At 43.3% G+C, this 72,089-nt stretch overlaps 1 protein-coding gene across 1 annotated transcript; it reads left to right on the forward strand.

Annotated features, from left to right (window-relative positions):
- Nucleotides 1-411: 411 nt before the first annotated feature.
- Nucleotides 412-39,136, forward strand: Creg2 (cellular repressor of E1A stimulated genes 2). Its single transcript, XM_005338481.4, has 4 exons — nt 412-1,082; nt 3,301-3,470; nt 32,605-32,718; nt 33,847-39,136. Exons 1-4 carry the CDS (start codon nt 642-644, stop codon nt 33,992-33,994), a joined length of 873 nt encoding a protein of 290 aa, XP_005338538.2. The 5' UTR covers nt 412-641; the 3' UTR covers nt 33,995-39,136.
- Nucleotides 39,137-72,089: the final 32,953 nt, after the last annotated feature.

A 72,089-nucleotide genomic window follows, 5' to 3' on the forward strand; every position in this document is an offset into this window, starting at 1 on the left:
CGAGACAGAGCAAAAGTGTAAGATGGTCATTGTCCTTAGAAAGAAAATGAGCTTTGGCATTAGGCAGAATCGCTGTCAGTCTCTCCCACTGCTTACTCGGTTTTCTTTGTCTAATAAGATGGAGATAAAATTCCTACCTTGGGTTCAGTTAACAAAATACCTAGTTGGCTCCGTGTCACACACTGTTCTGAGCCTGTTCAAAATATTAAATAAGTTAACCCTCCCATCCATCATGCCGTTGAGATACCGTCTTCATTTTCTAATGAAAGCAATGGTCCCCGGAGGAGTTAAGTGACTTGGCAGGGTCACCCAGCGGTGGAGCAGAGGAGTGTGACCTATCCATCCTGCAGAAGACGAACCCACCCCGGGACCCGGCATGCGATCAGGACTCTGTGCCCTGCGGCTGCGGCGGCCGTACTCGCAGCATTTGGGTGGCATGTGGTCTTCCAGGAACCTCGGTCTCTAAGTGGCGTGGGGCTGTGAGGGCACCCCTGGGGCTAGCCCCGGGACCCCACCCAGGAATCCTGCGGCGGTCAGCAGGGCTTTCCGCTCCTCTTCTCCGCCTCGGGAGGGCGCTGTGGTGCTGGCCGGCCGCGAGCTCGCTGCCAGCGGTCCCCGCGGCCAGGCTCGCTGCCTGCAAGATGTCCGTGCGCCGGGGCGAGCGGTCCGCGCGGCTCGGGACCCGCCTCTCCTGGCTGCTGTGCTGCAGCGCCCTGCTGTCCCCAGCCGCCGGGTACGTGATCGTGAGCTCCGTGTCCTGGGCTGTCACCAACGAGGTGGATGAAGAGCTGGACAGCGCCTCCACCGAGGAAGCGCTGCCCGCGCTGCTGGAGGACTCGAGCAGCATCTGGCAGCGGAGCTTCCCCGCCTCGGCTCACAAGGAGGACGCGCACTTGCGGCCCGGGGCCGGGGCTGCCCGCGCCAGGCCACCCCCGGCGCCCCCGGGGATGTTCTCCTACCGGCGGGAAAGCGGCCCTGCTGCCGGGGCGCCCCCTGACCCGAGACTGCGCGCTGGCACCGCCCGCTCCCTGGCCCACGCCAGCGCCTGGGGCTGTCTGGCCACCGTGTCCGCCCACGAGAAGGTAAGCCACCCCCCCTGGCCCCCCATGCGGTGGCCTGGCGAGTAGGCGGCGCGCCCAGGAGCCGGGGAGATGCTGGAGACCCCTCGGGTGCTCGGACCTGGGTTTGACAGACGTGCCCAGTGGGCTGCCCTGGGCTGTAGACGCCTTGCAAATAACGGAACCGGACTGTGCCTGGGCGGGTCAGACTGGCAAAGTGTGGGAGCGGGTGTGGGGGAGGCACGGAAACCAGGCTTCGTGCCAGATGGCTGGGGACTAAATCCCTGCCCAGAGATGGCCAAAGAAAAATAAAGGGGCGTCGGACAAAAGGAGTCAGAACCTTGGAACAGCGGAGTTGGCAGGAACAGCCCCTGCGGGCTCACGGAGCAGAGTCTTCCCCATCATCCACTGACATGGAATCGAGCGGGGATGGGGAGAAAAACCCTACCGCTGCTTTGATGGAAATTCAAATTTACAAAAATGAAACTTGATAATTTTTTTTCTGGAAAGAAGACTTACGCAGATGTGTAAATGCTGGAATGAGCTGTCGTAGGCTGTATTTTCTATGGTTCAGTCCAAACAAGTTTGGTTCACCTGTTAGATAAGATTGTCCCTGCAGTGCCAAGGAATAAGAAATAAGAATGTAACTTCCATAAGTATACAGCCTCAGAAAGGCTTTTGAGCCCTTCAGGTGCAGGTCAATGTTTTATTGCAGGGCAGTATTTTGAACTCTATTTACTTCATGCAAAAAATAATTAACATCTTTAAGATGCAATGGGCATCGCCTAGAAATCCTGACCCAGCTCTGGGTCTCTATGGCTTCCATCCGGCCAAGTCACTGGCTTCTCCATTTTGCTTTCCTCATCTATAAAATTAAGACGTTGACTAGGCAGTTTTGAAGGTCCTTTTTGCTTAAAAAGAAAATCTAAATGACATCCATAGGACAATGATCTGAACCCCTTTTGTGTCAGATACTGAGCCGGTTGGATATGCCCAGCATACAAATGAGTTTTCATGGTTATAGCTTCACTCCTAAAACACAGCTTAAGAAAATACAAAGTTTAAATATAAAACTAGTCTTTGTTTAAAACAAATCTTTTCGAATGAAAGTCTAGTGCCAATGTATTAAAGATATTTTTACTTCCAACCAAATATCTATCTTAGCCTTTTCCAATATTGACATTTAACCCAAACTTAATAAATTCAGAAAACATTTGCATGCATGTAAAACATGATGCTGGGCCGTTTATGACATGCTGAAGATGCCATCTGTAAATGATATTATGGTACCATTTTGGAGGGGTCCTTAGCATTTTATATGCTTAAACCATTACAATTCTTCCTTCTACAATTTTACACCCCATTGCAACACTTCAAAGACAAAGATAGTCCTAGAGTTCTGAGCCAAGGAACAAAGAGGTGTACTTTAAGGAATAAAGTAAGATTGGGATGCTACACCAGTAGGGTTTGGGAAAACCTGAGACTTAAATATTTTTGTCTATATCTGAGTCACAGAAACATGATACACTACCCTTCTATGATCACGAACAAAAACTGGCATATCATATTACTGTGACTTCCTTTATGCTAAAATGGTTGCATCATTTTCCCCATAACTTGCTGAGTTATATAATGAAATGTTACTGATTACAATAAAAAAGCAATCAGTGAATGAGAAAACTGTATAGCCCCGAAAGAAACCATAATAGAATGTTCCTGGTGTTCAAACAGAAAGCAAGATATTAAAGTGAAGAATTAAATTCTATTCCCAAAGTTGCCAAAAAGGCAGTTAAGAGGAAGTTTGAAGAAAGGCTCAGCACCACTCACACCCCCAGAAATTTCACTGCCCCTCCCCCAAAGAAATTACATTCAATAAAGTGACTCTGTTTGCTATTCATAGGCAGCTTCAAGAATAATTCTTTAACTTTCAAACAGAATGTCACAGCTAAGCATCACTTACAGAGAAATCCTGAAGCCAGCACGAGGTGATGTGGATAGATTGGTACCACCTGGCCTTAATTCACTCCTTGTCAAACTCACTGTGACGTCATGGTTCCCCCCCACCCTGCACACACACACACAGTTCTTGGTGCTATATTTCCTAGACAGGCTCACACCTCACATCAGTCCACAATTCTGCCATTGAAAAAGACTCTTTTGATTTTTTAAATATTTATATTTTAGTTGTAGTTGGACACAATAACTTTATTTTATTTATTTATTTTTATGTGATGTTTGTTAGATCCCAGGACTGCCGTTTGGGAACTGCCTGCCCATCAGTGACGGTCCCTTCGACAACAGTACTGGAATTCCTTTCTTCTATATGACAGCCAAGGACCCTGTGGTGGCAGATCTGATGAAGAACCCCATGGCCTCGCTGATGCTGCCTGAGTCGGAAGGAGAGTTTTGCAGGTAGACAAGGGTACAACTTCACTGGCACATTAGGGGACATTTTTGGCAGAGAGTTGGAGGGTGGGTCACACTGCTGTAATTGAACCTTGAAAAGTAGATCCATGTCTTTATCCTTGGAATCAGCTGAATTAGAAGTCCACCCTGACCAAGCAGTGTGATTTAGAGCAAGTTACTTAACAGTTGTGAGCTCGGTTTCCTCATCTGTGAAACGGGACACACAGAAGAACCTTGTTTTACCTTGGGTCTGCGTCTCAATAAATCCATCATAAGTTGGAAATATCATAAGCACTGAACACACCTCACCTACCTAACATCATAACAGCCTCGCCTGCCTTCAGGGTGCTTGGAACACTCACATTAGCCTATGGCCAGGCAAAATCATGGAATGCAAAGCTTTTTTTATAATAAAATGTTGATAGCTCACGTAATTTATTGAATACTTGTACTCAAAAGGAAAAAAAAGTGAATGGTTATCTTTTATCAAGAGCCCAGGAAAAGGCTAAAATGTAAAATTTAAAGTACAGTTTTTCCTGAATGTGTGTCACTTTTAAACCATTATACAGACTTAAAAATAATAAGCTGAACCATCTAACTTGGAGATGTTTGTAATAATTTCTACTCCACAGGGTTACTGCAAGTGTTGGACATGAGTGCACAGCACCTGGTTCAATGGCAGCTGGATAAATGGCCATTCTTCGTATTATGGAAAGGGTGGAGTGGGTTGGGAGTCAGTAATGGAAGAGTCAGTTGTTTGTCTCCCTGGCACAGGCAGCATAAGCTTATTTATTGCTTTTGCAATTCATTTATATCCCATTACCCCTTGAGAGATGTATGCAATACAGATTCAGCATCCTTTAATCCATTTGCTCAAGAACTCTACAAAATAAAAGTCTTCTAAAGACATTTAAGCAAAAATGGGACATACATCCAGGCTCCAACATCTGAACTCAAAATGCAGCACTCAAAATTCTATCCTGCTGGGAAGATGTCTGTACCAAGCTCACGTCGGGACTGTATGGGAGAGATCCTTCCCTCCCACTCTAAGCATAGCAAATGCTACAGGTTTGCACGGAGTGAGGGACACCTTTAACCTCCAGAACTTTAGTCATTTCACCTTTAAAATGTAGTGCTGATTTAGAAAATTAAGAGTCTTCATTCCACCTCTGAAATTCTATTATCCTTTGTGCACAGCATGAAAAACATACTAACCAAACAACTTATTGGTTCTTATGGAAGCTAATCAAAGCCACAGCAGTATAAAGTGCAGCCTGCATGAGACCCTGCCCTCCTAACTCCCACCCTAGTTGTTTACCCTTGGCAATGAGAGACTCCAGTGGCAACACTTCAATTGACCCAGATCCCCTCCAAGTGATGGCAAGAAGCCAGAAAAAGAAATGTCTCCTTTTTCATGGAGTGCTCTCCCGGCTCTTGACCATTCACATTTGCTGTGATCAGAAGTCTATTTCCAGGATTTCTTTCTAAACTCACAGGCTTTCCTAATTCAGGCGTCCCCAAAGCCGTCATGCCAGGGCGTGTTGATCCCAGAACCCAGAGCAGGTGTGCCACGGACTATAGATCTGTGAACTTAGCTGTAGCAGTCCTCCAGCTGGGGGAAGGACTTGTCTTCTGGCAGGCCTAGGCAAACATCAGCAGGAGCGGAAATCTGGAGAAGTGACAAATTTAGCTGAGGGGGATAGGTCATAGAGTAACTTCCTGCAGCCTCCTGAAATACTGGGCATGCTGGCCTGCACAGTCCAGGATCACGCATGCAGATGTCGTATGTAGAATATGCAAACCTCTGTGCAGCGCACTGGGTAAAAGATGAGGGATCTCAGGACCAGACGTGACCACGCCATGGCCAAGGGCCCACCTGCAACTCTGGTCTGGGAGAGAAAGGTTGAAGCACACCAGTGGTACCTCTGTTTTTAGCAAAACTCTGTTTCTCAGAACTGCTAGCCCCTAGCATTTTTTTAAGCTTCTGAAGTATTGAAACATGATGTAAATATTTACAACATGAGCTTTGCCTTGGTAAGCATTTTACTTCAAAGCTAATGTTATCGAGCAATCCCAGGGAAGACAACTTCCCATGAACGGCTTAAGCACAGATGGGAGGTTCACATTCCAAGTTCAACATTGCAGTTTAGGCTTCACCTAAAACCCACAATCTGAGTAATGTTGAACCCAGGGGTTGAAGTCCGAACCAGGCTGCCGGCACTGAAAGACAGACCTAGAAGTCAGTCCCAAATAAATAAGCTAAGCACGGAGCTTCTGGGGCCACCAGAGCATAGTGTGACCTCTGGCAGTAGCATCTGTAGCAAAGTGATACCCAGACAAGCTTTTAGGTAGTGTCAAAGGATGCACTAGCAGGAATCCAGCAAGCAGACCCTCCTACCTGATCCTAAGTCCTGATGCTAAGTTAGTACCAGTAGAACCAGGTTCATGGTCAAGTACTTCACAGCATTTCCTATGTAGTGGGAGGGAATTGAGAAAACATCCATCTCATGATGATGATGTCGAGATAAGGCCACCTGATTCTTCACCTTCGGAAGGCAGCTGATAGTCAGAAAAATGTAAATTGCCTTCGTTCCATGAAGAGGGATGCTGATGAACTGGAAACTTGCAACGTCTCTTTTGTGGTCACGGTTCACGCGTTCCGTGTGCTCCTATTTCTCTGCTGGTTTGTGCACAGACTGTGCTGCTCTGGATATCCCCACCCTGAGTGGAAGGCAGTGCTAGGACTAGACCTTTCAGCAGGCTTCAGCCCAGGACTCCTGTGGGCCTAGAGGGCCTTGTTGGGGCTGGCTGAGGAACCCTCAGAAGTTAAACCATAAACCAAGTTCGGACAGAGAGGAAGCAGCATGGCCACTGTCCTCTGAGGAAGGATAGCAGGACCTTCATAGCCATTTCTTGTGGACCTTGGGCATCTCCAGGAATGAAGGATTTTCAGCTGCAAGCCTGCCTTTCTCTTCATCAGGATTATCTCTGGTTCCTGCAGGGTCTGGTGGCCTCCAATAAGACAAAAAAAAAAAAAATCCAGGCGAAGGAGGCTTCTAAAAAATGGGGCTGAGCACAGTTCAGGCCTAAAGATGGGAGGGATGCAGGTCTGCAACTACTGTAAGGGAAGGCTGAACTGGCCCTCTGTACTTTCAGAACTCCATTTGGCAAATAAGACAATTATAGTTGTGATGTGTGTGTTTAATAAGCAATGGATGGATGGATGGATGGATGGATGGATGGATAGATACTTAGTTCATTTTCTGTTGCTATAATAAAACACCTGAGGCTGAGTGCCTTATTAATAAAAGGAGTTTATTTAGATCACAGTTCAGAAGTTCAAGAGCATAACACTGACATATATTTGGCTCTGGTGAGGGCCTTCTGGCTATATCAGAACATAGTGGATGATTTCATGGTGGAAGCACATGCGAGAGGGAGAGATCACATGGTGCATGGTGAGACCGAGGAAGAGGGATTCAGAAGCTAGGCTTGCTCTTTTCATAACAACTCACTCCCATGAGAACTAACCCACTCTGCAAATATGGGGTGCCTCCATGACCTAATTACCTTGCAGTAGGCCCCACCCTTTAAAGGTTCCACCATCTCAACACTGTCACACTGGAAATCAAGCGTGGGAACCTTTGGGGTGGGGACACATGCAAACCATATGCAAAGTGTGACAGACAGACAGATAGATCCTTTCCCATATTCAACTATTCTCTCTCCTGAGAACATGTTCCACAATTTTCCCTAGTTGGCTTCCCAGTTGACAGTTACCTTAAATTAATTCTCAAACCAGCAGCCAGGATAGTCATTTAAAACCCAAATAAGACCCTGGCATTCCTCCGCTAAAACCCTTGAGGAGGAAAATGAACAGAATCCTCTGCCTGACAGAGCCTCTGCCTGACCAGGTATTTGCTGCCTCTCAGAATCTAGATCAGTGTCTGCCCTGCTGCTGATTGACTTAATATTTTATTTATAGCTAGTTTTGCAAATTAAAAGTATAACCTGAAAGCTCGTTGTGGTTAAGACTGACACATGGGCTTTGGCACAGAGCTAAGAAACGTCTTCCACTTGCTGGCCCCTGTACGCCTGTTGACGCAGCATGCTGAAACTCAGTCTCTGCTTCAGCGGCAGCTCTGAGGGTCACAGCCACAAAGCCCAGTTCTCCTCCACTACCACTGAGTGGTGTGTGGCTGCTCTTCATGTGGCCTCTGCCCTCCAGTGCTGCAGCAGACCCCAGGGGCTCTCCTCCAGCTTCCTTCCGGGTCTCGTCTCACGAATCCAAAGGATAAAATTCATGGGGCAGCAGGAAGGCCAGAGTGAAAGAAGTAGGATTTATTCAAGTGTGAAGAATAGAGACAGGGCTCTCGCAGGGATGAGAGGGGACTCCCATGGGATTTGCTCCCTGAATGCGCTAGTCTTGAGGATTATGTAGCACTTGGGCCAGTGCTAATCAGGGTTTGGAAAAGTGCTAACACTACTGGTTAACCCTTGAGCCTGAACTTCCAATCTGGTCGGCCCCACTACTGTTTTCTTGCTGCTCGTGGGGAAGTAGGAGGTTGAGGTGGCGGGTCATGGATCCTGGGGGTTCAGGGCTATAGCACTGTGTGGGGCAGGTGCTGCACTGACTGGGCAGTGCCACCATGGGTGACATATGGGAGTGCCCTGGCTTGCCTCATCCCTACTTGCCCCACCTCAGGCCCATGCTGGCATGGCAGACTCTGTGCACTCCAGTCCACCTTGGCCACCGCCCTGCAGCTTTGAGACAAAGGCTTGGCTGCAATTCTACTCAAAAAAAAAAATTTTTTTTTTCTTTTGGGTCCAGTAACTGGCCTGCCTAGTAAAGATAGAATTATGTCCAAATTGAAATGAGTGAAGGAGACTGAGTTTCCAGCACTCCATGAATCTCAGGAAATGTATTGAGGCAAAAAATGTACGCCACATGGAATTCCCTCTACTGAATCTAGGAGAAGTTAGCATCTTGAGAATAAGGAGAGGACAGATGCCTCTTGTCATGTGACAGATTTATAGGGACCTGGAAGTTTTTAAATGAATCTATAAAATGCAACCTGGTACACGCCACCCCGTAGAGTTAAGGATTCTTTTGCAAGACTTTTTATCACCCTGATCCAGTGGTCCCTGGACTCTCCCTAAAATGTTCCAGTAAAGTGACTAGATTCAGTTGGGTGACGTCATCTTGATTCCAGGGCATAATGAATCGGGAGCTTTCAGTACTGGAAATGTACTAGTCTGGTGATTCTATGAAACCAAGTGGCCAAGAAGGGTTGCTGGGGCAGCAGGAAATAGACGGCCTATCCAGCACTTCAGTTGGTGTACAGGAAGGGGGGAGAGGAGGTGGTCTGAAGGCCCGCTGGCTCCATGGCTGATCGGATCAAGACTGTTAATGACAGATACATGAGAATAACTATGTCGGTGACTATGTATACAGCAAACTCTATCTACCAGGTTCCTCATCTGTAGACTCAATTAGCTAGAGAACAAAAATATTCAGGAAAAACATGGTCTCCAGACTGAACACGTACCTACTTTGCTTGTTGTTATCCCCTAAACAAGATAGTACAACCATTATTCACACAGCATTTACACTGTGTTTGGTGTTATAAGTCATCTAAAATGAATTAAAGTATGTGGGAGTGGGCAAGTAGGTTGTGTGCAATTACTGTTCCGTTTTGTAGAAGAGACTTGAGCATCTGCAGATTTTGGTCTCTGAGGGGCATCCTAGAACCCCTCCCCCCCATGGATACTGAGGGGCAGCTGTATGTATATTCTACATAGATCGCTTCATAGAATACTATAAAGTACAATCTCCCACAAATTGAGAATAGAAAAGTGACTTTCAATGGCTTAGAGGGCAAGAATGAGAGGGACATGTCTGTGGCCTGCAAAATCTTGTCCCTCCCCAACACAAAGACCAGAACCTCTTACAGGATGAGGGTTTGCAGCCTGAAGGAGCCGCAGGGTGATTATGACGTTGCTTGAGGATTATGAGGCCATTAAGTGGGTCTTATCTGCATTTCCTGTGTTTCCACTAAAGACCTGCTAACAACTATAATTTAGCCCCCAGGAAGGCTCATGTTCTTTGCAAAATGAAGTCAAAATTAGAGTCTGACAGAAAGACAAATATTGTATGTTTCACTTATACACAGAAGCTACAGAAGCAGAACTCATTGAAGCAGAGAGCAGTACCCTGGTTCCCAGGGATTGGAGGAGACAGGACAGGACAGGGGAGATGGTGGTCAATGGGTCTAAACTTTCAGTTACAAGATGGACAAGTCTTAGGGATCTAATGTGCAGCATCGTTCGTAATGAACATTTTCACAGTGTATGCATGCATCAAATCAAACATGGTACACCTTGAATACATTCCATCTTTATCTGACAATTTAAAATTTAAAAACATGACCAGATGGAAAACATAGTGAGGGAGGTGGCTTTTCCACTTGACGTCACACCCCTCCAAACCTCAACCTGCAAACATGTCTTGCCTGATAACTGCTAGTTTATCCAGTCTGTTTTAATCAATTATTCTGTTTACTCCCAGGTGCTACAATTTCTTCATTTAATTAATTAGATGAATTAGGGATGGGAATCTATTTGCTAGCAGAGGTTAAGACGGCAAACTGAGAATGATCTCAATTCAGAGCCGGGGGTGTGGTTCAGTGGTAAAGCATTTGCCAAGCACATCCGAGGCCCTGGGTTTGATCTCCAGCACCATGAATAAAAGAGAGAAAAAAAATTCATCTTAAAAATTTCTATGTCAGTTGGCAACACACATAAGCATGGCCTCTGCACTAAGTGAATTTATGCCAAGACCAGAGGCATGGTTTAATGAACATTTCATAAATACTCATTGACAAAGAAAGGACCCCCAAATCATTTTGCCATTGTAACATCTTTCCTTATGGAACAGGCAAATTTATACACCGTAGGTTTTAGGTTGGCTCCTAAGGGAGACAAGGAGACAAGTGCTCAGGACTCGGGAGGACACTTTTGTTGAATTATATTCTGCTTGTTGGTATTGGGTCCATTTTCATTTTGAAGATCAGGATATAAATGAAACCCCAAGAGATTGACAGAGGTGTTTCCTGAAATGGAAATATCTCGGTGGCTATCTTGGACAGAGGCCAGGTTCCTAGGTAGACTTGACTTGGTTTTCGAGACAGGCGGGTCCAGAAGCACTTTCCCCCTCTTCCCATGAAGGCTTTTAATGAAAAATCTCTGTGGATGCTGCCATGGCTCATCAGCCCTCCTTCCCCCACCCCAGGTCGAAGACATCTCTGCTTTCACAGTGAGCAGCATCTTTTCTCAGAGCTCTTTAATTGACCGAGTATGGTTTGTCTCCAGAGAAGACGCTAAGTTCTGGGTTACAGAGGAATCTCGTTTCTGAGGAGGTGCCAGGCTATGAATGGATTGAAACCAAGGGCGACATGAGACATAGCCTGGACGCTGTTTAGAAATCAGATTCCTTGGAGTGACATACTGGGAGGGGTGCCCATGGCAGAGAGTCAATTCCGCACTAGAGCCACTGGGACAGTTTGCTTGCACGGAGATATAATGCCTGCATTTTCTCATGAGCAGCTCCTGAGTATTGGAGGCACATCTGCAGGAAGAGGACTCCTTAGTGGAACAGGATAATTAAGGGGAAGGGTGCAGGTAGAAGGGTTGGTTTGCCTTATACAAAAGAGATTCTGGAAATGACAATGACCTGTAGCCACTTCTCTCTGCCCCTCCCCTCCTTGCCTCTATCTTTTAATTTTAAATAACAGATGAATAAAATTTGGAATAAACATGCAGTACAATGGATGAAAAGCTCAGCCCAACCTAATTCCGAAGGCAGGCTCTGGGATTTGTCCCCTGGATGGGTGTTTGGAAGGCACTGTGCTCAGTCAGTCACTCTCTGGATGTGCACCGTCAAGTGATGTACAGAGCAGGCACGCATTTGCAGTAGCTTGACTGCTGATAGCCAAGATGAATCTCCGTCTGGAGTCTGGTCCACCTGAGTCTCGCTGTGAATCTCAAATCACAGGGCCTGGCCCTAATCCGATACTGAAGCTGAATCCAATTTCTCTTCACAGATTCTTGTTCATTCCCCTTGGAGGCAATAGATAAATCTTCTAAATACATTGCCCTCTGTTCAGATTTGCCTTACCTCTTCTCCTCCTGTGTCCAGACATGCCTGTATTCCTGGAGCTAGCATCAACCTGAGAAACCTTTAAAAGAGCTGTCTAGGAAGAGTCTGCAAGGAGAACGCTAGAGAAGCAGGTACCCCAGTATTTTCCCTGCGCTCATTGCTGGGGTCCTCTCTCATAGCCACTTCTCTATCCCAATTTTATTGCAGTCCCATGAAGTTTGGTCCATATGGTTCCAATCTAGTTGATGAGTTTGCTAATAATTCTCATGTCTCTGTCCTGACCCTGGCCCACCCCCATCTTCTAACCACCTCTCCCCATCCAGTTCACAAATGATTGACTCACCTGTTAGACATGACTCCATTGTAAGCAGAAATGACATAAATACACAATGAAAATGCAACTTCCATAAAATCTTTTTAGTACTGTTAAGAGAGATGCATGTGCCGGACTTATACCGTGATTACTCGGGAGGCTGAGGCAGGAGGATCACGAGTTCAAAGCCAGCCTCAGCAAAAGCAAGGCACTAAGCAACTCAGTGAGACCCTGTCTCTAAATAAAATATAAAATAGGGCTGGGGATGGGGCTCAGTGGCCGAGTGCCCCTGAGTTCAATCTCTGGGATGCCTCCCCCACCAAAAAAAGATTGCTCCTGGCAATCATTAATCTACTTTCTGTCTCTATGGATTTGACCATCCTGGATATTTCAAATAAATGGAATTATACAATATGTAGCATTTTGTGACTGCCTTGTTCATTCACATTATGTTTGCAAGTTTCACCATGTTGTAGTATTATCATTCCTTTTGATAGACAAATAATATTCCATTGTATGCATATATCTCATTTTATTTATCTATTTATATTTATATGTTGATCATCGGATGAGCCCTTGTTCCATGGTTGACTGTCATGAATAGTGTTTCTGTGAGTATTCGTGTACAGGCTTTTGTTCAGACCTGTTTCACTTCCCATTGGTATATCCCTAGAAATGGCATTGCTGGGACATATGGTGTTATGGTTTGGATCTTGGGATGTCCCCAGAGAGTTTATGTGTTAGGAAATGCAGCAATATTCAGAGGTGAAAAGACTGGATTATGAGATGTCATCAGTGGATTAATCCATTTTCCGGATTAATAATTTGAACGGATTTCTGGGTAGTAACTGTAGGCAGGAAGGGCATGGATGGAGGAATTAGGTCCGTGGGGGCATGGCCTGGACTTCAGTGTGTTTAGAAGTCTCTATGCTGGAAGGGTCCTGACCATCCACTCCTGCCTTTCATTTTACAGAACAGGAGATTGAGGGGTTGGGAAATGCAAGACAGAAAAGTGGATAGTACAGTATTGCTTTCCGTAACAGCCTCTGCTCTTAGCTGCAGGCTCTCTACAAACAGCTCTAACCAGCACCCAATCTTCCATTCCCTTGGGCTTCGGCTGTCCCTGTAGCTACCTCCTTTCCTTTCAAATGAATCAGATATTTGATTGGCAGGCAGTTTCTCTTTTGTAGTTCATCGTTTGCTGAGCATCTCCAAACAAGATGAATAGTGTGATTTTGCAAAGGACAACAGAAGGTGCAATGCAGGGCTGATGTCATTAGATAATGCATACACAGGGATGACTGCTGGGTCCACTGTAATGTGAAATGAGGAAATAAGTGAAGCACACCCTGATGGTTTCTTGGGTCTAAGTGAGCCCCTCTATGGGGTGGTGATGAGAAGGGTTTGCCACTGTTCGGGCTCTGAAGCAGGGGAGCCAGGAGTGATCTGAGGAGCACAGCTAGCCAGGGCTCAGCATGTCAACTCCCTGCCTAGGACAGGTGCTGGCAGTGGTGGCAGAATGCAAGTGGGAGCTAGATGCTTGCTGGGAATGGTCTCAGGGAGGTACCCAACTGGAGGTCAGCACTGCAGTGAGACCCTCGGCAGCAGGGGAACTGGCAGGGCATCCTGGGTCAGCTGATCCTGGGAATGTGGAGGCAGCCTGGCCCCAGAAGAGCTGCTGAAGCCCTGTAGCTGCAACCTGATCCTATCCCTGGGCCTGGGAACAGGATTGAGGCCAGCCTGACCCCACTGGGGGTCATTCTGGAGTCATCTGTTGGACTGCAGTGTGAACTGAGCTTGGGGGCAACCCGAGACCAGAAGAGCTGTCTGATCTGCTCGTAAATGCCTGTTTCTGGGTACCAGCAGTTTCTGAAGCTAGGAGGCTTGGTATCTGTGTGTTTTCAGGAATGGCCAGGAAGCTTTTGATGCACATTTAAATTTAAGAACGACTGCAGTAGATGAAAGAGCTTCTGATTTGCATTTGATTGGAATCCTAAATTCTCCAATTAATATCTGCCTTGCTTTGAACAATTCACATAAATTGTCTGATTCTTTATTTTCTTAACCCCAAGATGGGAATAATAGCACCTGTACGTTTGCTGTGGGAATGAAATGTTTCCATGTTTGCCAACTTTCTAGCACAAGTTCAGTATACTGTTAAATGGTAGCTATTTTCCTTAATAGCTGTTTTCTCAATGCAGAATTGGGGATGGTAGGAAAAAAATGGGAATGAATATTGACAGTGCCCCTTTACTCCCAGTCTCATAAGCATAATATGAAGTATATTGTGAATATGAAATATAAGATATTCTTTGTGCTTCCATGCCAGGGTTCCAAGCAACTGACAAATAACTCATGTGATATAAAATCTTGTGGGAGACGTTCTGTTGTTGGTCCTATTTCAACAGTGAGGAAACTGAGGCAGAGCAGATCTAAGGAACTTGCACAGGAACCCACAGGCTGGATTCTAATGGGGCTTGAGCTCAATCCCAGAAAACGCAGCTCCTCGGCCCATCTGTTCCCCCCGGGACACCTGCCTCTCTATAGAGCCACATACTGGAAGCACTTGGAATCCCCAACCACATTTCAGAAAGAACTGACTCAGAAACTGCAGAATCTACCCAAACTGAGAAGTATATTTTAAGTTGGTTTAAGTTGTTGGAATACAATTCCTCTCCTGTGACTCGCACTGCAATTTAAGGCAAGACACGACTTTCTTTAAATATGTGCATACAGATGCATACAGGCGGCATATTCCAATAAATTTGTCACTTCAACAGATATCCACCGAGCATCTACTGGGCTATGACTAAGCACTGTCACAATAAAGATGAAAGCAGACAGTATTCACACATGGAAAGACTCGTTCAATCTGGATGTGTTCACTTCTTTATGGGACATTGATCTGGAGATGGTGGAGACAGGAGCTCTCATGAACCCATCTGGAGTCTTCTCACTCTCCTCTTCTCCCTGTCCTATCCTGTCCATCCCTAAACATCACCCCTGTGTGCCAGTGACTCCCAAACTTATATTCTCAGCCCAAACCTCTCATCTGAACTCCGGACACCAAGTCTGCTTCCTGGACATCTTGAGGGCACCTCAAACAGCCTCCTCAAACTCAGCCTCCTCCTCATCCCCCAGGAGGCTCCGCTGTCTAGGCTCCTCACCCAGGTGGTCATTCAGAGCAGGGCTCTTCCTCCCTCCTCACGGCCCACAACAGCCACAAGGTCACCTGGTCTTCCGGTCTCACCTCTCCTTGACCCCTGCTTATCTCCAGCCCCTGGCGCAAGCCTCCACTGTTGCTCACTGTCTTCTTTAAATCCTCCCCGCTGATCTACCTGGATCTCCACGGACCCCGTTACCCAACCCGTTCTTCACCCTAAACCAGAGGGATAGTTTCAGAATGCTCATCTCATTATTCTACTGTCCTGCCTAAAATTCTCCAGTGCTTTCCTATTTAGGATGCACCTGGCACATGCTAGGAAAGCGCTGTATTACTGAGCTGTAAACCCCAACCCTGCCTTTTTAGAAGTTTTAAAATTTTGATACAGGGTCTTACTAAGTCGTCCAGGCTGGCCTCCAACTTTGGATTCTTCTGCCTCAGCCTCCTGAGTAGCTGGGATCGCAGGGGTGTGCCACCATGCCAGATTGGGACACCCTTTTGATATGACATCCTTCCCAACCATAATTGCCTGTACGTGGTCACTTCTTCCTCTTTAGGCCCACAAACCGTCTTTTCACCAGTCTGTTTCAGTGTAATTTATTTGTGAAAGCCACAGACCCACCCAGCCTCTGAATTTTGCATCCCATTTAGGATGCAATGTAAGATGTTAGTTAATGTGTCCTTCTGAACATTTGCCCATTTTCAGGCCTTTTCTAGGCCTGAAAAGTTTTCAGTTCAATGTTTTTATCCACGAGTTCTTGGGATGAATTCTGTATTGTTCACCAGCCTTGGATATACGTATCCAAAGGAAGTTCTCTTACTCGTGTCTCTCTTGGGTCAAATCTTAAGAGTCAACAGACACTGACTGGCCAGCCACACACAGTAGGACAGGACGGGGGACTAGAGTCCCTTCCTGGGCTAAATCCACTCTGAGGGGCAAGTCTTGCAAGATGCTTCCATTTATAACCTCTTCCTCTTGAGTTTTCATATTTCTTTCACTTTGATGTGCTTCAATTATATTAAAGTTCACCTTCATCCATTGAATAGCACATGCATTTTAGCCAGTATTTACTTCTATATTTTAAAATATTTATATTATAAATAAGTGCAATCAGGACATACCAAAAATACCAAAGAGAGCCACGGCATACATTTAAATAAATCATCATGTTTTTATCTCCGTCTGCAAGGACATTGAAACTCTCACACCCGGGTATCTGTGGTAGGCTGATTTAACGGCTCCCCCAAAGATGTTCATGTCCTGGTCCCCAGAATGCATGACTATGGTGCTTTCTAAGGCAGGTGTGATTAAGTCAGAGATTGTGAAGGGAAAGGTCATTCCGGCTAATCCAGGAGGCCAAAAATAACCACAAGGATTCGCACAGAAAGAGAAAGAGAGAAAATCAAAGTGAGGAGTAGGATTTGGAAGGGTAGAAACAAGAGGGTGGTGTGATGACAGAGAGGGCCCTGAGCTAGGACTGCAGGTGGCCTCTGGCCGCTGAAAAAGCAAGGAGTGACTTTTCCTCTGGAACTCCCAGAAGGAAGCAGCTCAGGATAAAGATGAACAGACGACATCCACCTTCGAGAGAAGGGAAAAGACGGAGACACCCTTGTCAATGTTTCTAATCCATCTGGACGTGGGTATACTTAAAGGAACTTTAAGTAGGGTGTTTCTGTTTCCTTGACTATTTATAATCCCTTTATAATTTTGGTTTTGTGAGGCTCACTTTGGGCTTCTGACCTCTACACCTATAAAAGAATAAACTTGGGCTGGAGATGTGGCTCAGGCGGTAGCGCGCTCGTCTGGCATGCGTGCGGCCCGGGTTCGATCCTCAGCACCACATACCAACAAAAATGTTGTGTCTGCCGAGAACTAAAAAATAAATAATAAAAAAATTCTCTCTCTCTCCCCTCTTTCACTCTCTCTTAAAAAAAAAAAAGATTAAAAAAAAAAAAAAAAGAATAAACTTGTGCCGTTCTAAGCCACAATGTTTGTGGTTATTTTTTACAGCAGCAACCAAAAAATAAATGCACTAGCCCTCAAGGCCCGCTGCAAATAGTCCATCCAACAAGTATTCATGCCCCACTCCGTGTTCAAGGCTCTGTGTCAGCTGCCAGGGTTGTGGAGAGCCGGGGGGTCCGGCCCCTCAGAGGGCTTGAACCCTAGCAGGAGAGGACACCCCAGGAGGCTTACTACATAATCCAGGGCTTATTCACTAGCTGCGATGACGTGGATCCTGCTGGCTCTATAAGGACCCCACAGTGTACTAGTGTCCTTATACAAGAAGCCAGAAAGAGACCCTGGCCTCTTCCACCCTGGAGGACACAGGCGGCAGGTGCCATCTATGAGGCAGGAGCAGCCCGCTTGAGACCTGCGAATGCCTTGGCAGTGAACGTCCCAGCCTCCAGATCTGTGGAAAGTCAGTGTCCACTGTTTATAAGCTACTCCGTTTTTTTGTAGCTAAAACAAACTACTTGAGAGAGTTAACTTTTTTTAGTTGTAGTTGGACACAATATCTTTATTTATTTTTATATGGTGCTGAGGAATCGAACCAGGGTCTCACACTTGCTAGTCAAGCGCTCCACGGCTGAGCCATCACCCCCAGCCCCAGATAGTTAACGTTTAAAGAGAAAAAAATTTATTTTGGCTCATACTTTTGTAGATTCTAGTCCATGGGCCTATTACTTGGGGCCTATGGCAAGGCAGCAGGGCAGGAGTGGAAGGGGAAGGAAAGCCACTCACTTCAAGTGAAAGAGAGAATGAGGGAGGGGCATGGATCCCCTGATCCCTCCAAAGACACGCCCCCATGACCTAAGGACTGCCCACTAGGCCCACCCCTCAAAGATCTCACCACCTCCCAATAGTGTCACCCTAGACCAAGCCTTGAACACAAGGGCCTTTAAGGGACCTTCAAGGTCAAAACCATAGCAAGGTCCCTGAGTCATTTGACAGGAACCTGCATAGTCACATGCTCACGGACCAGACGAGCTAATATGAACTGGGGGAATAATATTGGGGGTAGATATATATTTGTATATTTCTCTTACACCTAATTTCACAAAGAATCTGAAACTGGGTGGACGAACAGTGGTTGAAGGTCCAAAAGGGGTTTACTTAAAGGGTAGAGTTTATTCTGAACTTTAAATAGAGTGTTTCTGTTTCCTTGGCTATTTAGAATTCCCTGAAAACTTCCAGGTACCAGGGGTCTGGGAGAAGAGTTTGGGGTTGAGCTGCTTTGGAGTCTGATAGAGTGGATTCTGTTTGGGAGAGAGAAACATTGTCAAGAGAAGCTGCCGTGGCTTGAATAGGGTTTGTCCCCTCTGAAACTCATGTTGAAATTTAATCCCCATTGTAAGATATTAAGAGGTGGGGCCTTGAAGAGGTAGTCAGGGCTCTGTCCTTGAAAATGAATCCATTCATTCATGTGATAAATGGATTAATTGATTGATGGGTTATCTCAAGAATGGGTCTGCTCTAGAAACCAGGTTGACTAGGTCTCTCTTGCACTCCGTCTTATGTGGTACTCGGGGACCGCCAGCAAGCTTCTCATCATCAGAAGTGGCCCCTCAACCTGGAACCACAGCCATAAGCCAAAATAACCTCTTTTCTTTATAAGTTTTGCAGTCTGTGGTGTCGTGTTATTAGCAACAATCCACAGATTAAGACAAAAGCCAAAGTCATAACCAGGAAAATGGTGCCAAGAAGGGAGGACAAAATTAGGGAAAAATTAACAAGACAGGATGTGGCATGACATGGGTATGCCAAGCAATAAAATCATAATTGCATTAAAAAGGAACTGAAATAATAATGGACTTGCTCTTTAACTGCTTCCCTAGAAGGATGGAACAGAGGGCGTGGACTCGATATGCTGCCTCCACTTTGAATACCTGCTAGAGTATTGAGGTCCATGGTTCTGGATATCATGGTTTAATAGAAATAGCTCAAACTAGCCTGGGTAAGAACAGCCCCAGGAACAGCATATGTGCTTTCTGCAGATGTCTGAAAGACTAGCACAGCAGAGGGGAATGATATTTATCCTGGGATTACCTTGGAGGGCACCAGCAAAATTGGAAAACAGAAGCGACAGAGACCTCACCGTTTTCTTCTCTGCTGCCACTCTGACTCAGCACTGTGTGGATGGCCCATCCTATACACCAACTTCCCCAGCCAAGTTCTCACCACCTACTCCCAGGGTGACACCCCAGATTTGCTAGCAAATGCACCAAATCCAGAATCTGCATTCTGAGAATTTTACCCTGAATCCTTCCTGTTTAAGTAACCCTTTCGCAACCTGCTAGGACCAAATGCCATTCCTTTGCATCCATCACAAGCTCACTGCCTGTTAGCACCTCCCGACTCCCCTTTCCCTTTTCCCAGATTAGATGCCACCCCCCCATACCCCCCATACTCCCTCTGCCTCTCTCACCTTTGAAGTTCCTCCCTACCGTCATCCAACTGCATTACATCAAGTTTCCCCATCCTCTATTCCTGTACCCAGACAGCTCACCATTGCCAGGGCAAACCTCACAGTTGATACTTCCCCTTCAATTCATAAACAGAATCTTCCCATGCGTTTCCTGCACTGCTAGAAAACCTCACTTCGTTTCTGAATGAGGTTCTTTCCCTCCCTGTTAAATATAATTAAAAAAAATTTCTATACTTTAAAGAATCTAAGTCAAGTTGAGCAAATATTTTAATACCCTTTTCTCAGTATGCTTCTGCATGTTGGTATAGCTTCCTAAATTCTCCGAGAACATAATATTCTTTCCTCTAACATTTTTATTAAAATTTTCCAACATTTCTCTAAACAAACACATAAAGATAAAAAAACCAGATCTTTAAATATACTAACCATTAACATATACAGTGCTTGGGAAGGTTGCATGTATATTTATTAGAACAATGTATCCCTTCTGAAGCTCTTACAAAATAGTAGATCATAAAAATGTATCAAAGAAATTATTATAGAAAGAGGAGGATTACTTCTCTCGAAGGAGGTTACATATTTGGAAGGCAATCCTCTCTTTTAATTGGAAACCATTTGCATACAAACTCACTCTCTCAGTGTGTCTTTTTGAATTTCTCAGGTCATTGATCCCTCCCCTGTTTTGCACATAAGCAGGGCTTGGCTGATCATTCTCCCTGTTAAACAGCACTCTGGAACCCCGATCGATGAGGCTCACACCTGGGGCATGAAACCTACCAGGCACCCAGAACAGAACCTTTTACTCTTTTGGTCCCCTGACTCCCCTAGACTAAATCATCACACATCCTATTACAGTCTTTTATAGGAACAATTTAAAAGGTCAAAAGAAGTTCCTGGCTGGGTTCAAGCATGCCGCCCAGCCCAGGCGACTTGCAGAGCTCGGGGTGAGCATCAGGGCTGCTCAAAGTAGCGAACACAGGCGGGAATCACGTTCCAGGACAGCTTCTGCCACTCTGGACCAGGGGTCTTTGAGCAGGGCAGACTCCCTCTGGCCTCTCTAGGTGGCCACCTAAGAAGGAGCAGATGGGACTTTTCCCGTCCTACGCTTGAGACCTAAATGCCCTTGGGTCACAAACTGTTCATCCAAGAAGAGCACGGGTGGGGTGACCTCAAGTTCAGGTGAAAAGAGAGACATGCCCCTGAAGAATGTCTGCTGACCTCAAGGAGAGACAGAATCCACACAGCTCAGGTCCTCAAGTTCTCCAGCCCCACAAATCACCCGTGCCAGCAATACAAACTTGAAATCACTAAGCCAGCCCCGACTGTGGGAGGCAGGGAGCCGCCAGACATCCCCAGGATTCCGTCTGGTGCCAAGGATACAGGCAGTGAGGGACCCTCCTGCTCCTTTGTCCTCCCTTTCCAGTCACCACCGCAGGTCTTGTCAGTACCTCTGGAGGCTGCTGTCTCCCACCACCCAGGGAGATGAGTCGCAGCCGCTGGCTTTTGCTGGAGAATGGTGGAGAAGAGGGCACAGCTAGGGGTGGTGTGGAGAACACAAGGTGCCCACTAAATGTGTATGAGTGTGTCCCATCCACTGTGTTTTAAAAAAAAAATGTTGCTTATCTGAAATTCAGATTCAACTGTCAACTGAGTAACCTGTGTTTTTATTTACTAAATATGGCAACCCCAGGTATAGCAAAGGACAGGAACCGTGTCACAGGCCATCCATGCTCCACTTGCCAGCCAGACCCTTACCTCCTGCCTTCTGCCGTGTGGAGGGTCCATCCCTGCCAGACTCTGGTCCCCTCTCTGGGTCTGTCTTTTCTTCTCTGAGTCTCAGGAAACTCCTCTGCATCTCCTACAGGTTAAGAATCTGCAAATTCACTACCACTGGGGAATGTGCCTCCCGTTTACAGTATTGCACACACTCGGTTCCTTCTCTCTCTCTCTCTCTCTCTGACTTAGTTGATTGGGACTGCTGTAACAAATTTTCATGCTGAAGGGCTTAAACAAAGAATATTCCCAGTCTTGTGGCTGCTTCTCATTGTGTCCTCATGTGGTGGGAAGAGGCTGAGAGAGCTCTCTGCAAGCCTTACCTCCGTGACCAATCCCTATCCATTTCTTGATACCATCAGTTTGGGTGTAAAGGATTTTAACACAGGGAGTTTGGGTTGGGGAGACACAAACATTCAGTTCATAGTGGTTTCCAAACACTGGCCTGTTGTGCACTGGGAAGAGGGTCTCACCTAGATAATCAGACTCATCCAGGTGCCTTCCTGAACAAAAAGCACTCTTTCCAGACAGTTACTACTTTCTGCTACCAACGCTACCATCTCTCTCCTAAAAATATGCAGATGCACAGATTCAGAAATAAGTTATTGTTTCTTTAATAGTGTTTTTTTTTTCTTACTCTGTCAGGCACCAAGGAATGGAGCAGATGGTGTATAAGACCAGGGGGCTTGGGCAGAATGCTAGACAGGGGACCAAAGAATATGGAGAGACTTGGGAGAAGTTCTTGCAGACACTTTGTGCCAACGCTACTTACATCTGCTGGCTGAGGACGTACTCTTAAAGGCCCTGAACAAGCCAGCGAGGACAAGGACAGTTTCCAAACTTCATGCCAGCAAGGGTTCTTTCATCACCCTACCACATAAACCCAGTCATAGGAAACATCTCTGTTTAAAAACAGCATTCCTAGGGGCTGGAGGTGTGGTTCAGTGGTGAAGCATATGCTCAGCCTGTTCAAGGGCCTGGGTTCATACATAACAGGAAGGGAAGAAAGGAAGAAAGGGACGAAGGAGGGAGAGGAAGAAGAGGGAGGGGAAAAGGAAGGATAGCATTGAACAGGCTAGGCAAGTGTCTACCACGGAGCTACATTTCTCAGCCCTAAATAATTGATCTTTGTTAGTCAAAGACTGACAGATTCAGTCAACTCTCCACATTCGTAGCAATGGATTTAGCCAATGGGGTGGAATATATTTGAAAAATATTGCATTTGTATTGAACATGTACCGGGTTTTTTCTTCTCATTATTCCTCAGACAATACAGCATATAACAACTATTTACATAGCGTTTACATTTTATTGTGTATTACCAATAATCTAGAGATAATTTAAGGTACATGGAAGGATATACATTGGTTATACACAAATACTATATTTTATATAAGGAACTTGGGTGTCCTTAGATTTGGTATCCAGAGAGGTTGTGGTTCATGAAACCAATTCTATGTTGAGTCTGAGGGGCATCTGTATTTGCAAATCTGGGCTTCTGATAAGCTAAAAATATTAAAGATTTTTATCTTATTGGTTCTAAAGTGATTCGATTCCAACCCAAACCAAAGAATGTGGTATTTTTACCTGGTATCAAGTACTGTTTACCCTATTTGCAAACACGCTAGCCTGCCCCAGTTTACGGATTCCAGCAGGAGACAAAAGACTTCTGGGTTGGAGACAAAGAACTTGATTACTTAAAGCAATCACAGTAGCCAGAGTATCTCTCTTCTATGGTACTGCATCTCTGAGTCCCAATTTCAACAAGGTGACATGAAAAGAGTGAGGTGCACACAAGAGTGTGCTTGAAATAGTTCTATAATAACTTCACTGCCTTTATTAAATAAATGTCATGGATCACTAGGAATACCACTCTACATTAGGTGGGACATGTCTTGATCATACCATCCACTCTAAGAACAGACACAAACATATTCCAGAAACTTGAACCTCTTCAGTTAGTGAGAAACTTTTCAGTGGAAAGAATCAGCAATAAACTCAAGTGGGCTTAAGGAATTAAGAAATGTATTAGTTCACATGACTGAAAGGTCCAGAGGGAGCCTTTTCTTAGGGACTCTTCAATTTCAGCCCAAGAGATTTTTTTCCCTCCTCTCACTGCCTTCTGCAGTGTCTGCTTCAGCTTAAGGGTGGCCCCACTTGTTAATCCAATATGGCAGCCAGCAACTCCTGGGTACCCATGCCGCCCTGTTTATATCCAACAAAAGTGAGGAGCTCACCAGAAAGAGTCCAAAGAAGAGTAAGAGAGTTTTTATCCCAGAAGTCCTCAGGAGTAGCGGCTGAGCTTTAACTAGCAAACATGCCCTTGTGCAAATCCATGAATCCATCACTATGGCTGGGAATAAGAGAGTCTAGTTGACTTAGACAATTCGGGTGCTCAGGACCTGGGTACGGAATAGAATTTCCAAAGCTGTTTGAGACAGTGAAGTGGATGACTAAACAATATTTGAGATGCTTTACCAAGAGGAGGAACTTCCCATAGTTTATGTTTATAAAAATGGCCCATAAACTGACAGCCATCAATCAGGGTCCCAGGGTACACAGTGTCCTCTTTCCTGGTTGGCCTTGCATTTGCTGGCCATTCCAAGAGCAACAGCTGTCAGTAACCTCAGGTGTGTTGAACACATGTGACTGAGAGCAGGTCACCATCTAGTTTCCTTAAGATTAGTTTCCTGATGCTGCTATAACAAATTACCCCAGTTTAGTGGTTTAAAACAATATAAATTTATCACATTGTAGTGGGTGAAGGTTAGAAGCCAAGGACTAAATCCTACATGTGGCAGTCTGTCTTCTTTTCTGAAGGCCATGAGCAGAGTCCATTCCCTTGACTTTTCCAGCTCATAGAGGCTGCCTGTGTCTCATGCTCTTGTGCCTTTCCATATTCAAAGCTAGGAATGCCTGTTGGATCTTCCTCACATCACGTCACTTCCATGTTCTTACCATGTTCTTTACCTCTCTCTTCTACCTGGTGATTACGTTGGTCCAGCCAGTTAATCTGGAAAAATCTCCCTAATGAAAGTCAACTGATCACCAATGTTAATTCCCTTTCATCATAGAAGGTAGCCTGTTCACATGTCCCAGAAATAGGAATGTGGACATCTTTGAGGGGCCATTAGCTTGCTTATCACCAGGGAGAAGAAAGCGATACAAAGTTTAGCTGGGTTCCTTACTGGGTAAATGGAAAGTATTCTATTTACCTATTTAAATATATAATTCCCTTTTTATTCCATGTAACCACTGGCAGTAGAGAAGCAAAAATACTCCCTATTTAAATGTAATGTATAATTATTCCATAATGACTTACTTAAGGCTGCTAATTCCATTGCTTTCACGGCTGAGCAATTTTGTTGAAGAAATTAGCTTTAATAGTGAACAAATAAATTGGGTAAAACTGAGGACAATCTTGTCTGGACAGATTCTAATAGTTCCACTACATGTATATTTAGTTCCTGCTTACTATTTTTACTCATTTTCTTCTATGCATCTCAGTTTTATTTTACAAAGCCCAATGTAGATTCTCTTTGTACAGTTATTTTTGTAATTACATTCTGTCATTCTTAACAAAACAAGAAAATTCCCAACTCGGCAAATACGCTTTTGCAATGTCAAAAACACGGCAGATTATGACACTTCCAAATGGAACACCGTGTTCCCGCATGAAGCAATTTACCTGAAGATGTGGGCATGTCCACTCTTTCCCTTTCTCCAGACGACTCAATGGCATGTATAATAAAGGAGAAACGTCAGGCAGGCAAAGACATGTTTCCTAAGTATAAGCAAAACATATGCTTTGTTTGACAGAGGCAGCTTTCTCAAGATTTTAAGGTAATGTGCTGGATGAGAGTGAGTTTTAGTGATTCACACCTCAAGACAGAGGCGTGAAAAGAGGAGCTGTCAGAGCCTGCTTGGTCAGGTGAGTCGGGGTCCCCACACCACCCTCAGGCTGAGGGATTTGCTAGGAAGGCTCACAAGACTCAGAAGCTCACAGTGCATAGGGCAGGGTCCCAGAAAATCCAGACGTATCCCTCCAGGTGCCTCCTCCCTGTGGAACTGCGTGGGGACATACTTAATTCTCCCAGACAGGATGCATGGCAATATGTGCAAAGTGTACCAACCATGGAAGCTCACATGGGCTTACTGTTCAGAGATTTTACTGTAATTCAGTCCTGTGTACACGATAGCACCTGCATGACTGATCAAGGTACTTAGTCTTCCAACTCCCAAAGGTCAAACTGATACAGTGGAGCCCAGGACTTCAGGCATATAAAAAAAAATGCTCATATCAGGAAGGATATTTCACAGGAGCAAAGGTTATTTCTCAGGAGCTGGTCAAGAGCCAGTCCTCCTGAAGATGGGCCTTTCTTTGACATGGGCAGTGTTTGAACAACCCAGGCCTACTGAATTCAGTCTTTATTTCTAGTATTGATCTATTGCTACATCCACGTATACTGTATCAAAAGAAGATACAGAAGATAAGCACATGCTAAATAATTGTACTTGGCTTAAAAATGGAAGAAGTTGGCATTTGTATCATTTGATCTACCAGTGATCACATTGTGAGATGAGACAGATGATTAGTGAGTTAGTATGGAGATTGGAACTGACGGGCACATCCTACCAAGAACCTGACATGGTCTACTTTAAAGGGGGGCTGGCCTTTACCATGCTGCTGCTAGGTATCATCCTGTCATTAGGATGGTAAAAATGCATTCCTAGAAGCCATATAAAATCTATACTTTCAAATTTTGTAGATCAACCTCTACCCACATTATACATCATCCACAATCCCCTTCATTTAATGCTTTCTACCACCATATCAACCTACTTCTACAACACTCTTAGCAAGAGAGGCAGAGTGGGAAGCCTTTGATATTCATCATTTCAAGAGCGCCATTCAGTCCTTACAATCTTTGTGTTAGTTTTCTCGAGCTGCCATAACAAAATACCACAGACTAGGTAGTTTAAAAACACAGAAATTTATTTTCTCACACTTGTAGAGGCGAGATGTCCAGGATAAGTTGCCGATTGGCTGGGTTTCTCCCGAGTTCTCCTGCCTTGGCCAGAAGATGAGTGTCTTCTCACCATGTCCTCCTGTGATTCTCCTCTGGACCCATGTTTCTTTGGTGTCTCTTCTTCTTCCTGTAAGAACACTAGTCCTGAGGAATCATGGCCTCAGCTCTGTGACTTCATTTAACCTTAACTATTTCTTTAAAGTCTTTATCTCAGGACTAGGGTTGCAGCTCTGTGGGAGAACATTTGCCCCTTGTAATTGAGACCCTGTGTTCTACTCAGTGACACGGCTTCCCTGCTGCCAAGCCAGGAAGCCACACCTGATACTCCCTGCCAGATGGCAGCATAGCAGTGGAGAAGCCGAGGGGTGTCCTGGCTGGGTGTGAGCGTGGGCAGCAAGCGTGGGCCTCGGTCAAGTGGAGCCTGCCATGCGGGCACTGTGAGCCAGCGTCCAGGCGAGCCAAGGTGCTGACCTGTCATCCTTCAGCAGCCAGGCCTGGGCATGGCACAAGGCCTGCTGCAGAAGCGCACTCCAGGCAGCGCTGCAACCCCATCCAATGACCTCCACCTCCTACTTCCTGACCTGCCTTGAGAAAACGGAAGTAGACCACACTTGAATCCAAGTTGAAACTCAAGCCTTGACCAATAGTTTTAGTGTGTCTCCAAACCCCAAATGGCATAAACTTGGACCAACAGAGTTAGTACTTTTCCAAATCCTATTTAGCATAAGTTTGGATCAATAACAGTGAACCAAGTGCTAAACTAGCACACTATGGGTGGGAGAAAAATCAGGTCCCCTCCTGCACTGCAAGATTCCTTTTTTTTTTTTTTTTTTTTTAGTGGTATACGGACACAATGTCTTTATTTATTTTTATGTGGTGCTGAGGATGGAACCCAGTGCCTCACACATGCTAGGCAAGCCTCTACCACTGAGCCACAACCCAGCCCGACTGCAAGAGTTCTATTTCTATTCTTCAATAGATCCTGCCATTACACTCACTCATCCTGGTCTGTGGATTTCATTCTTCAAATTCTTAGGACAAGAACCCAGAAAGAAGAACAAGCTGAAGATGAGCTGCCGGGGTTTCGCAACACGGAGGGCGTGGCCTGCCCTTAAGAGCCCCCAGCACCTGCCAGTTGCAGAGGCCTGCGGCTTGGGCAGACCCCACCCACCAGCAGAAGCAGTGAATCCCGTTTCATCTCAAAACTTCAGTTTCATCAGCTCCACAGAAAGAAAAATAAATAAATAAGTAAGATCTAACTAAAGGTCCTATCTCCAAATATAGTCACATGGGAAGTTAGGTCTCTAACATTAGAATCTTGAAGGATCACAAATGAGTCCTACAGTCTTCGATATTTTCATAATTGATCATTCCACAAATTTGGGCACAATCCCAGGCCCTCCAGCCACTCCCACATAAAAATTGAACAACAAAATGGTGGCAGCATCCTTTCAGGGTTATTACCCAGCAGGCACTATTCTAACACATTATGTGAGTGCATGCATTCAATCTTCATGGAGGGGCCCAAGGAATGCCCCGCTCTCCTTACCACAACCTAAAACAGAAGCTGGCAGTGATTTTTTTTTTCCTGTAAGGAGCAAACAGAATTTTTTTTAAGTGCTATAAGCCACACAGTTTCTGTCAGGACAACTCAACTCTACTGCTGTATCATGACCATACACACTATGGAAGCAGATGTGTGTGGTTGTGATCCAATAAAACTTCATTTCCGCATACCAAAAGGTGAACTTCTTGTAACTCTCATCTGTCATAAAGTATTCTTCTTTTGATGTTTTTTCCCCAACCTTTTAAAAATGTAAAATCCCCCATTCTTACCTCTCAATCTGAACAAAACAGGTGATAGTCCAATTTGGCCCAGAGGCTATAGTCTGCCAATTGAGAAATAAAATGAAGAGTAAGATAGACAGAATAGTAACTTAATGCTGGTAAACCAACAAGGAAGTTGCAGCAGAACAGGTATCATGGGATGTATGTATGTTAAGGGTTAAATATGCAAATCAACAAGATGTTGCTTGTGGTGCATCCACAGTTATAAAAGCATGCATGAGTGTAAAAAAAAAAAAAACCAAGTTTAAGGTAAGGTAAGAAGGAAGAAAGAGAAGGGCATCTGGGTGAATTGTGGGGAATTTCAATTGTATATGTTGTCCTTTTTTCTTTAAAGAAGGATCTGGGGCAAAAGTTACAAAATATTGAGATTTGACAAAGTTGTATGATGGATATTGACAAAATAAGTCCAAATGGCTGCAGAAGGATCTGAAAGAAGAGAGAGCAATGTTTTCTCTGAGTCTGAGAGTTACTGACAGGAGGAAGGTTGTCATGCAGAGATCATGTCAGGAACTAAATCCACCAAAGTGAACATTTTTCTGGAATCTAACTACATCTTGCAAGGTTTGGGGAATATTGGAGTGACCAGTTTTGCTTCCTGACTTGGACACTCCAGTAGGCTTCCAAAACTTACCAGTACCCTTATTTGTGTTGGTTGTCAAATTATAGGACTTATTAAAACCCCAAGCTCACTTTACCTCTGCAAAACACTGGTTTGGGTGCCTTTGCTCATTTTAACCTCACTCATTATTTCTTTGTTTACAGTATGTAGAGAAGGAAAAGGGTGATCCCTTTTCTATCCAGCATAAAGGGTAATGGTGCTAGGTATCGTGGTGCACTCCTATAATCTTGGCTACTTGGGAGGCTAAGGCAGGAGGATCGCACGTTGGAGGCCAGCCTGAGCAATTTAGCAAAATTCTGTCTCAAAATTTAAAAATGTAAAGGGCTGGTTATATAGCTCAGTGGTGAAGAGCTCCTAGGTTCAATCCTTAGTACCCCCAAATACAAAAATAAATTAAGAGTTTTGGTGGCACACATCCCTGTGATAACAGGTCAAAAAGAGGGAAATGTAGGTAATTTATTTAATCATAGTTTTACGTGGCATGGAGACTTCAGGAACTGCCCATTTTTATGCTTAGGCTGATGGACGAAGTCTGGACAGTCAGGTAGAAGCTGAATAAAAAGCTAATGGAAATAGAGGGGGGAACCCAGCGAGGCCTGCCTGTTCAAACTTTCCCCAGCCCTCTGCAGCCTTCCTTCCTCCCAGGTACAGGGCAGAACCCCTTCCCCACTGGGGGCGTCTCATAACCTACACTCAGACAAGGTGGGTCACAGAATTGCTTTGCAGGCAACAGAAAGGCAGGGGACATTTGAGTGCTCTTTTTAGGTTCCATGGTCAGCTTTGGGGAAAAGGGGCTCTGGTTGCTATGGCCTGCCTTGAGGATAAGGAATTCTGGTTTCTATGGCTTGACTTGGGGGAGAAGGAGGAGAGAGAAACAGGAGGTGCTGGTGTGAATCAAGGTGTCTGATCGCCGTGTGGTTGCGGTGTGGTCGCCCTGGGATTACAAGAGTATCGGGTTAACATTTCCCTGGGCAAAAGCACAGGGTTCACATTCCCCAGTTGCCATATGGCACACCGGCCCTTGGTCTCTCCAGGCAAACGCCCAGAGACGTCTGTTTTAACCTTGAGTCGCAGACCCTGTCTCCTAGGAATAAAAGATTCTGAATTTAAGAAGATAACCATCATGTGTGCTGCAAACGTCAAGTCTGCCTGCTTTCTAGAAAAATTCCTCACAAATAGCTTTTTTTTTTTAATCTTTTTTTTTTTTGGTGGTTTTTTTTTTTTTTTTGGTCTTTTTTGGAACTAGGGGTCAAACCCAGGGCTTTGGGAATGCAAGGCAGACGCTTTGCCACAGAGCTACATCCCAGCCCACAAATAGCTTTTTGATATATAATAAATGTGTGGAGCCAGCTCTGGGTCACTGTTCCTCCACCAGAGGATGGTACCACCGGATCTCACCTGTCTTTCTAAGTGTTTTTCTTAATTCCCCATCACCCCTCACAGTCTTCCGAATTTACAGCCTGCAGATCACCGCAGGAGGGCAGGAGGGGGTCAGGAGGAAACTGCCCTCTCCACTTGCAGGTATCTTTTTCTGAGCCCCAACAGGAACATCAGTTTTAATTATTTTATTCTTCATACTTTCTTATGAGCTTAAAATACTTTAAAATTTAATAGAAAAAATTTTTTAAAATCTAAAAAAGAGGGGTTGGGGATGTGGCTCAAGCGGTAGTGTGCTCGCCTGGCATGCGCGGGGCGCTGGGTTCGATCCTCAACACCACATAAAAATAAAAAATAAAGATATTGTGTCCACCTAAAAAAAAAAAACTAAAAAAATCTAAAAAAGAAAAGTATTAAATCTAGTATTTGTTTTGTGGTCAGTTAAGGCTTTTTTTCATTGAGCTTCCCGAATGTCTAGAGTTTGAGCCTGAGTGCTTCCCTTAGTACGTTTTTCATCAATCACTGCACACACAGTGAACTTCCCAAATCAGTGTCAACCCAAAAACATTTGAATAAAAATAGTTATGTTGCTGTAATGGAATTAATTGTCCCACCCCAAATTCACACGTTGAGGACCCCCTGGGACCTCAGGATGTGATTATTTGGAGACAGAATCCTAAAAGGGGTAACTAAGTTAAAATGTCATCTTTAGAATGGTCCCATAAGGCTGCTGTCCTTATGAGAAGAGGAAATTAGGACACAGACATGCACAGGGGGAGGATCGAGTAAAGACACAGACAGAGATGGTCATCTGCAAGCTGAGAAGAGTTGGGCAGGATGGCAGCATTATTTCAGAAACTGACTCCTTCGTGGGTCTTGTAGATAGTAGGCATGGTGTGTGTATTTTTAAAAAGTTTTACTGAGGTATAATTAACTTAAAGAATTGCACATACTTGTAGTGTTCAATCTGATGAATTTAGACATATGCAAATACCAGGAATAGACACATTCAACACCTCCCCAAATTTTCTTGTGTCCCTTTGTTTTGTTTTGGTTTTGTAGGACAAATACAAAAAAAAAAGGTGGGGAGGGGGACAATATTGTATTGTTAATTCTAGGTACGATGTTGTACAGAAGATCCTAGAACTTATTCCTCTAAGGTAACTGTGTTAATTAGCTTTCTGTTACTGCAACAAAATACCTGAGATGATCAACTTATAGAGAAGGTTTTTTGGGCTCACAGTTTTCAGAGGCTTGGTCCATGGTCAGTTGGCCCAGTTGCTTTTGGTCCTGTGGTAGAGCAGCACGTCATGGTGGGAAGTATGTAGCATAGTAAAATTGATCACCTCTTGGCTACAAGGAAAAAAGAAGAAAAAAAAAAAGAGGGACTAAGGGACTAAGGCCCCACCATCCCCTTCAAGGGCATATTACTAGCGTCTAGAAGACCTCTCAGTAAGCCTCATCTCTTCCTGTTTCCACGACCTCCCAACAGTGCCATGTTGGGGACTAAGGCTTCATTACACGGGCCTTTGGGGGACCTTCCAGATACAAATTACAGCAGTAACTGAAATGTCATCTTTTGGTAACAAATTCTCATTTCTCCTGGCACATGCATCCTTGACTTCAAAAACTTCTAACAGTCTCTCAACTGTAACCCTCAACTTATGAGAGCATACCTAACATACTGCCCATGCTAAAGCATTTTAAGATAATTATAGTAAAAGTGTGAATGAGATATTCAGAAATATGACGAGCACTTTAAATTTTTCACAAAATCCCTAGTGTTTCAGACTGATGTTTTGTCATTGTTATTTTAGCTCAGTTGGTCAGAGCTTGGTGCTGATAATGCCAAGGTCTCGGGTTCGATCCCCATACGGGCCACCAAATGCCGCAGTCTGGCTGGGCACAATTCAGGAGCCACTTGTCAAAAGAAACTAACTTTATTTTTAGAACCACACACGCCAAACAAAACAGCTCCTCAGGAAAAACCCTCAGAGCCCAACTGCCACCACCGGCTTCCCACAAGCCTCTCAACCTCCCCCATTCCTCCTGCTCTTGAGGCCGATTGGCTGGGTTACATGGGCAGAGCCAAAAAAAGTCCCCCAATGAGCAGCTCTGTGGTCTGAAAGGGCGGGGAAACAGCCCAATGAGCATCACCACAGAGGAGCCAATCAGCTGGCAGCTGGAAGTTTGCTGGGGCCCCTTCGGCTGTGACTCTCAACATCTTGGTAGCAGGGTTTGAACTCAGGGGTATTTGACCACTGAGCCACATCCTCACCCTATTTTATCTAGAGACAGGGTCTCACTGAGTTGCTTAGCACCTCCTTTTTGCTGAGGCTGGCTTTAAACTTATAGATTCAGACTCTCAAGCCATAGGGATTATAGGCTCTGTCATTGTTTTAATATGTGAAAAAAACATTCTTTACCTGCAGGAAAAACATCGTGGACCCAGAAGATTCCCGATGTGTCCGGTTAACGCTCACTGGCCAGATGACTTCAGTACCTCCAGAAGAAGTAGAATTTGCCAAGCAGGCCATGTTTTCAAGGTGTGTAGATGCTCTAAAATTGGTTGTCCCAGAAATATACCATAATAAAACATAGCTTTCATGGTTGTGCCATTGGATGCCTCAGATGGATGCAATGACAGTGGTTGATCTGAGTGCCCTTCAGTGGCAACGTGGCCAACTTTGTGCTGGCCACCATGATCACTAGCAGGAGCAGTAGAGGCCATGGAGGCCAGACAGGTGGCCCACGGTGGGCTGACACTACCTTTGGAAAACACCCCACACTGAAGTGTTCCAGGCACAATTGCTACCAGTTTTCATCCTTTGGTAATATCCTGCCCTACCATGAAAATAACAGAACCTGCCTAATCAAGTCAATGCAACAAACATGGCCCCATGTCCCCTCTTGGCATTTACTTGGTTGCAGATGTTTTTCCCATTTTGGACTCGGTCTTTGAACTATGTTTATAACATTTTTAGTTATAAAGGACATTTTTATGAAGTTAAAAAGATCAGTGAGCCACAACTTCTACCCTCAAGGGTATGACAGTGTGTGCCGGGGTGCCCGTGGGAGGAGAAGGCAAGTCGGTCAATAACAGAAGGTGAACTGGAATGTCTCCTGTCCACTCTGATTGGTTCTCAGCCTGGATCCACAGTCCTGAGCTTGCTGCAGGATCAGAAACCTTTCCATGAGCAGTTCCCCGTTTTGTTAACATTTCACACAGAGAAGCACGAAGCCTTTCTCCATGTTTCCTACTAACATTCACCGACATCCACTGCAGGTGTTTTATGGGTGCCTCCTTACTTGCTCCCCCCATGCCTTCCTGACCCAAGCACCAGCAGGCTCACCCAGGTGACAGGTAAGGATACCGGGGCTTGTGAGCACTGAGGGCCCACAAGGCTTTGCGGCTCATCAGCAGTTGAACTTGGTCAAGTCAAGGAGCCTGGCTCGAGATGTGAGATTTTTGCCATTCAGTGTAGGGACTGTGAGCTTCCTGCCTTCCCAAAGCTGTCCCAGGCCCTGACACCCAGCGCCTCAGCTTCTGCCTCTGGCTGAGTTGAGCAGGTCTCAGCCTAAATAAGGCTAGGAGTCTGAAGGTCCGTAACCTGGCCCAGGGTGCACCCCTGTGATAAGAACATCTTTACTGTGATCTCTCTTTGCTCCTTCAGGCACCCAGGGATGAGGAAGTGGCCCCGTCAGTATGAATGGTTCTTCATGAAGATGAGAATAGATTATATCTGGCTTCAGAAATGGTATGGAGGTGTATCTGACATTTCAAAGGAGGAATATTTCAAAGCGGTTCCTAGAAAGGCCTGATGCAATGGAAGGAAGTCCCTGCTGTTTGCATTACGGTGAAAACCTTTTACGTGACAGCTCTTGAACGCTGTCTCTTTGTTGAAGGCTTCGTGGTGCCCTGTCACCTACAGCAGAACGAGAGGATGAAGGGGGAGCCTTGTGCGCGACTTGAGACTCAAGGGGTCATTTGAAGATCCTCCACTTTCACAGGTACTTCACAGAGATCGCCTTCGTTTCCATTGTGTTAATCCAGACTCACCTCTTGGTTGTCAAAACAGCACACTGAGACCTTTACTGGTCCATTCTTTAGGAAAAAAAAAAATTATGCCTGTGTGTACAATATGACTGCTCTGTATTGTGAGACTGTTTTTGTTGTTTTCTGTGCCAGACGCAGTGTCTTGGATCAAAGCTTATTGCAACCACAAAGGGGTTGAATATGCACCACACAGCCTCAAAACTGTGTACAGGGTGAGGGTGGAGGACTATCTGTCTGTGGGTCACTCATCATGCTCCTGGATTGCAAATACACCATTGAGTCACATTGGCTACATTGTAGCCAAAGTCACTTATGGTCACTTATGGACTCCCCCCCCACCCCTAACGTGATCAGCAATGTAAGAACGGGCAAAGTCTGCAGCACAGGCCTATTCTGTAGAAGCAGATGTTGGTAGAACACTGAAAAGAATGGGGTAGATTTGGCCTCAAGCTTCTTAGATCCCAGCTGCTCACATTTTTTATAGAGAATTCCCCACTCGCATGCATGAGGAATGGCATCCAAAATAAGAAGCACCTCATGCCATGGATTGTAGAGAGGAAAAGGGAGAAGGGTGAGGCTGGGAAGCAAGCAAAGAGGTCAGTAAGTGAGGGTGCTTTCCACAGGTCATCTCATTTAAGCCCTACAACCAATGAGGGTATGTCCTCATTGCCACTTCCAGACAAGGAAACTGAGGCTCTGCGTGGCCAAGTCAATATTCAAGGTCAGACTCCTGAACTCCCTGCGCAGAATGGATGAGTGCTTTTGATTTTAAGAACAAAGAGTTACTAAAATGCTTAGTCGCTGAAAATCCTTAAAGGGAGTATGAAAGACAGTGACTGATTTGTCTGGAGATGATTTGTCACTGCTTTCAGGATTTAAATAAAAAGGGGAGGGGGGGTCTCTGAAATTTGAGTACACATCCTGCATGGACCGATGTGTACACACCTAAGATCTCTTACAATTGAAATCTATAAAGAATCTGGTACAATCCAAGTTTTCTATTTTTCTATAATAATTATGACTCTCTACGGTGGGTTTGGTATGCTCTATAACATAACAACCATCATTATGTATAGAAAATTCTTAAAGAAAATGTTATTAGTGGTTTTTGCTTTTGCTTTACAAAATAAGACATGAAGGCTTGAGTTGCCAAAAACATATTTTAAGTGCCTGTTACTAAAAACATAGTAACACGCACACGATTCTTTTTTGTCATAAGCCAATTCTCAAAAGAGTTCCTAGCAATGGTAATTTCTAGTACATAAAAATAAGATATTTTTTTCAGGGTATTTCATATTTTCAGAGTTTAAAGTTACTGCTACCTTAATTTTAAGGAAAGATTGGGGAGAGAAACTAGAAGAACAAGCCACGTACTCAAAAGTACTCCATAAGTTAACCTCAAACCTTAATTCTTGGAATATCACTCTCTCCCTGTCCTGTCTTGAGATAATATATCTACGTTAGATTTGCTTTGATATTCAGTTCCATTTGGCTCATTCAGGGTCCCTGATGCTTCAGAGGGTTTTGCAGAATGGGTTCCATTTATAACCACGGGTCAAGGTTGTCAGGTATTTATCCAAATTGCACAAAACAAAATCTGAACAATCAGAATAATCTTGAAAATTCACAAGTTTGAGTTGGATGGGCTCCATTCAGGGAATTATGTTTCAGAAAAATCTCAAAAAATGTATGCTGATTAAAAATTTTAAGACTATATTGGGGAGCTGAAGGTAGTTCAGTGAAGAGTGCTTGCCTAGTACATGTGAAGTCCTGGGTTCAATCTCCAGCAGTGAAAAGGAAAAAAAAGACTATAATGGAAGTTTTAGACATAGTAAGGCAAGGAAAACAAAATAAAATGAATATGGATTGGTTAAAAAAATTAAAAGTATTCCTATTTACAGATGACATGATTGTTTACATAGAAATTTTCAAATGATCAACTTCTTAAATAATAATAATAAAAATACCACCTGGGACTAGTGAGTGAAGTAAGGTCCCAGGATACAAGATCAGCACATGAACATGTGGAAATCAAAACTATAATCACAATACCACTTACTGCCACTTCAAAGAAAATTAAATTATACTTGGTATAAACTTAACAAAACATGTACAGAATTTGAATGCTGAAAGAAATCAATGACTTAAATAAATGAAGTGTCTTGGATCAAAGCTTATTGCAACCACAAAGGGGTTGAATATGCACCACACAGCCTCAAAACTGTGTACAGGGTGAGGGTGGAGGACTATCTGTCTGTGGGTCAGACATATATATATATATATATATATATATATATATATATATATATATTCATGGATTTGAAGACACAAAATAGTAAAGATGCCAACTCTCCCAAACTGATCTCTTGGTTGAATGTAATTATTATCAACCCCCCCCCCCGAAAGGTTTTTGTAGACATATGCAAACTTTTTCTAAAAGTTTTCAGGCTTTGAGATAGCTGAAACAATCTTGTAAAAGAACAAAGTAGGATAAATCACTCTATCCAATGGAAAAATTTATTACATAGCAATAGTACTTAAGATGGTGTGTGATTGGTAGAGGCTTAAACACATAGGTGAATAGAACAGAACAGTGAATCTAGAAATAGTCCCACACAAATATGCTGAACTAATTTTTAATAAAGATACAGAATTAATTCAACATGAGGAGGATAATCTTTTCAATAAATATACCGGAGCAACAGGAAATCCATGAGAAAACAAAATGAACCTTGGACTAAATTTCATACCTTCTACAAAAATTAACTCAAAAGAGATGGTATCTGTAAATATAAAATGTGAAACTATAAAACTATAGAAAGAAATATAAAGTCTTTTGAATCAATGGCTAAGCAAAGGGTTTTTTGACCTGACACCAAAATCTACAAAAGGAAAATTTGATAAATTAGACCTTATCAAAATTTAAAAGATTTGTTCTGAAAAAGACCATGTTAAGAAGACGGAAGGCAGGCTATATACTGAGAGCAAATATCTGCAAACCACATATCTGACAAAAGACTAGTATCTAGAATACGTAAAGAACTCTCAAAACCCAAGAGCTTCAAAACTCCAATTAGAAAAAGATTATGATGGACCATTTCACTGCAGAGGATCTACAAATGGCAAATAAACACATGAAATGATATTCAACATCATTAGTCATTAGGGAACAACAAACTAAAACCACAATGAGGTATCACTACGCACCTACCAAGTCTGCCAAAATAAAAGGTAATGAGAACATCAAACGTTGGCAAGCATACCTGCCAGGAAACTGGATCAGTCATCCACTGCTGCTGGGAATGGAAAATAGAATAACCACTCTGGGAAACCATGTGGCTGTTTCCTGACTAGATGTGTAATGGCCATGCCAACCAGCAATTGCACACTGAGGCATTTATGCCAGAGAAATGAATACTTATTTTCATAGAATAACTTGCACATGGATTATTCATAATATTAAAGAACTGGAAATAACCAGCTGTCATTTAATCTGGTGGCTGTTAAAACAAATTGTGATACATCCATTGCATGGAAAACTATTCAACAGTAAAAAGGAGCTAATTACCAAAACAGGCAGCAACTTGGATGAATCTCCAGAGAATTACGCTGAAAGAGAAAAGCCAATCTTAACAGTTTATATACTATGTGATTCCATTCGTGGAGCATTTTGAAGTGCAAAATTATAGGAATGAAGGCTAGATTAGGGGTTGCCAGGGAGGAAGGTAGAGAACAACAGAGGTGGTTGTCACTGTGCAAAGTTAACACAAAAGAACCTGTGGTGATGGAAATGCTCAGTATCTTGACCAAATCCTGGTTTCGAAATCGTACTATAGTTTAGAAAGATATTACCTTCGAGGGAAACTGGGTTAAAAGCTTCAGAGCAATTTTTGATATTATTTCTTAAAACTGCATTTAATCTCTAAATACCTACAACTATCTCAGAAACTACAGTTATCTCAGAGGGAAAGGTTTAATATAAACAGGACTCAAACTTTCACTTAAACAAGGCATTGTATTCTTTCTCTTGTTGGTCCCCAACACAACAAGGAACTGAGCTAGAGCCAAAATCTAGCAGAAAGGGGACAACATTTCTTCTCTTTAACCAGAAATATGTATATGGAAGAGATGGAAGCCTTCTTTAATAGTTTTCTAAATGTATTCAATTCCAACAGTGGCTGGGGTATAGCTCAGTGGTAGGGTGCATACCTAACATTCTCCAAGCAGTGGATCAACCCCCAGCTCTGCATAAAGGGAATTGGACAAATCTGTGTATAGATTTTAGGTGGGATACTAAGGAGGGGAAGATGTCTTCAAGTTTTTGGCATGAACACATTGAGTAAGCTCTGAGTGTATTTATGTACCCACAACTGTATATAATGATTCTCCACTGATGTTTATATAAATAACTATATTTCCAGTGATCTTCCTCTACCTATTCTGGGAAGGAATTCTTTTGTTTCTGTGAAAAAGTGAAGTAGATTACAGCCAGATCCCCATGTTTTTCTTTACAGCGGCTGGACAGAGTCATGATGCTGATGTATAGTATAATTCTGCTGTTTCTTGTTTCAGTATCCCTTGTCTACCCTGACTCTGTAGCAGAGTTGTTTGGGAGTTGAAAGTGTGTTTCTACAATTTCCCTAAAGCATCTGTATTTCATCTTTAATAACTGAACTGAATCAAATACTGTTTGGAAAATAAAACTGCCCTGGAATATTTTATTGATGTTTCTTTGATTGCTATAGCAGTGATTATGGAAAATTTGAATTGTAATGAAGCTATGATTTGTCTGTGCCATGTAATGCATGTGGACTGTAAAATGTTTCCAAAACTAGATGTGTCTGTGTCACCAAAGACTATTTCCTGATGTGGTTTCTGTGCTTGATTAAATGAAATTATGATATTTATGTACAGTTATTTCATGTGATATTATAAATTAACATTATTTAATTTTCAAGAAAATAGATGCTACTATGATGAATCAGCTCAAAAACTTCTAATAGAAAGAAAAGAATGAGCTGGGTGACATTACATTATGACTTTGTTTTTTGATGGGGTCTTTCTATGTTGTCCAGTTGGCCTTCAGCCCCATGGGCGCAAGAAAGCCTCTGGCCTCTACCTTTATTTTGTTGAGTTATCTGTATGTGGTGCTGAGGATCGAGCCCAGGGCCTCACACATGCAAGGCAAGCGCTCTACCGCTGAGCCACAGCTGCAGCCCCTGTTAAGATTTTTTTTAAAGGCTCTTAGTAAAACGTCCTTCATTCACAGACTTGAACATGCTAAGGTACTCACACTTTGGTATTCCCACTCTGGAATATCTGCCACTTTCAGCACAGTTTTCCCCTAGAGTCCAGGACTAGAAAAAGCCCTGTTTTATAGGTGAAAAGGCACAAGCAAGGGGTCACACACAGAGTGTGGCAAAAATAAAGATGACATATGCCCATGAGAGTGACCAATCCTGGCTGACTGCGGCATCCCAGGACCCGCCCATCAACCCCTTCTACTTAAGGTACCAAACCAAGCTCATCCCTATTGGGGCCTGGGATGCAGGACTTCCCACAGTAATGCCAGTGAAGTCCTTGCACACCTGGATGGGTTGCTCCCAATGTCTCGACTCCACCTCCACCTGTGTCCTGGACCACACCTTGGGTTGCTCATTTCTAGAGCTGGCCACGTATCCAGACACCTCCAACCATGCATTCTGTCCATCCAGTCCTTTCTCTGCTGCTGCCCAAGCTTCATTCCCTGGCAAACCTGCTCAAGAAAGGGACTAACGACAGGCCCGGACAGTAATGGAGAACAAGAGCATGGCCCTGCCCTCAGGATGCTTATGTTCTGTGAAACAAAGTAGACCTCATGAGCCTATCAACTGATTTGATGCTCCATCAGTTCAGCCAATATCTTCAACATCCACCATTGTCCACCGGACCACACGGCACACCCCAGCCCTGGATAAATTCAGCTTCATCTCTGCAGCCAGTTTTTATTCACCAGGACGGCTCCCATCTTAAATCTGAGGTCCACATCCTTGACGGGAGCAGTGTGACCCTAGCTTGATTCCCTGCCACTCTTCCCCATTCTCTTATGGATTCTGCCTGAGAACTTTGGAGCCTTCCGATGAGTGGCTTCCTTCCAGGTGCACAGTTCTTTGTCTGAATGTAGAATGGTTTTCTGGGGAAGAATGCCTCTGTCCCAACGTAGACAGGGACAAGAAGAAGTATGTGCAAGGTAGAGGCAGGTGGGGTGGAAGGGGGAAGGGGAGTTTCAGGTGTTGTTTTTTTTGTTTTGTTTTGTTTAAGAGTACCCAATGGGCCATTGTGGAAATTGATCTGGGGAAGTGTCAAAGCTGAAAAGAAAATATATCTTCAAGTATTTATTCATGCAGCAGGAGTTGGCACCAGCTCATTTCTGAGCAGCTTCCCCTATGGAAAGCATCTTGTCTGCAGTGTTGCCATCCTACAGAATGTTGAAGACAAACTTTGTTACAGAAATCCATGCTGAAGGATGAGGCACCCAGGCCTTTCCAGTAGGAGCTCTGCAGGAAGTCCTTGAGAGTTCTTATTTCCCACAGTCAGGGCAGGGGCTCCATTCCCTCCAGCTCCTCATTCCTTCCCAGCTCTCAATGTTATCTGAGTCTGACAAGGGTGATTGTATCTTGGTAGGAGCAATCTTCTCAGCAGGAGGGAAGTCAGTGATGGCAGGAGGTGGCTGTGCAGTTAGAAACTGGCTGGTCAGGAGACCCGGGACACCCCAGGGCAGCTGCAGCAGGGGTGGGGTGGGGGCATCCTGACCTGCCCCTAAGGGTTAAAGAAACCACTGCCTCCTAGGATGACTTCTCCATGTGCTGTTTGAGGGAGTTGATTTCACCTCCTCCTGTTGTGACTCGCCTCCCTCACCTTCACGCCCCTTCACTGAAGTCTCCTATTTTTCTCACCACTTCTAGAAAAGCGGATGCCCCTCCAGGCGTTTCTGACAAGTTCCCGGTTTCCGAATCTGGAGATTTTGCAGTGGGGCGGAGGCAAAGCGTCACCGCGCCCCCTGCTGGCTCCGCTTGGGAACTTCACTTTCCCCGAAACGGATCCGAAGAGAAACAGCCCAAGACACAGGCAATGGAATATCCGTGGTGGACACACACACCAAGCTCCCCACTTCGAAGCTACACAAAGAAAAATATTTTCCTGCACACTACAGACAAGAGAGACTCTCAAAGAGTGCTATTTTCATAGTGATATTTCAATTCCAGCAGTTGCAGTAACTGGATTCCTGCTATGAGATAATTTTTATTTCCCCAACAGCTAAGCAATACATTTTTAGTTCATTTAGTTTTTGTATCTGCTCTGTGAGTCTTTCACATGGGGAACCTGAGGCTCACCAGACGCACAGACTGTGTTCCTGGGGTCTCAGGGCCAGGTAGGAGGCTGAGCAGATATGGACCCCAGGAAAGACTCCAACTCCTTTCTGCTCTTTCATTGCTTTAGGGATTTAAAGAAGAACCCGGTCAGGTCTATATGGACCTCTTTGGATTTCCCTTCTCTTCCTTCTGTTCTCAGCAACCTGTTCCCCAATCCCATCAGGAGGGTGGCTGTCCCAGGCACTGATCTCAGACTCAGGGAGATACCATTTCCGGCAGAAAATGTGGGCATTGGCCGTGTGCCGCTTTCTGAAGCCTCTATGAGCCGAACATTCTCATTCTCACCTGTGAGGTAGGGCTTCTTAATGGCAGAGTGAGAAAACCTGCCTAGAATCACACAGCTATAAATTGGTGGCAGCCCCACATGAGCTCAGATTTCCAAGTTCCTGCTCTGATCTACCATCCATTAGGCTTACCCAGGTTTATTGCTGTTTCTCAAAATGGATTCATGATTCAGATTTTGATTTGATCCAAACATATTTACAAGAACCATAATGCAGATGTGGATCCATGATGGACTTTGGCCCTGCCCCTTGACCTCTTCCCTTCTTGGGTCTTTTGCTCGTCTAGCCCTATCAGTATCTTTGTAGCTAATTCCCAGCATTAAACTCTCTTTACTTAAAATTGTGTTTCTGTTTTCCTGTTGGACACTGACATACCATCTAACATAGCAGAAATGTTCACGGCATTGATCCCTTTCATTTTAATGGTACCAAGGATTAAACCAGGGCTTTGCAGATGTTAGGCAAGCACTCCACCACTGAGCCATGTCCTTAGGTCCATGTCAATCTCTTGGTTTCTTGTGGAATTAGGGCATCTATCATAACCATATCCCACGTTTCCTATGTCATCATGCAATATACTAATTTCTTTATTAAATTGTTTTATTAAACAGAGGCCATTGTTTTGGATTAAGCTCTTGTTCTGAGCCCCAGAAGATCAGAATAAAAACCAATATAAAGTCATTTGTGCTAAACTTCCATGTCAACAAACCAAAACTGTTTGTAATCTGACCTTCCAAAAAAAAAAAAAACTGCAAGAGAGATAGCATCCAAATTTCCCAAACATGCCAGTTTCAGTTGACATGATATTAGATTTCCTCCTGCCTTAAACCTTATATTTAAAAAGTAACCCAATATTATCCAATCAGATATTTTTCTATTGTTCTGTCACCCTGTCCCAGCCTTACAGGAAAATAATTTTAAAGCCATCAATTCACTTTTTTTTTCCTTGTGGTTTTGGGGATTGAACCTGGGACCTTGTGCACGTTACACAAGTGGTCAACCACTGAGCCACACTCCCAGCCCCTACTAATTCACTTTGTATTCCTTTGTTTCTGCTTTCTTTTCCGTGTATAAGATCAACCTCTGCTCAGCTCATTGGAACATTTCTATTTTATGGAATTGTGTTGCCAGCTTCTAGACTCACAAATAAGCCAATTAAGATCTTTAAATTGTTATGATTTTTGTCTTTTGACAACATCTAAAACTAGTCTGCGTAAATCTTTATATGAGAGCCACTCTTTTTTAGATTCTTTTGAAAGGATCATGTAATTGACCGAAAAGTGTTTGAGAACAATAAAACATTATAAACATTTTGTGGGGTTTTTTGGTTTGGTTTTTAACATAGCAATTATTTTTTATTATATTCATTGATAATGTACTATATTCTGCAAAACACTTGGTGATTTTTTTTTAAACAAAGATCCAAGCAATTCTCTCTGGACACTTAATTTAAAAAGCAAAAAAATCAGCTCAGACACAGTGGGGGTTGTGGTTCAGTAGTAGAGTGCGTGCCTAGTACATGTGAGGCACTGGGTTCAACCCTCAGCACCACATTTTAAAAAAAAATGAAATAAAGATACTGTGGGTCCACCTACAACTAAAAATCAATTTTTAAAAAAAAAAAAAAAAAAAAGCTTCTTTCTTAAAAAAAAAAAAATCAGCTCAGACAGAGAAAGGAAAGATCTGCCCTCCCAAGAATCAGGCTAGCTTATAGGCACACAGCCAGCTTCAAAGTTAACTAGGAACAGTGTTTTCCCCAAGGTCCTGGTGCAGTTGGACAATGTCATAACAAATCCCTTTCTGAGTAGTTTCTGCTTCCTCTGTCAGGGAGAAACTTCATTACAAAATCTTAGGATGTCAGAAACTTGGCTTTGCAAAATCAAGTCAGTCAGAATGAAAGTCTCCCCCTTTGCCTGGAGGGTCTAAATCTTTGAACATGGAAAAGCAGCTCCAGCTTCAAACACAGACAGAGACCAGGCTTCAGATATAACACTGAAGAGCTACTCATCTTACTCATTTCCAGGAAACAGGGCTGTGAGTCTACTTTGCAGTCTGGTGTGTTCTTAAACACAAGCTGTTGGCCTCAAGACCACCTTCATTTAAATTTTGCCTAAATGCCTCTCTTCCCCCAAATCACATCCTAGCCCTATCTCTTTGGTGAAGTGCCCAGTAGTTCTACTGACATTTACTCCCCATCATTTCCAAGAGCCAACCAACCTGAGTCCTTTGGACTTCAGGCCTGTGCTGATGGCCTTTGACTAATTAGGCCAGGACAGCATCCAAAGACCCCCAAGGGTTCCATTTCATAGTCAGGGCTTTCTGCCCTCTTTCCTAGCCCCGGACAAGCTGAGTGATTATTCAGAGTTGTTTGAGGAGAATATGAACAGATCAAAAAAAGCAGAATGTACTGGAAAGGGTTATTCACTTAAAATCAGGAAAATAAGATGATTTTTATTTCCCCAACAGGGAATGCAGCCCAGGTGCTCTCATAACCCAGACTTGGTGGCTCTTTCCTCTGGGCAGACAATGGTAATATCCCCAATTGTAAGACTGGAAAACGTCTCGCCACACGACACAGATTACCAAAGAGGTATCCGCTTTATTACCAAAGGCTGTGTGTTCATATAGGTCTCAGGAGAGGTCGCAGGGCTGAGGTGGATAGCAGGTCGCCCGTTTATTGGCAAGCTCTTCCAGATGTCAGTTCCGGAGCCCAAGAAGTGAATTCTAATTGGGGCTAAGGCTTCCCACCAGCAGGGTTTGAACACTGGCACCAGCGGGAATGTTTCACGCCAGTGAAAGAAACAAAGAAGGTAAAGAGGGTCGTTAGACGCCATGTTGGGGTTTTTTCTGGGGTACTGCACCCTTATATGTTTTCCCAACACCAATGAAGTTGTATTTTTAGGCAGTTCTATAAGCCATGAGACCTTTTGTCTCCAACCATCCATTAAATATGGATTTATGAACTATTAGAACTATTGTAAGGGTCTGGCGAACCATTGGAGGAAGAGACCACAAGAGACTGGCTTCATGCAATAAGCAGGAGGGAGTTTATTGAGGATCCAATTCAGCGCGCTGAGGCTCAAGGCTCACTCAGGAAGGGAGAGCAGCCCAGAGCCCAGAGCAGAGGTCAAGCAGTGCTTAAGTACACTTTTTGGGGGAGGGCGGGGGCTTTGCATACATCAGAACAAATCATCATGAGGCGCGGGGAAATTGAGCAACAACTCTGGGACATGATTAGTACATTCATTGGCGGGAACAGGTCAGGCGGGGATGATTGGTCACTTCTAAGCGGGGTACACATTTAAACTGATTGGTTTTAGGGCCTAAAGGACTATGTGACAAACTACACAGAGTCCCAGGTTATTAGACAACCAGGGAGTCAGTGGGAATATTTACTGGGCAGTTCGGGTATTGTCCTAACAGAGGATTTTAACAATACCTGGTCCTTCACTTTTTAACTCAGGCCCTGCAGCTTAGAAACTTTACAATGCCTGGTGTTTTACACTTTAACTCAGGCTTTGCAGCTTAGAATCAGCTTAGAAATTTTACCCTTACACTATTCAGTAAATTTTAGGATGTCCTACCATGGTAATATTCCCAAATAGTCTGCCTAGTTGATTTTGACACTGTCTGGTGATTTAGTTATTTATTGTTGTACAACCCCCTAAATTTAGTAGCTTAATAGAATGAATGGTTTCATCTCCCACAGTTTCTGAGTTCAGGAATTTGAATTATGCATATTGCTATAATTTTAGGGGATTCATATCCAGATAAAAATAAATGTGATGCCATTCTTTGTTTTTTTTTGTTTTTTTTTTTTTTTTTTGGTACTGAGGATACTCAGGGGCACTCGACCACTGAGCCACATCCCCAGCCCCCCTCCCCCCCGTTTTTTAAAAAATTTTATTTAGAGACATGGTCTCACTGAGTTGCTTAGCACCTTGCTTTTGCTAAGGCTGGCTTTGAACTCAGGATCCTCCTGCCTCAGCCTCCTGAGGTGCTGAGATTGTAGGTGTGCATCACCATGCCCACTGTCATGCCATTCTTTTTTTAAAAAAATATATATGTATATATTTTTAGTTGTCAATGAATTTTTTATTTTATTTATTTATATGTGGTGCTGAGGATGAAACCCAGGGCCTCACACATGCCAGGCAGGTACTCTACCACCAAGCCACAACTCCAGCCCCTATTTCTATTGTTCTCTCACCCTGTCCCAGCCTTACAAGGGAAAAAAAAAGCCACCAATTCACTGTTAATTTTGATTGTGGCCAAAGAAAAACTAATGGTGACCAGGGCAAAATTCTACATACTAGTGGTGTGAAGAAATGTGAAAGTCATCTGAATCAAAATGGAGTCACTTGAGACAACCTTAACAAGAAAGAGCAAACAAGGGAGGAAGTTATGAAGGGAAGCATGTTGCTTAATTCTAACATCGCAAAAGTGTGCCAGAAACACAAGCTAGCACACAGGGCACCACAAAAATAGACTTATCCTACAAGACATCTGCCCTGCAAGCAACTGCCTTCAACCTCAGCCTGCCCCAACTCTTGTTAATGATCATTGTGGCCAAAGGTTATTGTTTCAGAACATTTGATGTAACCCTTCTCACTGTCTTTAAAAAACATCTCCTTTGTCTTGATGCCTTTGAATATGCCCATAGAGTGCTATGGCGTACATATTACCATTGCAACGCTCTGGTTTTCTCAAAAAAAAAAAAAAAAAGTCATTATTCTTTGAAAAATCTCTTTCTCAGATTGCTTTATTTAGGTTGATAGAGGTGTAATTAATTAGGATTCTGAAATACACTTTTGCTTTATACAATAACCTCTGTTGCAATTCAGTTAACGTGATCACCCCTTTCTCATAATTTTCTTAGTTAGAACCAAAACACAGTGGTGGTGTCAGGGTAAAATTTCTAAGCTGTTTCTAAACTGCAAAGCCTGAGTTAAAGGGTAAAAGACCGGGCACTGTAAAGTTTCTAAACTGCAAGGCCTGGGTTAAAAAAATAAAAGACCAAGTATTGTTAAATTCCTCTGCTACCCACAGAACCTGTAATCCCTGTAGCTGTTAGGACAATACCGGAACTGCCCAGTAAATATTCCCACTGACTCCCTGGTTGTCTAATAACCTGGGACTCTGTGTAGTATGTCACGTAGGCATTTAGGCCCTAAAACCAATCAGTTTGAATGTGTACCCCGCTTAGGAGTGACCAATCACCCCTGTCCAATCTGTTCCCGCCAATGAATGTACTAATCATGTCTCAGAGTTGTTGTTCAATTTCCCCGCGCCTCATGATGATTTGTTCTGATGTATGCAAAGCCCCCTGTCCTCCCCCAAAAGTGTACTTAAGCACTGCTCCACCTCTGCTCTGGGCTCTGGGCTGCTCTCGCTTCTTGAGCGAGCCTGGAGCCTCAGCGCGCTGAATTGGATCCTCAATAAACTCCCTCCTGCTTATTGCATGAAACCAGTCTCTTGTGGTCTCTTCCTCCAACGGTTCGCCGGACCCTTACAGTGGAATCAATCCTTAGCACAAGAAGGGGAAGGAGAAGGAAGAAAAAGAGAGAGACAAAGAAGAAGAAATTAAAAAGGAAAAACGTTTGAAAGTTGATTCTAAAATGAATAGTACTTAAGGTATTTATTCCAACTCGTATGTTTCTGTATTTAACACTAAGTTTGACCTGGGTTCCAAGTAACTTGCCAAAACACATTCTTTTTAAAAAAATCTGTTTTGATATCGGGGATCAAACCCATGGCCTCACACATGTGAGGCAAGTGCTCTCCCACTGAGCTATACACCCCCCTGTCCCCCCCTCCTGCCTTATCTTTTATTCAGCCCTGATGGGGTATTTTAAACCCAATAAGGCCTTGTGGGGTCCTGGTTGTGTACAAGGTGGTGCACTCAGCCTTGAGTTCACGTACATCTACCAGCGTGTGACCTTGAGTAACTTAGGCTCTCCACCCTTCATTTTCTCAACAGTAAACTGGGAATTGTGGGAGGCTGACAGAGCATGTGACCAGTGTTGGCCTCCCCTTTTGATCAGTGTGGCCCTGTGGGTCACCTGTGATCTGGTTACTTAGGTAACCAAAGACAGTAGCCCTGATCTTTAGGGTTGAGAAAATGCAAATGTGTCTTTGTGCATGGGCGGTGTGCCTTCCTACATCCCCAGGGGTCAAGCTACGTTCACCTGTTCCTTTGTGATATCACCCCTTGCCCTGTTTGGGATAGAATGTTCCGTGGAAACGCCCTTTGGGTGTCCCCTTCTCTTACTGTGCCCTTGGGTGTGGCCTTCCTAGATGTCAGTCAACCTGCTGACATCATGAATCTGGACTCAGCCCCCTGAAACCTGACCCCTTGCCTCATTTGAACGGCTTCTCCTCAATAAAAAGGCTCTCTCTTTCTTTCTGTGGACCCTTAAGGTCAGAGGAGCTGTCACAGCACCCCCAAAGAAAAAGGTATTTCTGTCTCTTGGGTGGTTATTTCACACAGCCCCGTTCCCCTGGAGTGACCCCGGAGTGTTTAAGTCGCTGGGAACTCGACAGGGAATAATAATACATAACTGCCATCAATTCATCACAAAAATTAAATGAGATTAGATGAGACTAAATAACATCAGTTTAGCACAATGCCTGGCATATCAAAACCATTCTCCAGGTTACAGCTATGATTATTATGTCTGTTGTCACATAACAATGGCAATGTACCATGTACAAATACAGAACAACTTTATGTGTTCATTGGTCAATTTTAAAAGTAAAATATCTGTTAATGACCCCCAAGAGTAAATAAATGTAAAGAGAAAGATATCCTGGCATTTTCTATATTTTGTTAGACCAGGACGCAAGAAAAGACCACTGACTCCAATTAAAATCAAATTAAAGCAAGCTCATTATTTCGACCGGCCAGGCTGCCTCTCCCTCCCAAAACCGAGGGAACAAGACAGCACCCCAGCTTTCCTACAGCCCAGCTTTATAGCCCAGCAAGTTACACAAAGGGGGGTTACAGATAACAGAACTCTGACAGCATCACACTAATGGTAGTTTACAATTTTTGCTGGCCCCAACATCAGAATTTATGAGGACCATTAGAGCCTCAGAGAGGGTCGTTGTCTGGCCAGGGAAGGCCAATATTTATGAGGTGTCACTAAAGTTTCAGAGAGGGCTGCTATCTGGTCAGAGAGCCAGGCATGGGTGAGTTCAAGGCACGGGCAGGCATTCCAGGCAGGTTCAGAACTTGCAGTAATTTATAGTAAAGCCGAAATTAGCTTTTCATGGTTTTGTGGCGAGGTGCCCAATTTTAAGAAAAGATCAGGTTGGGTCTATCATATTTCTCTTCCATTTTTTTCTCTAGTTTGATGCACTTTTGTCCATTCTCTATTAATTTTCCTGAATCATTTTGTTTTAAGTATGTCTCTTGTTTGCAGCATATAGTCGAGTCTCATTTGTAGCCTAAAGTGAAAATCTTATTTTTTTTTAAGAAGAATACAACAGTTACTAGTATGGCATTATGTAAAATGTGGATGTGTAACCGATGTGATTCTGCAATCTGTATTTGGGGTAAAAATGGGAGTTCATAACCCACTTGAATCTAATGTATGAAATATGATATGTCAAGAGCTTTGTAATGTTTTGAACAACCAATAAAAAAAAGAAAAAAAGAAGAAGGCCAGTTAAGATACCTCATACATATGTAACCAATATGTTTGGTATAATTTGAACATGATATTTCACAATGATGTGTATTTTATTTGCTGTACCTCTTTTTCTATAAGCATAAGCATTCTTTACTTATTTAATAAAAGTGTCTTGGAATTTGGGAAGTTTCCACGCCCCTCCCCCCACCACCAGATGCTTACCTTTGGGTTTAAACTCTTTTTTTCTTCTTTAGAGACTAATCTGCTATTAATTCTATTCATTGTAATTTTTTTTAATCTCTAGATTTTTTTATTTTTGTCTTTTTAAAATGCCGTGTGTTTGTGTGTGTGGTGTTGGGGCTAGAATTTCCCAGATGGTAGGCAAGATTTGTCTTCTACATCTTGCATTGTAACACTTTCAATTATTTCTCTTCCTTATTGAATACATAAACTAGTTCATGTTAACTGTTCTTTTCTACTAATTCTATCATCGTATCATTTCTGGGTCTGTTTCTGTTGATTCATTTCCCCCTTCAGTATGGGGTCATATTTACCTGTTCCTTTGCATTCCTAGTGATGTTTTATTAGATGATATGTATTTTATCTTGTTGGGTATCAGATAAATATTTATATTATATTAAGTAATATAAATATTATTGAGCTTTGTTCTGTAATACACTTTAATTATATAGAAACAGTTTGATCCTTTTGAATCTTTTTTAAAAAGATTGATCAGAAGGTTCCAAATAGTCTTTAAAAATGTAAGGCTAATATTCATCTTTTGAGGCGATAACCTCCTGAATGCTCTACTCAATGTGCCATGATATGAGAGGTTTTTGTTTTGTTTTGTTTTTAGGTTGGTGTGTATAGGAACAATGCCTAGATCCTATGAGAGATTCAAAGATTATTCCCACTCAGTCTTCCAGGTGATTCATTTCATAGCCTGAAGTAATCTCCTAATATGCATGCACTGATCAATACTTAGCTGAATATCCTTTTCAGATCTTTAGAGCTGAGTATGTGTGTATCTGCATATCCGCACATTCAGACATGTAGCTCTCTTCTCCCTGATAATTTTCCCTGCAAACTCTGGCCATCTTTACTCCCTGGACTCCAATTTTTTTCTTCTCAGCTCAGGTAAATGACTTGGCTCCACCTGCTCCACCTGGGATCCCCCTCCTTGCAACACAACCTGGAAACTCTCCAGACCATCAGCTCTGCACTCACAGTTCTCACCTCATCTGTTTTCCCCCCTCTCGGGAATCACTGTCCTTCATTACTTAGAGTGCAATGCTCCAAAACAATTTTTTTTTTCACATCGTTTACCTTTGCTTAGGTTGTTTCGAGCGAGAGAGTACATTCAGGCTATTACTTCATCACGCTGGAAGTAAGTGATTTTAAAATGCATTTGGCTCCCCTGTTTTTTTGTTTGACTTTTACCATCAGGTTCGTTTTTAAAAATCAGTATCCTTTAAAGCTCACCTATTGTCTACAGTAACCAGTGAGTTTATTCTGTTTTCCTCTTTCTTGTTTCTTTCTCCCACAATTTAGTTGCCTTGTTTTTGCTTGGTAATTCATATAAATTTTTACTTTGCTCTTTCACCTTTGCCCCACTTTTGTTTAAGTGTGTGTCTTTGTGTGTATTTATTTATGTATTTACGGTACTGGGGGCTGAAGCCAGAGGTGCTCCATCAGTGAGCTGCAACCCAAGTCCTTTATTATTTTTTTATTTTTAAACAAGGTCTCTCAATAAGTTGTCCAGGTGTGTCTCAACCTCCCAACTAGCTGGCACATTTATATATTTTTAAATCTCATCATCAGTCTGTTAATTAAATTTATTCCTAGTCATGAGTTGGTTAGGCAATAGTCATCCTCCAGAAGATTCCACAAAAAAGGTCAATGGGAACCTAACAGAAGAAAAAGCAGGCCCAAATCTCCATCATGTCTGATTAGGCCCCAACTCCCTTAATAAGACTCCTATAGCCCAAGAATTAGAACCAAGAATCAATAAATGGAATGGATTCCAACTAAAAAGCTTCTCCTAAGCAAAAGAAACAGTGAGGTGAACAGAGAACCTACAGAATGGGAGCAAATCTTTACCACAAGCACATTAGATAGAGCACTAATCTCTAGGACATATAAAGTGTTCAAAAACCTCTACACAAACACACAAAAAAATAATCCAATTAATAAATGGGCCAAGGAACTGAACAGACACTTTGCAGAAGAGGATATGCAGTCAATCAACAAACATATGAAAAATGTTCTACATCTCTAGCAATTAGAGAAATGCAAATCAAAACTAAGATCTCATCTCACTCCCATCGAAATAGTAGCTATCAAGAATGCAAACAACAATAAGTGTTGGCAAGGATGTGGGGAAAATGCACACACACACATTGCTGATGGGACTGCAAATTGGTGCAGCCAATGTGGAAAACAGAATGGAGATTCCTTGGAAAACTTGGAATGGAATCACCATTTGACTCAGTTATCCCATTCCTTGGTCTATGTATACCCAAAGGACTTACAAATAGCATACTGCAGGGACACAGCCACATCAATATTTATAGCAACACAATTCACAATAGCTAAACTGTGGAACCAACCCAGATGCCATTCAGTAGAAGGATAGGGAAAATTTGGTATATATACACAATGGAACATTACTCAGCATTAAAAGAGAATAAAATCATGTCATTTACAGGTAAATGGATGGAGTTGGAGAATATAATACTAAGTGAAGTTAGCCAATCCCAAAAAACCAAAGGCTGAATGTTTTATCTGATATAAGGATGCTGACTCACAATGGCCATGGCAGGTGGGGGAGAGCATGGGAGGAATGGAGGAATTTTAGATAGGGCAAAGGGGAAGGAGGAGAAGAGCAGGGGGCAGGGGGTAGGAATGATGGTGGAATGAGTCAGACATCATTACCCTAAGTACATGTATGAAGACATGGATGGTGTGGAAATACTTTGTATACAGCCAGTGACTTGAAAAATTGTGCTCTATATGTGTAATATGAAATGAATTTCATTCTGCCATCACGAATAGCAAATTAGAATAAATAAATAAATTTAATAAAAAAGAAAGGCTGCAGATTTCTGTAAATTATTTTTTTTCTTTTTTAAAAAATTTAAATTAGGTATACATGGCAGTAGAATGCATTTATGCCCTTTGATATATCATACAGAGATGGGATATAATTTCTCATTTTTCTGAGTGTACATGTTGTAGAATCATATTGATCATGCAGTCACATACATACATACAGTAATAATGTCTGTTGCATTCTACTATCTTTTCTATCCCCACATTCCCTCCCCTTCCCTCCATTCACTTACCTCTATCTAATCTAAGGTAACGCTATTCTTCTCTAGTGCCCCCACCACCTTACTGTGAATTAGCACCCGATATCCGTCTTTGGTTTTTTGGGATTGGCTTTTTTCTCCCAGCATGATATTCTCCAATTCCATCCATTTACTGGTAAATGCCAAAATTTCATTCTTCTTTAAAGCTGAGTAATATTCCATTGTATGTATGTACCACATTTTCTGTATCCATTCATCTATTGAAGGACACCTAGGTTAGTTCCACTGTTTAACTATTGTGAACTGTGCTGCTATAAACATTGATGTGGCTGCATTACTGTAGTATTCTGATTTTAAGTCCCTTGGGTATGAACCGAGGAGTGGGACAATTGGGTCAAATGGTTCCTAGTTTTCTGAGGAATCTCCACACTGCTCTCCATAGTGGTCACACCAGTTTGCAGTCCCACCAGCAACGTATGAGTGCACCCTTTCTCCCACATCCTCGTCAGCATTTATTGTTGCCTGTATTCTTGATGACTGCCATTCTGACAGGAGTGAGATGAAATCTTAGAGTAGTTTTGATTTGTATTTCTCTAATTGCTAGAGATGGTGAACACTTCTTCATATGTTTGTTGGTCAATTGTATTTCTTCTTCTGGGAAGTGTCTGTTCAGGTCCTTGGCCCACTTGTTGATTGGGTTATTTGTTTTTTTGTTTTTTCTGGTGTTAAGTTTTTTGAGTCCTTTATATACCTGGAGATTAGTGCTCTATCTGAAGTGCACGTGATAAAGATTTTCCCCCATTCTGTAGGCTCTCTGTTCACATTATTGATTGTTTCCTTTGCTGAGAAGAAGCTTTTTGGTTTGAATCCATTCCATGTATTAATTCCTGATTTTACTTGTGCATTCGGTGACTTCAGATTTTTTAAATTTAATTTTTATTTGTTCTTTTTAATCATACATGTTAGTGGAATGCATTTTGGCATATTATCCATACATGGAGTGTAACTTCCCATTCTTGTGGTGGTACATGATGTGGAGTTATATGGGTTGTGTGTTCATAGACGAACATGGGAAAGTGAGGTCCGATTCATTCTACTGTTTTCTATTGCAGCCCCCCTCCCTTCCTTTCATTCTCCTTTGTCTAATCATATCTTTTTTTTAAAGAACTAAACTGGCATTTTTTTCTTTTCCCCCCTTTCTTTTCTTCACTATCCAGCAGATGGCAGGTATATTCCTGTCATATACCCTGTCATCCCCATGATGATTTTCATACTACACAAACCACGCATGTACCTCTGTACACAACGCAGCATTGTTTCATGTGCTTTAAAAATCAACATAATTGGAATCATATGGTTAATATATTTTGTAAGATTATGTTTGTATTATGATTTATACCCATTGATACATGAGATAGGCAGGATAAGGATTTCCCCAAAGATGTCTACATTCTAATCCTCAGGACCTGTGGATAGGTCACTTCACATGGCAAAAGGAAATCTGCGTGTGTGTGTGTGATGGTGTTAAAACTCTTGAGTTGAGGAGATTATTCTGGATTATCCAGATGGGCCTAATGTAATCACAAGGATTCTTGTAAGTGAAAGAGAGAGACATCTGAGTAATGAAATGTGAGAAAGACTGAACCAGCCATTGCTGGCTTCCAAGATTGAAGAGGGACGTGAGCCAAAGGACGTGGGCAGCTTCTGAAATCTGGGAAGGCAAGGACACGAATCTCCCCTAGAACCCCTGACACCTCAGCTCTAGCTCCTCGAACTCTGTCAGAAGTCTGTTCTCAGAACTGTAACATGATAAATTAGGGCGGTTTAAGGCACTGAGTTTGTGGTAATTTGTTACGGTAGCAATGGGAAGCTAGTACAGGATATATTGATGACAAATTAGTGCACAGGAAAAATGAATAAAAGCTGAAGGTTAGAATCCGATTTTTTAAAAACCTCCTGCTAGGCACAGTGACACATGCCTGTAATCCCAGAGGCTTTCAAGTCTGAGGCAGGAGCATCTCAAATTCAAAGCCAGCCTTGGCAACTTAGCAAGGTCCTCAGCATCTTAGTAAGACCCTATCTCTACATAAAAAATAAAGAGGGATGAGGATGTAGCTGAATGGTTAAGCACCTCCGGGTTCAATTTCTGGTACCAAATAAACAGCTCAGTTCACATAAATGAGCTGGAGCTACTCAATTCAATTAAATGAAGTGGCTAGGGAAGATTTTAAAATAATAATGCCAAACGAATAGTGCTATTTTAGCCCACTTTCATTATTGTGACCAAAATACCTGACAATAACAGCTTAGAGGGGGAAAAAAACTTATTTGGGGCTCAGAGTTTCAGATTATGAATCTATACATGGCCAACTCCATTACTCTGGGCCCAAGGTAAAGCAGCACATTGTGCCCAAAGGGTCCAGTTTAGGAAAGCTACCCATGATGATCTCAGGAAAGAGAAAGAGAGGACCACAGGAAAGAACAGCCCCATCCAAGGCACACTTCCAGTGACTCACCTCCTCCCGCCTGCCCCACCTGCCCTCAGTTACCGCCCAGTCCAGTCCATTCAGCCTAGGATGGATTGATTGGGTCACAGCTCTCACAATCCAATCACTTTATCTCCAAATGTTTCTGTATTAACACTGGAATGGTTGGGGGACACCTCATATCTAAACCGTAACATTCCACTCCTGGCTACTCCTGGCCACTCCTGGCCAAAACTTCAGTCCATCTCACAAAGCAAAATGTACTTAGTCCACCTCCAAGGATCCCACATACTATTAGCAATTGCAGCACTACCCAGTCCAAGTCCAATATCTCCTCTGAGACTCAAGGCAAACTCTTGGCTGTGAGCCCCTGAACATATCAAAAGCAAGTTACACATGGGGAGAGCCCAGGAATTAAGAGAGGCCAGTGTCCTAGATGCTGTATGCAGAAGCACAAGAAGTGTTTGCCTCCCTGGGTTTTAGTCTTTGTTTGGTCCCACTCCTTCTTTCTATGCCTCTGTCCTCCATTTTGGAATGGGAATGTTTACTCTGTCCACTATGCATTGGATATATGTGGCCTGGTCAATTGCAGTGGTGAGCTGAGAAGGAGCCCAAGAGCACTGACTTTCTCCACTCAGCAGCTTTTCTCAGTGGACCATCCACCATTATTGGCCTCTCTTAATTCCTGGGCTCTCCATTCCTGCTTCAGCTTCACTTTCAGCAACCTTTCAGGGGCAACCAGCAGGGATTCTGACCCCGATATACTTTGCCCGGCCTCCTAGGCCTTCCTTTGAAATCTCAATGGAAGACTCGATGACCCCTTGATTCGAACATTCTGCAATCCTGCAGAACCAGCACAACATAGATGACGCCAAGGTCTGCTGTCAGATTGCTGCATTACCTGAGATTACGGCTGGGATTATGGCTGAGTACGGGGATTGTGGCTGCAGTGGTCTCTGAGTATCTGTGTGGCTGAACATGGTAAAGCAACTTCTAAAGACCTCCTGTGCAAGCAGAACACGCCTATGGTCTTTACTCAAAGGATTTTTCCCTTCTACAGTACCCATTTGAGCCTGAAGTGGGTGTGGTTTGGAAAATTCCTGAGATGACCTCAAGGCATCTTTCCAATTGTCTTTGTGGAAAGTACTTAGCATCTCGTTAGTGTTTGTAATCTTTAAAAACAAGTCCAACTTCCTTGGCCCCATTCTTACATTCACATGTATGGCCAAACTGCAAGTTTTAAAAATCCTTTAGCTTTGTTTGTGGTTTTTTTTTGTTTGTTTGTTTTGCTCCAGATTCTTATGGTAAAATGTTGGGAAAACATATAACAGCAGCAGCACCCCAGAGAAAAACCCCAGCATGGCGTCTAACGACCCTCTTTCTCCTCTTTGTTTACCAGCTAAAATCTTCCAGCAATATTCATGCCACTGACCGAATGCTGAGCTGCCTTCAATTTTTTTTCACTAGATTAATTAGTCCATCAGCTTTAAATTCAACATCATGCAAAGTCTCAGGACAGAAAAATGTAGACAAGTTCTTGGCCAGAATGTTCCGTGAGTGTGACCTCTAGTCCAATTTCCAATAGAGTCCTTGTTCCCCTTTGAAACCTCACAAACATGGTCAGCATTCCTAAAGGCATTTTGGTCTACTGAGAAAGCCTTCTGAACAGCATGGTCATTTTGAGTCAACGACCCCACTTCTGGTATCAATTTCTACTTTAGACAGCTTCTTGTCACTGTGACAAAACTACTCAACAAGAACAACTAAGTTTATCTGGGGAATTATGATTTCAGAGGTGTCAGTCCATGGATGGCCGACTCCATTGCTCTAGGCTCAGGTGAGGCAGCACGTCATGGCAGAAGAGCCAGTGAATGAATGCTGCTCAGTTCATTGTGGGGTCAGGAAGCAGAGACAGAGAAGAAAGAGATGCAAAGAAGAGCCACCCCTCCGAGGTACACCCCCAGTGACCCACCTCCTCCAGCCATGCCCCACCTGCCCACACTCACCACTTAGTCCAGTTCATTTAAACTAGAAAGGACTGATTAGGTTACAACTCTCACAATCCAATCACTTCATCTTCAAACATTCCTTCATTAACACAGCAGCAATTGGGAGACACCTCATATTCAAACACTAACAAATGCATATTTATTTTTTTTTTAGGACAGAGAACTACATATTAAAAATGCGGAGAAATAAAATTATGATATAGCCTTTCTCACCTGCATAAGATAAAAAGAGCTTTTCTTGCTATGAACTGTCATCACTACTAAGGAAATAAGATTTTTGGTAAAATAAAATCAAAAGGACTATATATTTTGAAACTTGAAATCTGCACTAAAGGTAAAATATAATAATCGAGAGATATATTTTGCCAATACACATTAATTTAAATTATTAAAATGATAGTCCTCATCAAGAGACATTAGAAAATTTTTAACAACATATGAAGAAAACTAATGCTCATCCTGTTAGATGCTATTTTCTTCTAAATAGCTTTATTTTGGAAAAAGAACAATCTGCTAGATATAGACACAAAAATAGTAAAAAAAAAAATTGAGCAAATTTCAAAATATTGCATTCATGTAATATTTTATTATAACTATCTTAACAAATCTCTGCAGAATTTATTGTTATTATTTTTAACATTCCTCTTTACTTCTATTTTTTTAATTTTAATATTTATTTATTTTTTTTTAGTTTTCGGCGGACACAACATCTTTGTTTGTATGTGGTGCTGAGGCTCGAACCCGGGCCGCACGCATGCCAGGCCAGCGCACTACTGCTTGAGCCACATCCCCAGCCCATGCAGAATTTATTATTTTCCCAAAATCCCTTTTACTGTTTTCATACAAATTTGTTTAAATGGGGGGGGGCACTCATAAGAAAGCATCTTGAGACTTCTGTGCATTTTTTCAAGTTAATTGTTTTCATCCTTTTGAAGTAGTTAAGGAACTAGGGCAAGTGAGTCCTTCACATATTTTTTCAGCTATTATGTGATTAAAAATCATGAACGTCACAGAAGATTAAAAACTGCTCAAGATCTAAGAGCTATCAAGTGGCTCTTGGCATAAAAATACACTGAAGCAGGTGGTTAAAAATCTTTTAAATATCCTTGAATGTAGGTGAAATTACAGTCAAATAAATTTTTCAATATGATCAGGGTACTTTAAAAATATGTTTTTATAGAAGTAAAACTCCTGCACAGGAGTATTTAACCATCTTAAAGTATGCAATTCAGTAGCATTTAATACTCTCACAATATTGTGCAACCAAGAAGATGATTTTTAATGTTTTCTTTTCACAGATCTTTATGTGCAGTTATTCACCAAATATTTAATAATATATGAATCTACAAAGACACCAATTGTTTCAGCTAAAGGAGACCAAATACCAAATGCCCACAACTCTTTGTCTTTTCTGATGCCAACAAAGACTTCAAGTCCTTTCAGAGGAATTCAACAGAGATCAAAGTGGCTCTCAATGTTGCGTTAATAAAAAAAAATGCATGCTCTCTTTACACATTTTAATAAACCAGGAATGCTCCACGACCAACAGGGTGGATAATATTCCCAAGTCTTACTAAAAGAGAACAGTCAGAATTTCCAGGGTAAGCCTGGTAACTATGAGTGATGTAAGTGATAAGGATAATATACTGGCTTGTGTTCTTAGCATTTTTTAATTTGCTTTTCTAATTCTTAATCAGTTGCAAACTCCAATTATAAGGCTCAAATATGAAGGGAAATTGCATGGAAATGGAAGGAGACCCTCATGGTTATACAAAATTACATACAAGAGGAAGTGAGGGGAAAGAGGGAAAAAAAAACAGGAGGAGAAATGAATTACAGTAGATGGGGTAGAGAGAGATGATGGGAGGGGAGGGGATGGGGGATAGTAGAGGATAGGAAAGGCAGCAGAATACAACAGACACTAGTATAGCAATATGTAAAACAGTGGATGTGTAACCGATGTGATGCTGCAATCTGTATACGGGGTAAAAATGGGAGTTCATAACCCACTTGAATCAAAGTGTGAAATATGATTTGTCAAGAACTATGCAATGTTTTGAACAACCAACAATAAAAATTTAAAAAAATAAGGCTCAAATATCTGAAAAAGCTGATTATGCATTTTATTATAGTTAATTTGAATATAGGTCCCCTTGACGATGTATGGGATTTCACCTACTAAAGAAACAGAGTTTCTCCTCTTTTCCTACCTTTGGCTCTTCTGTCAGTGCCTCCGATTGGCAGCAGTTAACAGGAAGTTGACCAGCAAGAAAATCTGGGATTCTCCGATTTGATATTCCAAGAGAATCTGCAGGCTTCTAGCTTAACATTACAGAGTCAAATAGAAAAGAGCCATTGTAGACGTAAGAAACAACTGGTCACCAATTGACATAGTCCACACCTTTGATTATTCTACATCTGAACATACCCTTTAATACACATCCATCCAATGACAAGCTTCATGCTTCTAATTTCAAGATGCAATTACACTTTGCACAAAGACACTCTCTGTCTCTGCATAAAAGGGAAACCCAAAGTCCCATCAGCCATCGTATCCCATTTTCTGTGATACTAATTCCTGCCAGAATACTCCAAATTGCAAAGTTTGCCACCACCCACACTCCTGTAAAACAATGAAAAAAGGAGCAGGGAGATTTTTAGTTGATGCAAATCAAGATATAAACAGGAAGAAAGGAAGAAAATGTAACAGCCACGAGAGTCTTTTGCTGCACGCGGCCACAGGGTCACATTGGTTGCTCGTCACTCTCCTCTTCCACATTCATTCCACGTTCCTTTAAATTTTAGTGAGCAGTTCAAACGAGGTTCATGGTCTAGAGGAGTGGCCCAAACCCTCATTCCTGAAAGGTCTTGTTCCTCTGCAGTCTGACTTTTATTGGTTCCCATAGTCTTTCATTAAATTTAACTACGAGGTGTTCTGACCCCACTTGGTGTTACAGGAGCCCTTTTTGCCTTGGCAATCAAGATCAATCACCCCAGAGTTTTGGTCCAAGGGCATGAGAGCCATAGTGGTCAAATGACAGTGTCCTGTGATAAACCTGCCCACATGGTGGATCGCTGGTCCCCCTGGGAATGGTGCCATACTGGGGACTCATCATCAACCTCTGTTCTTTGAAGATGCAGTGCACAGGAGTCACAGTCACAGTAGCTGGATCAGCCTTGGGAGAGGAAGTACAGGTTGTGGAGTGGGTGTGTCATCCACATCCCTCTCTCCCTGGGGCAAAGGCAGGGGCACCTGGGGAAAGAGGCTGACTGGCCCCTGCAGAATGCGGTCACTGGTGCCCTGATCATTATGGTCTGTTGAAGCTGCTCTTCAGACAGCATTCACGGCACACGCTCACATCTTCAAAAGTTGGGGCTGTTCTAAGATGTCCACCCACACGTTCCTTTCCCGGACTCCTTGTCAATCTTTTATTTTCCAGATGCCTGCCTATCTAGCCAACCTTTGACTGGTGTCCCTGCATGGATGTAAACCCTCTCCTCTGCCATCTCTCCACCCAGGAGGTTTGGCCCAGGATTTCCACTTCCTGCTGTCTTTTGGGCATGCTCTGCAGCTTGCTTCCCCTGAGTGGACGCCAGCATATCAGAAACGGAGTTTTCTGGGGTTTTCCCCATGGGTTTTTGGCCAGTGAATTGATCATAGAAAATTCCCCCATTGAAACGTGTAATGTGGGCTGTGACACAGCATTTAACAACCCCGAGACTCTCTCTTATCTAAGCCCTGGTAAAATAAACTAACCCACTCTTTATCTAAATATTCTTAGTTATTGGTTCCACCTGAAAAGAAATGAAGCAGATCCACAAGTCATATCTTCATATCAGCCGGAAAAATGGGGACCGGTTCCAAAATTTCATTAAAACACTAAGAGCCTACTCAAGAAATAATGAGAACCCCAAAGAGCTTCAAGAAAACGGGAAAGTCACAGAATAGGATTCGGAGAAAATTGAATTCCTTCCCCGCCTCCTATTCATCATTTATTGCCTTTTCTCTTTATTTAACTTGTTTGTTCATCTATTTTAACATTTACTGAGCATCGACTTCATACCCAGCACAGAGTAGACACCACAGTGAACCACAACAGACCCAAGTCCTCCTGGGGGCTCAGTCACAGAGAAGAATGTGTGGCAGGTTGGCCGACCTGCCCCTCACTAGCCATGTGGTCTCCATTAAATCTCTCAGACCTTTTAGAGCCTGAATTTTCTCACCTGTAAAATGGGCCAACCTAGTGCCGACTTCCACAGGTGGTTATGAGAATTAAGTAAGGCCAATGCATTCATCACTTAGAACAGGTTCTGGCACCTGTTAATGCCAGTTGTCCGTACGTTCTACCTTCTACCCACATTTTCTCGTAAAAAAAAAAAGCTTGAGCAGCAATCAAGAGGCAGGTTCCGATAGGCATGGAAATGGAGGCCCAGAGGAGGAGCCTCACCCCCAGGTCCTGAAGGGTTTAAGTAGGGGATGCCAAATCCTCAGCTGAGTCAAGGCGAGCCCTCTGAGGAGGGTGGTCTCAGAGATCCCAGGATGGCATTGCTGAGTCATCAGGTCTCACTATGTGTCAGCCCTGAATTATGCAGTGACGAGCATTACCCACGATGATGACGATGATGATCTTGAGAAATCCAGTTGAGACACTCAATGTGACAGTGCTGTCAAAAACAAAGTCGCTCGCTTGTGTCCGCTTGCCATCCTCAGTGTCCGCTTGCCGTCCTCAGTGTCCGCTTGCCATCCCTTCCTAGTTTTGTATGAAGGGATCCTCTGAAAAGGTGGAATACAACACAACCAGCAGGAACAGCTCTGGTCAGCTAAAGACAGGGACATTTTAGAAGGCTTTGGGGACGGCCATAGACTTAAAAGAAAGCTGCAGCTCCTGGCTTCAGGAGGACAGAAACCAAGGAGCCAGAGGACGGTGCTGGCCAAGGGAGGGCTCCTTCAGAGTCCTGGATCCTAAAGGAATCTTCTCCAACCATCTCTGGTTTTGTGCTGTTCTACTTCAGGGAGGGAAGGAAGGTGGAGAGAAAGAGAGCTAGAGTGAGTCACCCTGCTTTAACCAATGAGTCACTTGTCTAACCTTTTGAGCAAAAAAAAAAAGAACCTTTTTTTTTTTTTAGTTGTCGGTGAACAAATACCTTTATTTTGTTTATTTATTTTTATGTGGTGCTGAACCCAGTGCCTCACACACGTGAGGCAAGCACTTAACCGCTGAGCCCCAACCGCAGGCCAAAAGAAGAACCTTATCAGTCAGACATCCACCAAGACTATATTCAGTGTTGAAAACCAAGTGGTGGTGCTCTTCTCAGAAAAACAGAAAGTGGATCCTGACCAGGCACACCCAGCAGACACCCACTACATTCAGCTCAGGGGCCTGGTCCTAGGAAGATGCTCTTCAACCGCGACTTAACTCACAGAGACCACTCCTTTGACTCTTCATCTGTTAAACAGAAAGCAGGAAACGGTGAGATCCTCTCCCCGCTGCAGAACTGTCAGGGACTGATTGCTAAGACACAGGGACAGAGGGAAACAGCACTTGGTCTGCTTTGAAGTGGTTGGTGAAGCCTGAGAAGTGGTCTGTGAGGTGTGACGACAGTTCGGGCGTCTGCTGGTTTTGCTCAGCTTGCTTGTCCGCCCACCCCATTCCACTTGGTAATGGCCCTGCTCGGCTCTGAAGATGCGCTCCGCAGTGGCTGCTCCCTAGCTGTCTCGCCCTGTCTCAGAGGGAGTTCAGGAAGCGGGCCCCCCAGGCTGGCAGAAGAGCTCTTTTGTTCTCAACGTAGGTCTTCCGTTTCTGCTTCTGGGCGACTGTTGTTCTAGGACTAACCATTTCTCAGTGAGAGGGAAGAGGAAAAAGGATTGCAAGCATATTTGCTTGGTTGTTAATGGTGTTTGGCTGATTCCCAAACGCATCGGCCGAAGCAGTGACTGAAGCCATCAGCCCGTCTTTGCCTCTGATACAAAGGTTCTGTGCCAGTCCAGGTCCTCCAAGAAGCCGACTCCAAGGTGGGATGAATGTTGTGATCTTAATACTCCTGTGAGAGATAATGAGGAGGAAACTGGAAAAGGCTGAGAACAATGAGAGACCCCATGCAAGTCGGACCCCAAGTGAAGGAGAGAGGGAAGAAAGACTGATTAGAGGTGTCCCAGACCTGTGTGTGATCTAAGAGAGATTCTACAAGGCCAAAGAGCCCTCAAACCAAAGGTGGTGGTCACAAGAGGTCCATGTCTTCTGGAAAATTCCTTAGCATTCTTGACTAAAACTCCCAGTCAGCAATTATGGTCAATTAAACCTCCCACAGTGTGAGATCTCTGAGAGGCGGTCCAAATGGCTCTAACAGGTCCAAGGTCACCTATCCTTAAGAGTATATTCTGACCAAAACCAGGAAATTCTGATAATTTATGTCCGTAGACTATAAATGTTTGTATAATATTTAAATTATTATTGGTTTTGTCTTATGTCTTCTTGGTGCGGGTGGGGGGGTCTTGGTGCGGGGGCGGGGGGTCTGTAATTTAATTTTTTTTAACCAGAAGCTCCGTTCCTTTCCCCAACTGTAAGATACTCCTAGTGGAAGTGCACTCCAAATTTTGTACTTCCTGACTTCAGGCTCAGCAACGTAGAGAGGTAGTTTCTGAAAGAAGGGTAATTACAGTAAATTGCCTCTGATCCTGATGCTGATGCCCAGGTTTGCAGTTTCAGAGCTTGTTTTATTAACTCACCCGTGAATCAGGGTTTCCCATGAATGTGTTCACAAGACTCATTTATAAGCCACCATCCCAATTTATTAGTGTTAGAAGTAGATAACAATCTTTGTAGTGAACTATGATGTGGCTTTGATATTATACTTGTTACATCTCAGAAAGCTAAATTAGGTTTAGCTTTCTGAGCTAAATTAGGTTTAGATTGCCAGGTAAGCATGGTGACAAAGGAGAGGAAGGTGGGCGTGTTTATGAATCTCCTTCATGCCACTGGCCAGGTATGCATGTGAGTGAGCTCTGTGGGCCAGGCGACGGGGGACACAAGCTTCCACCAGTGCCTAAGTTGCTCAGGGCCTCACTAAGTTGCTTTGAACTTGCCATCCTCCTGCCTCAGCCTCCTTAGCCACTGAGATTACATGCACGCGCCACCTGGCCCACCCAGTGCCTTCTTTCTACCACGTGGAGATGAGGCAGCTGCTGCCAGAGCACCAGTTCGGCCTCAGTAACAACACTGCTTCCTGTCATCTTCCTCTGCTGTAGGGCAGCCGTCAGTGGGAACTTTGACCTTGCGGCACATTCCATTCATTTGTTCACTAAATTTTAAGAATGAGTGTGATGATTGTACTCGTTATTGGAATTCAATAATGAGTAAAGTATGAGCCTACTGTAAATGTAAATATATAGATGACTTAATGTCTTGGGGTATTCCACTCTCTGCTCTCTGCTTCCCAGGGTAATGGTACCAACTAGATTGACTGCACTTCTTGGCTCTAGATTCAGCTGGGCTCTTGGTGGTCTTTAGAAATCTGTTCATCCATTTGTAGTGGCCACCCCCATCTCATTCCTGGCGGGTGTTTTAACCCTTTCCCTATTCTCAAATCCCAATGTCTGCCCCATGTAGTTTCTTGGAAGCTTACCTGGTATTCACAAGAGTAAATCACCTGCCAAGAAGACCTTTAGTTTCCTGCCCCTACCCATTAAAATGTCTCAGTGCCCATACTTACCTTTTCATCCTTTCGGTGCCCTTTTTTTCTTGTATCAAGGACAGAAATATACCTCCTTCTTCTAGGGTCACTTCTTCTGTCTCACCCCCACCTAAAGTAGCTTATATTTATCGCCCTTTACAGTGCAGCCAATACTGAGTCTCACAGCATATGGCATTGTTCACCATTGCCTTCTGATCCTGTCCCACTCAGGATGCCAGGAAGCTGTGTTCTTTGGAGTCTTCTTCCCTGAACATTTACCTGCGGGTTGTGTGTGTGTGTGTGTGTAGGGGGGGAGTATAATGATTAATTTGAACTGTTAACTAAATTGAATTAATCCATGCCAAGGATTAAGAGGGATACGGGTGTGTCCATGAGGTTGTGTCTAGGAATGATTGGCATGTGGGATAGCCAGTGAAAATGGAGACTCTCCCTAAGTGTGGACAGCACCGACCAAAAGAATGATGGCTTGGATGGAATAAAAATTGGAAGAACAAAGAATCAGCGGCAGATGCAAGCTCGATTCCTCTTCAATGGATTCTTGATTGTTGCTGTGATCATCTAAGAATATCGGATTCTTGCTTCTTCACTCTTCCAAAGCAGACTCTGACAATGATTCCCCAAAAGGCCTAGGTCTCAGACTAGGGTAGCACCGGCGATCCCTCTTGTTCTGAGGCTTCAGCCTCTTGGACTGTGCTGGTACTGGTTCTTCCAGCTCTCCAGTTTGCAGATGGCCATTGTAGACTATCCAGCTTCTGGTCACATAAGCCTTTTAATAATTATATTTCTTGTTGATTCTTTTCCTATAGAGTACACTGATTAATACAATGTGTGTGTGTGTGTGTGTGTGTGTGTGTGTGTATGAGTATGTGTACATGCACCTGTGCATGCACATGTGCCTATGCAGTACTAGAGGTAGAACCCAGGGCCTCATACATACTAGGCAAGTGCTTTACCATTGAATAGAGCCCCAGCCCTCTATTTTTACTTGGAGATAGGGTTTTCCTAAGTGGCCCAGGCACCTCCTGTTAGGGTCGGGCAAACGTCGGAGGAAGAGACCACCAAAAGACTTGTCTCATGCAAAAGCAAAGGGTTTATTGGGGGGAGGGAACCAGCATGCTGGGGCTCAGAGTTCTCCTGAGAGAAACTGGAGCCCCGAGTACAGCTTAAGCAGAGTTTTTATACAGTGTTTAAACAGGGAAGGTCATATGGCAGTTAGGGTGCGAGAGTGCGATTGTTACAAAATAACCATTACAGAATAATCATGCGTTTTGTTAGCGGGTGTTGGGTCAGGGTACATTTTAACATAAGTAACTGTTTTTAACATAAGTTTCGGGTTCCAGGAAAACAGAACTTAAACTTACAGAAAAGCAAAACTTAAACTTAACAGGAGAGAAAAACTTAAATTTAACCTTTACACCTCCAACTTTCAATTCTTCTGCCTCAGCCTCCTGAGTAGCTGAGATTGCAGGTGTGCACCATCATGCCCAAAGTATCTGCCATTTTTAATGACTCTTCTTCATTTTCTTATGCTTCCATCCTCCTTCCCTAACACCACCAAGGTTTACTCTTATCTAAAAACCTCTTCTCTCTTCAAGTAGTCTTTCTTGCTGAGCTTCTGAGCCTGCATGGCTCCCTAATTCTCTCTGCACTGTTTGCTCTCAAGTCAGGACCCCTATAGGGCTCAGCTAGCTCCCAGGATGCTGACTCATATTGTCTGTGCGAATTTTTACCTGGATGGCTTGCCAAGCACCTCAAGCCTGATCCAAGCCCAAATCATGTTCCCACCAAACCAGTTCTTCCTGTCCTTCCCTACCTTGGTTTTTGCACCATCCTCCTTCTGGCACTCTTTCTTTCTCTTGTTGTTAATATTTGAACAGTTTTCAAGGCCTGTAAGTGTTGCCTCCATCTTATCTCCTTAAATGTCATCATGTTATTCAGAGCCTACTGCCACCGCTTGGTTCAGCCCCTCACTTATCATTTAAATACCATTCCAACTAGTCCTTCACTCCTGTCTCCTCCTCTTCAGATGGCTTCTCTTCAATGGTATAAGGTTCATTCTGCAGATCACAGTTGAACCGTGTCACCTGTTACTTCAAAAATGCCAATGGATGGGCTGGAGATGTGACTCAGTGGTAAAGCACTTGTCTAGGACACAGGTTTCATCCCCAGCACTGGAAAAAAAAATTTAAAAAATTCCTAATGTGCACCACATGGAAGACAAACTCCCTGGTATGGAATTCAAGCCCTTTCTAATATGGCCTCAAAAAAAGTGCATTCAATTTAGCTTGTATATTCTATTTTCCATTCAAAATAGACTACTTATTAATCTCCAAACACAACCTTCATTTCCCTATTTTTGAACCTTTGTTTGTTTAGTATTCTAACTCAATGCCTTTCCACTTTACCCCTTAGCACTCCATCCAAATCCTAGCCACCAAAGTTTACTTGCAATTCACTGCTTGCAGGAAGAAGCACAAAATTTTTTCATTTGGATACTGGTTGCCAGCTGTCCAGGCTGGAGAGATGTTCAGGGTTCAAAGGAGCTGACTGTATCAGTAACTAAGAAAACGGCGAAGAAACCACACAGCACAGGAATATGAGTTTCTAAGAAGGAGGGCAGTACAGCTTGTGACCTCAAGGGTCAGCTCCATGCTGGGCAGCACTGGAAAGAGCAAGAGAGGGAGCACACCTGAACATCCCCCCCCTATTTATTGGGGAGAGGAAATTCAATGGAATATTCCACCCAAATAAGGCAAAGGGTAGGGTTTCAAAGGGTGAAGTCTTGCTTGGTGATGTCTTGCGGTCAGCAGATTGATTGGAATCTTGGCAAGTCACATGCATCTCAGGTACTGTGAAGGATCACAGACAGAGAGAGAGGAAAAGCACATTTGCGTCACATGACCCAATCAGCATGCAACACCAGACCAATCCCCTCATATGCTCAAATGCGCATAGCTCACACACACAGCCCATGAATGGCTCACCACAGAAACTCTCTCCTGATTGTTTGGATCATCTTAGGGAACTCACTGCAATTTAGCTAGTAGAAAGTCACACAAATATGTATGCCTTATCTCTGCTACTGTCATTGGTATACACCTGTGTCAGCTTGCTTTTTGTATCTCCTCAGACAACACCTCATACAAAATATGGTCCATACTGTTAAAGTACACTGTTCAATATAGCTGAATTCGTTTCTTTTTCTAGCAAGGCTTTTTGGATAAAGGAAACAACAGATTGATTTCCATTCTAGAATAACCTCCTCATCTCATGGCCAACCAGATTTCACTGATTGGTGCCAGCCAACAGGGCAAGCTGTAAGCACAGCTACTCAGTGCACAGTACCTTCCAATAGATTATTTAAGACTGTTTGTTTTTTTTTTTAAAGCAGATTTAGGCTGGCAGCAAAATTGAGCAGAAGGTACAGAAAGTTCCCATACTCCCTGTACTCCTTGCACTCACACATGGGTAGCCTTCTCCATTATTACCATCCCCATCAGAGTGAAACAGTGATTAAAATCGATGAACTTACATTGACACATCCTTATTACCAAAGTTTGCAGTTTACATTAGAGTTCATTCTTGGTTTTGTACAACTAATCAGGAAAAAAGAAGAAGAAGAAGAAGAAGAAGAAGAAGAAGAAGAGGAGGAGGAGGAGGAGGAGGAGGAGGAGGAGGAGGAGGAGGAGGAGGAGGAGGAGGAGGAGGAGGAGGAGGAGGAAAAATTAGGGAATACCAGCTAAAGAAGTGCTTAAAGAGAAATTCATAGTTGCCTTTATTAAAAAGAAGATCTCAAATGGATAACTTAAACTTCATCTTTAAAAATGTGGAAAAGGAAAAGCAAGCAAAACCTAAAGCAAGCAGAAGGAAGGACAAATCAAAGCCTAGAGGAGAAAATAAGTGTGCATCAGAGAATAAACACTCCAGAGAAAATTATATGAAAACCCCAAACTGGCTCTTTGCAAAGACTGAACCCGGTTGACAGAACTTTAGCTGAATTCTTCTTCTGTTTTTATTGGTTTATTTTTTGTGGCGCTGGGGAGGGAACCCATGGCATCACTCGAGCTGGGCCAGCACTCAGCTACGCCCTCAGCCCTTTTCAATTTATTTTGAAAACTCAGATTATTAAATCAGCAATGAAAGAGGGAACATCACTACTGACCTTAGAGAAATAAGAAGGATTTTAAGGGAAAATTAGGAGCAATTACATGCCAAACAATTAGGTAATTAGATGAACCAAACAAGTTCTTAGCAATGCAAATGTAACAGTTATCTGCATAAAGGAGCTGTATCTGTTTACCTGCTCATAAACACATATTTCCAAAGACTGACTGAAAATTAAGGAAGGAGACGATTGCATGGTGAAAATTGGCAGATGCATTTGCTATTTGCCATCTTTTATTTATTTTGTTCTCAGGTTCCCCTCTAAAGCTACAAATGCTTATCTAAATAGGATTAAATGAAGTCCAGTTGAAGAAGCTTGCCTTTTCTTTTTAATGTCCTCATTACATGAGTATAAATCAACAAATGTACGACTTGTTTCCAGATGGGTAGTACAGTTCCCAGACTTGAGGAAATGGAAGTTTCTCGTTATGGTGGGCTAATCCAAAACACAGACTTCCATCACTGGATGACCTAAAGATAGGGATGCCCTGAAGAACTTACAAATTATGACCCTTGTTTATGAGCTCTCCACAACCATCTACAAATCTTTGTATTTAGGGGGTTTGTAGGATGCCATAGCCTGCAGGATAAAAAAAATTTTATACAAGTATTTAGTTTGATAGACCCAACCTGATCTTTTATTAAATTGGGAGCCATCTCGCCACAAAGCCATGAAAAGCTAATTTCGGCTTTACTATAAATTACTGCAAATTCTGAACCTGCTTGGAATGCCTGCCCATGCCTTGAACTCACCCATGCCTGGCTCTCTGACCAGATAGCAGCCCTCTCTGAAACTTTAGTGACACCTCCTAAATATTGGCCTTCCCTGGCCAGACAACGACCCTCTCTGAGGCTCTAATGGTCCTCATAAATTCTGATGTTGGGGCCAGCAAAAAATGTAAACTACCATTAGTGTGATGCTTGTCAGAGTTCTGTTATCAAAAGTTCTATCTTTTGTGTAACTTGCTGGGCTATAAAGCTGGGCTGTAGGAAAGGTGGTGCTACTGTTTTGTTCCTGCCGTTTGGGGAGGGAAAGGCAGCCCGGCTGGTCGAAATAATAAGCTTGCTTTAATTTGATTTTAATTGGAGTCAGTGGTCTTTTCTTGCGTCCTGGTCTAACATTTTGGAGGCCCCAGCGAGATGACCCTGCCCGACCAGACCACAAGACCAGACTGCTGGAAATTCTGAAGCCAGCCTTCGCTCCAGGGCTCCGGGCTGGAGAGCCACTCTAGGGGGTGCGCAACTTGAGATGTTCCAAGGCCTCAGGGTGAGCCTTCAGTCCCCGGAACCCTGCAGTGAACTGCTGCACTAAAACTATCAGCAAGCACCTGGTGGAGGAGGCCTCCATAGGTAAGTGGCGCCTTTATAACATCTGGTATCCGGTTAAGGGAGATCTCTTCTGATGACAGAGAGGTGGCCTGGCGAGGCTCACATATACTCCTGTCCGGACAGTAACGAGAAATGGTTCTGTCTTCTGTTCTGTTCTGTTCTGTAGGGAATTCCTCTGGAAGGGTAGAGAGGTGGCGAAGGGCAAGAGAGGTGGCCTGGCGAGGCTCACATATACTCCTGTCCGGACAGTAACGAGAAATGGTTCTGTCTTCTGTTCTGTTCTGTTCTGTAGGGAATTCCTCTGGAAGGGTAGAGAGGTGGCGAAGGGCACGCACGAGCTCCTACCCCGGAGCTTTGGCAAGACGTTGCGTTGCTCCTCTGTTTTTCTGTTTTGGCGCCGGGTTTCTGTTTTCTTGTGTTTTGTTCTGTGTTCTATATGTTTTTTGTTTGTTTTTGTGCGTTTTGTTGTATGATTTCTGTGGTAAAACTTAAGGATATTGGACGTAAAAATGGGTATTAAAGCAAGTCAGCCTGACATCCCTTTGGACTGTGTTTTAAGGAACTGCAATGAACTTTACCCCCCTTTGTTAAGCAGGAGGAGAGAAGCCCCTGGCTGGCTGCTGGATCACACCCACTGCAGAGGGCAATGCCTGCTGGGGACCTAAGAACTGAGTATCTCCCAGGTTAACAAGTGAGACTCCTTTAAAACCCCTTTTCCCTCCAGATCAAGAGAGTCCCCTGTGTTTCTCCTTTGTTAGCAAAGCAATAAACCTCCCTTTTTCTTTTTCTCAAAACCCTGTCCTCATTATTAAATTGGCATTAATTGGCTTCAAAGTCAGGAACTGAACTTTCAGTTACAAATTTTGATACCCCCCCCCCACCCCCAGAGCTTTTTGGGAACTGACTACTGAAATGTTAGGAGATGGAATGTGCCTGGGGTGGAACCGAACCAGAGGAGCTAATCCTGTAAGTAAAAGGAGGGACTGAGGGACTCCCAGCAGCTGCTGAAGCCCTGTTGCTTCGGGGAATTCCTGCCTTCCTTCCTTGCACTGTAAGGATTATGCCACCTCTGTCTTCTTAAAAAAAAAAAAAAAAAAAAGAGAGAGAAAAAGAAAAAGGAGACTCTTAATGCAGTAAAGTCGCCATGGAGACCCTTGATTTTACATTTCAGGTTGCCCCTCTGTGAAAACATCTGGTCCCCTTGTGGGGACATCTATGGTGCCACTGGTGTAGGAGATTTTCCTCTTATCTGCTCTGTTTTAAAGGTTTCTGTCTGTCAGCCATAGTCTGGAGCTCCTCTCTGTCTGTCCTGTGTCTTTGTTTCTGACCCTTTAAGACATGTGCAATAGTGTGTTGATATTATAAATTGTTTCTTGGGAATGATCTTGGCTGAATGTGTGTCTAAAAGATGATGTTTTATTGTAACAATCTGGTATCTGAATGGGTTTTTGATGCATTGCACAATGCTGCAGTTAAAAGTTGGGTTTAGGTAGTTGTTTAGTTTATGATTTCAGATAATTCATGCCAGAGAACTTAAAT

Source organism: Ictidomys tridecemlineatus, chromosome 12 (assembly GCF_052094955.1).
Source record: "Ictidomys tridecemlineatus isolate mIctTri1 chromosome 12, mIctTri1.hap1, whole genome shotgun sequence".
NCBI lineage: Eukaryota > Metazoa > Chordata > Mammalia > Rodentia > Sciuridae > Ictidomys > Ictidomys tridecemlineatus.

Coding starts and splice junctions, on each gene's coding strand:
- Creg2 (XM_005338481.4), top strand. CDS start 642: ATGTCCGTGCGCCGGGGCGAGCGGTCCGCGCGGCTCGGGACCCGCCTC. Junction 3,471..32,604: donor TCGGAAGGAGAGTTTTGCAG/GTAGACAAGGGT, acceptor CTTTACCTGCAG/GAAAAACATCGTGGACCCAG. Junction 32,719..33,846: donor AAGCAGGCCATGTTTTCAAG/GTGTGTAGATGC, acceptor TTGCTCCTTCAG/GCACCCAGGGATGAGGAAGT.